This window comes from Acartia tonsa, chromosome 3, assembly GCF_053477335.1.
Source record: "Acartia tonsa isolate MP-2025a chromosome 3, ASM5347733v1, whole genome shotgun sequence".
NCBI lineage: Eukaryota > Metazoa > Arthropoda > Copepoda > Calanoida > Acartiidae > Acartia > Acartia tonsa.
This window is the reverse complement of record NC_137262.1, coordinates 42,954,428-43,026,516: the sequence shown is the minus strand read 5'-3', so window position 1 is coordinate 43,026,516 and position 72,089 is coordinate 42,954,428. Positions and strand designations below refer to the sequence as shown.

At 30.7% G+C, this 72,089-nt stretch overlaps 1 protein-coding gene across 1 annotated transcript; it reads right to left on the bottom strand.

Moving 5' to 3' along the window:
* Positions 1-31,087: 31,087 nt before the first annotated feature.
* On the bottom strand, positions 31,088-54,370 carry LOC145314265 (irregular chiasm C-roughest protein-like). The gene is made up of 5 exons (XM_080154112.1): positions 53,314-54,370; positions 44,470-44,600; positions 39,018-39,134; positions 38,475-38,778; positions 31,088-34,646 (listed from the first exon to the last, which is right to left on the bottom strand). Exons 1-5 carry the CDS (start codon positions 54,248-54,250, stop codon positions 33,934-33,936), a joined length of 2,202 nt encoding a protein of 733 aa, XP_080010238.1. The 5' UTR covers positions 54,251-54,370; the 3' UTR covers positions 31,088-33,933.
* Positions 54,371-72,089: the final 17,719 nt, after the last annotated feature.

The following is a 72,089-nucleotide window of genomic DNA, read 5'->3' as shown; positions in this document are numbered from 1 at the left end:
TGATGGTGACCCGGAAGGCTTTGAAGTACATGAGCATTATGGCAACACAACTATTGATCTATGTTTTGATTTTTATATTCCTAGCAGCCTCCAATCAAGAGAAATCCCTAAATGATTTTTTTATTCTCAAATTCATAAGGTAAATACTGTGATTTTGAAAAGTTCTTGTTATATTTTTTCATTGGAGGCTGCTTGGAATTTAAAAATCAGAACATAGATCAATAGTTGTGTTGCCATAATGCTCATGTACTGCAATGCCTTCCGGGTCACCATCACCACCAGTAAGAGCATCTTTAAGGTCAGCATCCCCAAACTTGAAGTTAAACAATTTAATTTTCTAACACATTAAGATTCTTTTTTATGTACTTTTTTGGCTATTTTTTTTCTTTAACATGTACTTAACAAAACCATGAACACTAGAGGTCAGCAGCTGTCCTCTAGGGCAATGGGGGTTGAATTTCTTATTTTCCAAAAAAAAATTCTTTTGAAGATCATTTATTTCCACCAAATATTATGTTTCTGTAAAATCAATGCATAAATCCCTTCAAGAATATTTACTTTAACAGAATCAAACTTTAAAAATGAGAGAAAAGTAAAAATAAGTATTTTTATTGATTTTATGGTATCTGAGCATATAAAAAGGTAACACCCAAATTTGCCTTTTTTGTCAATTTTCCTTGAAATATGGAGATATCTCAAAACTGATTGATGGGGCTTGTAAAGGAAGCATTTGAGCATCTTAGGTCGAAAAAGGTATATTTTGTAAGCATTTTTGACTGAGTTTTAGCCAAATATTGATGAAACATATAAAAAAGTAACACACTTTATATAACTCATCTATCTTAAATTGTAGCGGAGAAAATTTCGTACAGAAAGACTAACAAACAAAGTGAGTAATTAAAAAAGCTTTACTACAAAATGTACACAAAAATTACAAAATGATTTAGTTAATATCCATCCCTATCCTAAATAACAACCAAAGAATTTTTACCTAAAGTTTAAAATAGGAGGATCAATGAATGCTTATTGCATTACTCCTCAAACACTCTTTTTTAAGATTAAACGAGTTACAGAAGTAGAAAAAAGCAATGACAAAGCCAAAATTGTGGCAAAAATGATCCTTGTGACGTAATAAAATGAGGGAGATGAGAAGAGAAGTGGGAAAGAAAACCCCTAAAAAATGGATCATTTTTTACACATCTTTAACACAATTTGGGCTTTATCAAAGCAAAACCAAGAAGAAATGAATCCGCTATATTAGCGATAGGTTTTGGAAAAGCGGTATTTTTTTTAAATATAACTAAAGGACTAGACATTTGATATTATTAGCAGAATTATCATATATTATGCTACTTAAGAACCTAATCTTCCTTGTTCTAAAATAATGTTTCTTATGCTGTAATCTACCTTTTTGTAAATTATCCTCTATTCAATTTTTGAGTTTGAATATCTAAACTGTTCATCTAGAAATGGATATAAGAAAAAAGATACATATTTTTCATTATTTCTATTAGGACATGTATAAAAATTGTTTGTAGGTCAATATATTTATTACATTCATAGAAAGCAGGGCTTGGCAGTCTATTTTTTGTGTTGCTGGTTACTGATGCCGAGAATAGATATTTAGTACTGCTTCATTCAAATATATTCTCAATGGTAAGGAATTACAAAGTATGTTATTAAAAGTTGTTTTATCCACATATTTATAGATCCAATATTTAATGTAGGGAAAGCAACAATTGAATTATAAATGGTTCTTCTTACTTTAGTATTTAGGCTACCTAGCATATATATATATACTTATATAATATATATTATTTTGATATTAGATTATTTTATAAATATAATCTTTATATAAATAGTTTTTAAAGATTACTATATCTAACGCTGCAGAATTCATATACATATAGGGTCTTTTTTATAAAGTTTGATGTCCTCATGAGTAGAAAGATAGATAAACCTACAAACAAAGTAAGTTGTTGAACAGATGTATCACTGTAGAGTTTTAAAGCCTTCCAGATATAACTAATAGACCGACAGTCCAAATGAATCTTACAAAAAAATCAGCCCTCTATCCGATAGAGCAGCCGATCAGCCTTTGGGACAGACGGACGGACAGACAAAGTGATTTACAAAGTATCTTTATTTCCTATTTGTTTAAAACCAAGCATTTAATATCTTTTTGTAAATTTCTTTTTACCAGCTCATTGCTAAAAAAACTAGATAGAACGTTTCTTTTTTTCATATGTCAAATTTGAGTTTGAAATTGATGTTTAACATTTAGTCAGCCTATCTCCATTCTAAAATATCTATTTGGATATTTTGATGGTGTTTCTTCTATATAACTTAATTTGTCTGTGATTTAATATTACTTTTTAAAAATCAGTGATTATATTTTCTATTTCGATCATTCCTGTCTTCTGTTAAGTTTAGTGGTTTCATTCTAACATCTAGAAACAGACAGAAATATAATATCCAAAAATCTTAAGATCTATGTGAAGCTCCCTTTAATAGGAACTCAATCGGTTCAGTCGTCAGAGAGTGGACAGACAAAAATCTTTACAACTATAATGACTGTTGATATATTCTTCATTAGACGCTGACATTGTTTTGTATTGCTCTTAATAACTCTTCATTTATTTGTCCTTGTTTTACTTTCTTCTTCTTTGAATTTCTATTTTAAATTTGTTTTGCCTTTTGGATCAATTCCTTCTTGTTAACTTGTGCCTTTTGGATCAATTCCTTCTTGTTAACTTGTGCCTTTTGGATTGATTCCTTCTTGTTAACTTGTGCCTTTGACTCAATCTTCCTGAGCTGGAGCCATTTTTTCTCCCTGCCAAATACATTTCTCTCGGACCAAGTTTTCACAAATCGCTACACTTAAATCGGGATAAAACTTAAATTTTGTATTCAACAATCTCTTTAAATATCTTAAATAAGTTTTCTTGAACTTTTTATCACCTTGCGATTACTTAAAAGGCATAATGTTCTTTTTATGATTATATGACAAAAAATATATCTTCGACCAATGAATTTTAATGAAGTCTGCGATCAGTGACATATAGTTTATATCATAGCATGTGAATAATACATTTTCGACCAATAAAAAGTTAGCGCAATGTTTTGACATTGATGCTGTTGAACCTAAAATCAAATCTGCAACCAGTGAAAATTTAGTACTGTACAGCTTTTGTTATCTAATAGGTAAATACCATTTTAGACCAATAAACTAGTATAGCGCATGGTAAAACAATACATTTTAACCTAAAATTAAATCTGCGGACAGTGAAAACTATTATGAAATGGTGTAAAGTTGCATCTAATAAATACCAATCTTTAGATCCATAAAGAAATTAGAGAATATTATTAATAATGTATTTTGACCTAAAAATCAAACCTGCGACCAGTGAAAATATAGTATTGCACGGTGTAAAGTGGCAGCTTTTGTTATCTGATGGGTAAAGCTCACGAGCCTTATGTTTGTATAAGTTATTGTGTGCGTGTGTGTGAGGTGTGTGAGCGTGTGTGTTATGTGTCATGGAAAAAAGAATGAGTAAGGAGACAAATGAGCATTAAAAATGCAGAGTTTAACAAAGATGTCTAGCTTACCGGAGGGTTAAATTTAAATTGGGTTTATCTCCCCTATAAATTTTTTTTGAGTGGGCGGAAGGAGGTTAAAACAAATGTTTTGGGTTATAAATGCAAAAAATTACCTGATATCTTAAAAGTAGGGGCATTATAGTATTTCGCGAAGCAGTCAAAAAAAATGTTTGCTGTGGGTTTCAAAAGATTTTAGTTGAGTGTAACACCTTGGGGTGGTCTTATCTATCTTAAATTGAAGGTAATACTTTTATGAGGGGGTGGTGTAAAGTCTATTTATTTCCAAAATTTCAATAAAACAGGTTTAAAATGGAAATATAGTCTTTTTTTAATGATTAAAAAGTTGTTTCGCTTTCAGTTGATACCAACTTACTACAGGAATAATCATGCGTATTTAAAAGTCGATAATAAGATTATAACATGACTAATTTAAGCATCAGATTAATTTTTTATTGACACTTCATTAAAAAGCCTTGTTTTAACAAGATTTTTTTCAGTCGTTTACCTTATCCATTAATTCCTGCAACATGTGATCTTAGTTTAAGATTATTTATTGTCTATGTCTTAAGTATCTCCAATAGATATATCTTAATGTTTGAACAATTACAAAGACCCATCTGACCAAGAATGTATTCAAGTTTTAAATGTACAAGGGAAATAATCTTTAATTTACTGCTACATGAGCTGATTTATTTTTGTTTTAAAATCTCCTAGTTTTGTATATTAGTTAATGAATAAATCGTTATTAAAATATTTGTGAACTCAAATAAAAAAATTTATATGTACATATATAACTGTATAAATTCGGACCCTGTATTAGCCTATCATGTCTTCAACTGTACACATAACATATTTTTATATTTTTTCAATAATTCTGAGACTTAACTTGGATGAAAATGTTAGTAGAGCAGAGCATAACAAATCAGAAAACTAAAGAAACGATCATTGACAGATATAGATTTACAGCACGAAATATTCTTGTTACTAGAAGGATCGCCATGGAACCTTTTTCTCTTTGTCTCTCCTTAAAATATATTAATATGTATATAAATAACGATAGTGTTTTCTGATTCGTTAAAGTTTTTTCCTCAACATTTTACTAACGGCTTCACAAGGAAAAATTACCTAGCCATTATAGAGATCTTAATCTTGAAACAAGAGGATTGACTGCTTATAAACTAGCTTACTAAACCAAGGTGTTTAGAGTTTATGGTCTAAAAAATGGGAAGGGGAGGGGGTTGGTAGCAGAAAATAGCCTAAAACCGCGAATGACATATGTGATGCTTCCCAAAAAAAGTATCATTCGAATATAATGAATATTATTCTTATAGCCAACATTATTTTGAACTTTTATGCAAAAGTTATTTTGCAAATTTAATTTTGTTTTGTGTATGAAAATAGTTGTAATGACTGTATTCAACCTCAATCAAATTTTTTATCCAAAGACTCAAACAATTTAATTTACCACGCATTTTGCATAAATACTTTTTAGAGTGCAGCTATTCTATAGATTAATATAATCTTTGAATTGATTTCAAGCTATACATTTTTATATAAACTAAGCCTGCACTAGAATATTTTTTATGTCGATGATATCATTCATTACCTCTTTTCTAGAATAATCAATGAGATTTTTTTATTTACAAATCAAATTTAGGTGACTTACCTACTAGATACAGGCAGTAACGATACCAGCTGGGTTTAAAGGGGGATGACATGTCTTGCTATTATCTTGTTTTAGGGGGTGTTGAACCCACCCTACCTAACACTTTGACACATACATTATTAATTATGAACTTAAAATATTCATGAAATATTTTTTGGCTACCTGAAAAATAATCTATTTGTTCTTGTTTTCTCTCTTGCTCTGTCTCTTTTTATCCTCCCACAAACTTTATGAAAGCAAAATAGTATTTTTACAATAATAAAAAAATATATATACTTAAAGAAAGCAATTTAAATTTTTTGTCATATATTTATTTTCTACAAGAAAAGAAATAATCTGGGGCCCTTTTGCCAGTAATGCTAGTTTGTATAGTAAAAGACTCATTTCCCATGTAAAGAATATAACAGACAACCAACCCTTTCGTCTCAAAATCATTGCCAAGAAATCAATGTTTAGGACAAGGCTTTTTTTCTTTTTGCTTTGTGTGCTAAATTATTTAAAAATCTTTTTGTATGCCGCAGACTTTATGTTTATCTCTTTCAATTTTCAATACATACAAGTGTTTAGTTATATTAGAAATAAAAAATAAATTTTTGCTAAAATATAATTGCAGTTTTATATGAAATTTTGCATTGAAAAGCACACCTACCTGGTTCATACAGTGAAAAAGTTAGTATATTAATAAAGAGAAACTCCTTTTCTTCAATAAAAACTTCGGTGGTGTAATAAAAGCACATTGAATTTGCTGACTGGAGAGACTCGTTTGTGCTTTTAAGGTAATCTTTGGCTAGGTTAGGTATTACCGAACAGACAACCAACCCTTTGGTGTGAGAAGTGAATGGTAATGAGTTGAGCCATTTTAAGGCAACGGCATTCCCCCTACTTTTACTTTTGATATCAATTTCACGCCTAACATAGCAGTTTTTGGCACTATGTTTAACATATCTAGTGTGAGGAGATTAAAACACAGCTTATCTAATCGAAGATGTGGCCATTTTAGAGATACTAAACAACAAAGAAACATGCAACCCAAACAAATAAACTACCAGATTCAAATATTAAATTTGAATAGTAGAAACATTTTCTAAACATTAAATCTGTGAACAATTGACTATAACGTGTAAAAGAATGTACTTGATTTAAAAATATTCACAATAAAGTATCCAAACGTTTTAGCAGAAATACTTTTGGAGAAAAAAAAGTATGTCTTATCAACAGTTTACTTTCAATAATTCTTTTTTTTGTGATCTTTTAACTGCGACGTATGCTGATATTTGTTTCTGTTTATAATAAGTATTCAGGTCAATTTACTACAGAAAGACTGACAAACTATTAATCATTTTATAGAGTATATTCGCTAGCATAAATTTTGTGAAAAAAAGTATGGACTTCAGTAATTCTTTCACAGGGAGTAGGAATAAAGCATCCAAAATAACAGTTCTATTCGTGTATTTTCTCTTATTCTCATTTGAAAACCAATTACAAAATGTAATTTTACAATAGATGACAGAGCAAAAGCTATCAGAATTTGTCTTGGTTTAAAAAATATAGTAATACATTTTTTCATCCCTAGTCCCTGTATTGTTCTCTCTGTGGCTGTGTTGAACCCCTCCCACTAGTTTTTGCGCCTAGCAAGGAGGTGAGTTCGGCCCATATTTTTATATCAAAAGAATTTATTCTATGCTCTAATTTTAAACGGTTAGTCTTGAATCAGGGATAAATAACAAAAGCAAAAAAGGTAGGAAAGAACTTTTTTGTATGGTTTTGCATGTTACTACAGATTTTAGACCCTATATCAACGTATTTTTTATTACAAAATAATCTAAAACCTAGCCATGAACTTAACAAAGCTTTCTGAAAAGTGTAACACCATGATGCCTATGATATACATATATTTGTTGCATAAAAAGCTTTAAATAGGACTTGAATAAGACTAGAGAAAAACTTAGACCTAAAGTTTATTACAATGTTTTGTTTTAACTTTAGTCATGGTTCTTCCTTGTTTTCATCAGTTGAATTGTGAAATTACTTGATTGTTACATACAGAGTTTAAAATAGATCAAAATTTGAACAAGTTTTTTTTCAGCATAGTGTCTTTCTTGATTGTAATTCTCTATGAAAAAATGTCCAACCTATTTATGTCTCGGCTGTGTTTTAAAGGATGTAAATGTCCTTGTTTTTCAAGATACACATTTATGGGTTGAAAGTTTTTGGACTATAAATATATAAACTCATATGTTTTAGTTTTGACACTATCGCCAACTTAAATCTAGACAACTTTTGTACCAAGAAACAAGGACGGGTTTTGTCAAAGCGTCAGAGTTATTTTTTCTACGCACTGAACAACAAAAGATGTCAGAAAAGTATTTGTGATTTAAAGTTTTTGCCTTTTCTAATTTTTAAATATTAAAATCTGTGATCATTAAACTAATTCTCAAGGCGCCTTTCTTCCCAACTCACAGAATGGTAGAGAAGCTTTTCTTTGGGTGTGTACCCGACTTTGGGTGAAGGAATTTTCTTCTTTTATTGCAAAGGGAAGAAGGTATACTGTGTTGCTACACACCTTGTAGACCCTATCACATGCCATGAAATTGTCCTTTGGGGGGATGAATTATCCCCCTAACAAAAGGATTTAACACCTCTCGTAAATGCCTTAAAAATTTTCTTATGTGGAAGCAATATTTCTATCTTATAATTTTAACTTATATGACAAAACTTAAACAATTGTAGAATATCATCGCTTCTTAAAAGATGATTTATGAAACTGTAGTAGTTTATATGGAACTATGAGAAAACCTAAATATAAAGTCTCCTTAAAAATAGTTGTGACATTATTCTTTTTTTGGGGGTTGCGTGACATCTTTATAAAACTTAAGTTCCCTAAATTAATCCTTTCTCTCATTCTATCAAACTTTACAAAAAAAGACGCAGGGTCCATTATAGACGAAAACAGGTAAAAAATTAGTTCATTGTTGGTTCTACTTATTAGTTTCATCAGCCATCTATCTACTTTAGTACTTACCTGTATACTAGATTATATAGGCTTATATCCATCTAGCTATCAAAAAGAACATGCAATGTTTTCAGCAACCTATCTTTCTATCTATTAGAACAAATATATTCACCTTTATAATACACTTTACTTTGACTAATTTTGCTTTCTTTTTCTTTGCTTGATATATAATATATATCTCTATAATCTATGTAAATTTGGTTGTACCATCACCTTCGCTTATTGACATATTCTGTATGTATGTCTTTTTCATAAATAGTCACAATAGCCAACATTTTCGTGGAGATATTTAATGATAAATGAAGCAAAGTGGAAGAGGCAGAAAGAGCTGTATTAATAATCTGCGCTTGTGCTAACTTTGCATTTGCGAATTAATAGGACACCATAAAGTTAGGGTTGGGCTCTTTTGCTCTCACTAGTAATAAAGCATTCGCAAGCCTTAGAAATCTATTAAGGTCAGAATGGCCCCGATACATTTAGGCCAAACGAAGAAGAGATTGCCAACAGATTTTAAGTCTCAAAGCTGCAACTATTTACTATGCCAATCAGATTGGCGGATAAAATAAATTGATAATTAAAATATTTTTCTGTTAGGAACTGAGAAAATGACACAGAATGTTGACACTCATCATCGCCGAAGAACAAAGGAACGCTAGAATTTGCAATGGTGCATGTGGTTGGTTCCTTCTTCACTGTTAGACATAATTATTCTTTATATCTTTTAGAATGAAAAAATATCGGGGTAACAAGTATCCTTCGTTCACTGGCACTGTGCAAAATCTATTGAATTTCAAAGTTAAAAAAAAATATTTTTGTTGGGCACTAGTTTTATACAGGGTGTTGTAAAGAGGAAGATCAATAGACAATCCCCATTAAAGGGTAAATTTTGTAAATATTATCCATCGATTTTATTCAATAATAAATCCTTACAAAAAATAAAAGGATGTCTGTGTCTGTCGGTGTGCACCGAATGAACTCTCTAGTCGCTGAACTAATATGGTTTTCTTCTACAGTGTAGCTTCTCATATGAAGGTTTATAAGTTTTATATATTTTCTATAGTGTTTTTGTTTTTTAATATTAATCCTGTTTTCAATAAAATTTAGTTAACCTTGCCCAAGAAAATTTGAGTAAAAGGCGTATTGTAGATTATTATCTTAGGTGTAATAATAAAATGTATCAGGCCCTATTTTTGTGGGTGTGCCTTGACTTCCGCAAATGTTTGCTTTTTTCCAATCATTAGAATCGCATAGAATTTTAACTGCACAATTTTTGCCTTCTTCTTTGCTTCAAAAATGATGATTGGATTCAATATAATATTCTTTTTCCATTGTGTCTTTTAGCGAATTGGAAACATTAGCCAATCCTCATATAATTACCTGGATGTTGCACCATAGCTTTATACAATTGTCCTTCCAGCTGGCTAATATAAAGATATATCCAACCCTTTTACCCCATCCTCTTCCTTTCTACTGGAGGAAAATACTGACCAATAAATGAGGACTTAAGTAGCAACCTAAATTGACGACACAATTTCCCCTGTCATAATATCCACGTCAATCCACATGGTTTATATATTGTATACAATATAATGGGTGGTTTCTATATACATAGTTCTAAGATAACCAAGGATTACTATGTCCATGAAAGTAAAACTTAGTAAATCAGCAAAAGAAATAAATTACGATCGAAATATCAACTCATTTTTACAACCACAACATATTCCTATACAATATAAAATGGTCGAATTAATAACCATTTGTGAACAAGGCTATTTTTTAGCTAGAAAACATTCTTCAGTTATTATTATAGGTTTAAAATAAATTGGGTGGATGAATCATTTACACTTGATAATACACTAGCCCATAACAACACACCCCACTTCTTGTATATAACCTTCTCTTTTCTATTTTCCCTCATTGAATCAGGAATGAAAGGTTTATAATATTTACATTTTTGCCTCTTTACTTTAGTGTAAGGTGTAAGCACATTTAGTTTTTTTTTATGGTTCTTTTAGTATTTTTCCTAAGTGGATTGCCCCCACCACTCTCACATCACTCCATTTCTCCATCCAGCCATCCTGAAGCTGAGTCGTCAATTTACTTTGCCCCCCTCCTCTCTTCATTTTCACAAATAGCATTCAATCATCCATTCAACCATTTTTGAAAGCGAAGCTTTTCTATAATTAGGGTCGGTCCGTACGTCCGTCCGTACGTCCGTCCGTCCGTCCGAGATAGATAGCTTTTATTCGTTATTTTAGGCATGTTAGAATTTTCCTATCGATTTCAAACTTTGCATGATGATTCCTGTAGTAGTAAGGTACGATTTAGAAAGCGTGGCAACTCTTTAATCATTACCAGAATGTCCGTATGTCCATTTTAAACATGTTGATTTTTCTACTTTTTGAACAACAAATTTTTATGTGATCTAATTATCCGTTTGATCTGATTTTTTGTATATTGATTCCTGGGACAACAAAGAACAATAGTATAAGCAAAGCAACTCTATAATCAAGTCCTAAAAAATGTAAGTATGTCCAAAACATTATCCTGTATCAAGCAGTTTTTCAACAAATTTACTTACAATTTTGATTCGACTCTTTCGATACTTTTATATTCTGATTATTCAGTTCAGACACTAGACAAGTGTTAATGTCCGTTTGTCCTACCGTTTTAGTGCTTCGCTTTTATGGATGTTGTCATCCTTGTTTGTTAATAAATATGCTTCATTTATGAATTACGCACTTGACACTTTTATTGCTTAACCAAAGGAAAATTTAAAAAAAATAAACATGCTTGTCTTCTATATTCGTGATTCCATATAAGCAACTTTACACTAAATCTTTAATAGAAGCTGTTAAAACGGCCAATACAATGAGAGGCGGATCTCGCTCATACCATTTTAGGCATTTAAATAGAAAACTTGAAGAAAGTATGCCTTTTTTCATTCACTCTTAATTTTTCTCTCTCCAAAACCTTCTAGTTTTATCTTTGTGGATTGGTAAAGAAAAAGAAATTTTAAGAATATTTTTTTCATGATAGTTTGACAGATAACGTCTTCACAAAACTTTTTAAAAACTTTAAAAGGAATCTCCATGTAATTCAATTTTAATTCCATAAGTGTTATTTAAATATGTTGCTATGGACAAGAATTTTTTTTGCATTCCCAAATAGAAGCCTTACAAAAAAACAGTGGCGTGCGAACCGAAGGGGGCATTTGGGGCAATCGCCCCCCCCCCCCCTAGCGACCAAAACTTTAACTTTAAAACTTTTAAACTTCGGGTATAGTCTCTTTTGTGACATTGCCTCTTAAGGTGCATTTCGTTGTATTTTCACAGTAGCTTTTCACCTATTTATAGCTCCTGCGGGGCCAATTGCCTAACTCTGCGGGGAAATTACCTGACCTAACTTAACCTAGAATAACCTATTAAAAGCTACTATGAAAATACGACGAAATGCCCCTTAAGAGGCGGTGCCACAATAGAGACTATACCCTAAAGTTTTCCATATTTCTAAGAGATTTTTATATCTGTAGATGAAAGGACAAGTAATTTTTTTATTTTTTACATAGTTCTTTATATCTTTGGTTTTTATGGTACGATAAATTTTTTTGTGGATTATAATATTAAAAAAAAAAAAATTTCTAGCTGTTTCGAGCATCCAGTATGTAATTTACTTTGACTGTCATCACACAACATACAGGAAAAAGGATTTGTGACTTTTTACACCTAAAATATATATTTATTTCAACAGATGCTCTTTAAATCTACTTGTCTGTATTCTTCTTATTAATGATTTTTTGTGCTTTGCTACTTAAAGATGTTGTCATCCTTGTTGTCATACAATAAAGAAATATTTAAAATCAGTTTTACATATAAGGATAATTTTTGGTAAATTATTTCCAAAATAGTTGTTTTTATCTCCCCCCCCCCCCAAATTTTATTTAATGGGGTTATTCATTCTTCCTGCTGAGATTTTATAACATCCCCTTCCACCCATAAAAAATGTTTTGTGGTGGGGGGGGGGGAAGGTTAAATTATCTTCTGTACTTTTTTTTCGAAGATGCTTTCATTGCAGGGTGGGGAGAAGGGATGGGGGAGAAGAGATGGGGGAGAAGAGATGGGGGGGGGAAGAGATGGGGGGGAATAGATGAGGGATGTAAATGGGAAATAGGGATGGGGAAGGAGGGATGAGGACTAGAAGGCCCATTATCAAATAATCCCACCCCTTAAAACGCCCTTATTTAAAATTAGTATATATAATCAAAATGCCCCCCCCCTAAAGCAAAGTGCCCCCCCGGGGCACTTTGATTTAGGGGGGGGCAAAATTTTACAAAATCTTCAAAATGCCCCCCCCTAGACAAAGTGCTTCGCACGCCACTGCAGTGAAAAAAAGACCTTTCAAATAGCAGAAATACTATATAAATCACATTGTCGTACATTCATGAGTCAATGCAAAAGATGTTTGCTGTTGAAGAAAGATTTTTTTCTGAGATTGTTTGGATTTTTAATCTTTTTATTAAGTTTTAGGCTAGATTATAGCTTTTCCAAAGGGGTTTGAAGATGGAGCAAGCAATGCTTTTAAAAATTAGTCACTTTTAGAAATTCAACCCATCTAAAAATAATAAATAATGTAAATACGACTGTCCCTTTAAGAGTCAGTATTTCTTGAATAATTTTTGTTGAAGAATGAAAGAATATTGTTAAAAAAATTTGCATTAGAATGGGAGAAGAGTACAAAAGACTTGACAATAGAGCCGCACATTTGGAGGTAATTTTCTTTTATACTTTATATGTTTACTAACTAACTTTTCTTGTGGGGTTTGAGGAATATTAAGTTTTTTTTGTAATATTGTATTTTTAGTTGGTAAGCTCCTTTATTTTGGTTGGTAAAACGATAATGCACTACTCATACAAATCAGAAAAAGATAAAGAAATAAGTAGAATAATTATGTGCCATATCAAGCCGCAAATATGTATAAAAAAATGTTCATGCAGATTTTAAGCAGGTATTATCAATACATTCCATATTTTTATTTCATTTTTTTAATGAATTGCCAAAAAACGAAAAGCTATATTCTGTTAGTTTAAGGCGAACAGATTTACCACTGTTTTAGAGTAGTGACGTCACACACTTTAAATGGTATAGGTTCATACCAGGCAAAAAGACTAATAACTTTTAAAGAATTTGTCCTAACTTTTGTGATTTTTCTTAAACCAATTTGTTCAAAGCTCCCAAAGTTCAAAGTTTTGATTACCGGGGTTCAACAAAATAAATTTTTTTAATAATTACTCAACAGAATTCCAAAAGTAAGGTGTCAAATTAAAGATCTTACTATTTTTGTTCAAAATGGCTATTTTCTTTTTTTGTTGCGTTTTAGTACCTTAAAACCAACTTAATCTTTAAAAAAAACTCAAATTACTTAAATAATAAGAGGTCTACAAAAAAAACGATTGCATATCTAAATTCTAAGGATCATTTTACAACAACAACTTACTAAAAGCAACGTCTAGCTATTTTTTTAAAATCGCAAAAGTTAGGACACGTTCTTTGAAAAGGAATTGCAATTCTATAAAATTTCTCAGGTTAGCCTAGGAGCTAAAGCTTCCATTACTTAATCGCAAGTAATTTTCCTTAAAATCGTAGGGTTAGGCTTTTTTTGGTAGGTATGAATACCCTAAACTTTTAAGTTTTTCGATACATACATTTTGGTTTACTAAAAATATGATAATAATTTATAAGCATTTGTGTAAAGATTTGTTCAAAGGCGAAACTTATTTACTAAGTATATTTGCGATAACTTTTATTTAATGAAATCTTCCAATTTTTAACATGTACAAAACGGCCTGCTTACTTGCTTCAAGATCCATGTCAGATCTATATAGGAAATAAATGTCTATAAACGAGCTCAAGTTTTCCAAGGAATATATGACTAAAACTCATAGTGCTCCAATAATCCATAATAAACTCTCATTGCCCAGAACGATAAGACTCATTATTTTACTTTATTAAAAATAAATTCCTTTTTTTTATTTCATGTAGCTATTTACCTTATATTGATGTATTTAATTTCTAATCATAAAAGAGAAAATTTAAATTTATAATATAATAAATTTAAGAAAACTCTGTTTTAAAAGAATTCGATTGTGGCGACATTTTGTGTGGTCAAATATTAAACTAAAATTGTAATCAGCATCATTAACCCTTTACTGATGGTAATGTAAAGAAAAAAATATAATTTAAAAAATCTTTTTAAAATCATTTAAATTATTAAATATTTACTTTCTTTTAGATAGTAATGCCGGGTGAGGAAAATAGATTTATTGAGAAATAGATATGCATATAGTAAACTAGCTAATAGGGAGATAATTATATCGAGCCAACTCTAGTTTATAATAAACTCAAGTATTTTCTCTATTTTTGAAAACAGAGCTACTCTGTACATCTATGTTGTTCATCTTACATTGCATTTATACTTTATTTCTTTCCATAAAAAATTTACTCTGCATATATATTTCTATAGTCAAGAAATCTCATATTGATTAAAGGTAATTTATTTTGGAAAGATAGAATCTAAAATTTATCACAACAAAGTTTAAAAAGCTACACCATTTTTGAAAATAAACTGTTTTGTTTTTGTTGCTCATTTCAGGGCGTTAAATAACACCATAGTAAGAACTGTAAAATCTATTTTAACCAAAATTTAAACTTTCACTAATATACACAAAAAAGTTTACTTTTGGGGTTGTAAAATTGCCTGTATATTTCTAAAACTAATGTTTTGGGTGTTGGCGTGCGGTATTTGGATTTTAAGAAGTGGCACATCCATGGAGAAAAATGTTACTAAACCTGTCCTTCCTTTACCACCCTTTCCCTTAAAACTTCCCCCTGTCAAATATCTTCTTTGTTTTAAATAATGTATTGATTTGTATACTTAGATCAAATATCAAAGTATATAAAACTTTTTGAAATTTCTTTTATTTAAATTCATGAACTTACAGATAGACTTTTGTCCCCTCCCATATATTTTAATTAATATTAGATAATAAGAGCTCTAAATTTTAAAAGGTAATAGCTCTGCATGATTTTCACTTACTCTTGCTTTACCTTACCAAACTTAAAATAAGCCGAATTTCAAACAGGTTGACGTTTGTTATGGTAAAATCTTTTTCATAGTTATTTAAAAGTTATCCTATAATTGCACGTAAACATTTTTTTTTCCACATAAATATTCAAATTAATGCAACTAATTAGTTTGACAAAGAAAAGGAATTAAAACCAAATTGTCATTTGAAATTTTCCCAAACTTTTTTGGTGGAATTTCTTTCCTTTTCTTTTGACTGTCATGTTATCTTCCTTCTTTTGTGTTAAACGAAATTGAGCTTTGTCAGGGATAAAGGGATAAGATAACGGAAAACAAACTAATATTTTCTCCCTAATATTTGTTAGTTTGATATTCTGCTTTTGAAAAAGATTATTTACATGATTTTTTAGTATGGATGAAACCTGGTTTTAATCCAACGAATATTAATCGGTTTAATCCATACTATTACAAGGTTTTAAGTTATTAATTGGTATTGCCATTATTTCCGTGAGCTTTTTGGTGTTCTCTGCATGTAACCAAATAAGCAAAATTAAATGTTTATTCCCTTTTGCCTTTAGAATGCTCGATTATCTATAATTAAGGCATTTCCTTCTCTAGCTTAAACTATTATAATTTGGTTATTGAGAAGTTTTAAATATTTTTAAAAACGCAACATATTAGTTCTTAAATTTAGCTTCCATTAACAATTACTTTTTAAAAAACCCTTTGCTACAAAAAAACATCCTTTGGATATTTCGTATGGCCATATTTAGCTTTGTTTAAAGGGGAAAAATATTTGGCTGTCCCAAATAATTAGTGGCGGGGCTTGCCCCAAGACACAAGCACACACGTAAAAAAACAAGAGTATCAACATCCAAAGATTTCCGACTTGGAAACAATTTAAGTATTACAAATATTTCTAAGATGTACTCATTATTCAAAAATGTATTTTAAATTTTCTACACTTAAAAATCTACAAAAATCTAATATTAAAATAGATGAAGTTTCAGAAATCCAAATGTTCACTGATTAACAGCAGCAAAAATTCTATACATGATGTGATAAATAAATCCTCCTTTATCATTTTTATTGGTTTATAGAAGGGAATTTTACACCTCAATCCCATATAATAACCTATGAAAATGGCTTAAAACCTGTAATAACCAATACAAAGCTGCCATGCAATGAAAAAAACATAATAAAACCAACTGTATTTGTGATGATAAGCAGTTCTATTTATATGAAATATAAAATGATACGTTTTAAAGTCAGTGTGGGATGAAATTACTTATAGAGCCACCAGAACATATTTGAAAAGAATTTACAAGATTTTAACAATGCATCTTTGGGGCCCAACATTTCAATATTTTATTGGGATTCAAGGTTTGGTTCATTTTGATAGCATAGCTAATCTATAATCTAATTTGTCCTGAAGTTCTAACGGTTCTATAATCACCCATAGAGTCCCTTATGGGCACTAAATAGAGGGGGGGGAGACCGAAGACCAGAGGCGCCCAAGCTTTTTATTTTGGGGGGGTAAAAATTTTTTAAGGGGGGGGTAATTCGTTTTTTTTTACCCCCCCCCAAAATTTTTACCCCGGGGGTAAAATTTGCTTGGGGGTGGTAATTACCCCCATTGAAATCTGTTGGCAGGGGTAAATTTTTGGGGGGGGTAATTTAAATTGTATCAAAGATTTAGTATTAAAAATGCGCGCGAAGCGCGCAAAAATTTTTTTTGTAAGAGATTTTCTATTTTGGGGGGGGGTATTTACCCCCCCAAAATTGTTTGGGGGGGTAAATACCCCCTCCTAAATAGTTGGGGGTGCCTACGGCATCCCCAGGGTAGAGGTAAATTTTAAATGGGGGGGGGGGGGGGGGGGGTAAAATGAAAATTTTTTGGGGGGTGCCGTTTGGGGGGGGGGGGGGGGTAATCGCCCCATTACCCCCCCCCCCTTGGACGTCTATGCCGAAGACCATCCTCTTTCAATTTTTTTTTAGTTTAAATTTTTTGGGTTGATTTATTTTGACTTGAGGGGTGATTTGTCTTATTTCAAAAATGGTTTTAAGCTTTCACTGGACCTATACAAAGCTTTAACGTAAAAGAGAACCATTTCAAGCCAGCGGTTAGCGAGATTTAAAGCTACAGACATCCTGTTACTTTTAAATAAAGATTTACAAATTAAGCATAATTCTGACTACCTTACAGCTAGATATGCTACTCTTTCAATTTACCTTCCTTGTTACAAGATATAGATTTGATACGGACAAATCATTAGCTAACTTTTTGTGCCTAAAAATGTTAAATTATATAAAAACAAGGATGACAACATCCATAAGTAGCGAAGCATAAACAATTAAATAAGAATTTAGATATTAGTTGACAAAAGCATGCATATTAGGAAAAAATCACGAAACCTTTTCAACATTTGTTAATTTCTTAATATTTATTTATATTTCAGTACTATGACTAACAGACTGACGGTCAAAGTAAATTACATACTGGATGCTCAAAACAACGGGAAATTTAATTTTGATATTTATAACTACAAAAATTTTTTAAAAAAGGACCATAAACACCAAAGGTATGGAGAAAAATGTGAAAAATAAAAAATAGCCTAAAACCTGCTTAAAGGCAGTCTGACCGTCATAGTTGTTTTCTTGAAACGACAGGAAATTTAATTTTGATTCTATAACTGAAAAAATTTTGGAAATCGGACCATAAACACCAAAGATATGGAGAAAAATGTGAAAAATACAAAAATAGCCTAAAACCTGCTAAAAAGCGGTCCTATCGACATTGATGTTTTATAGTTAATTGTGCTCCTTGATAATGGGAATGTTGTCAAAAAATTTCAGCCTTTTATCTTTTATAGGAGCCGAGAAAATCACGTTTCCCCCAAACTAAGACGGACATACGGACAGACGGACATACGGACAGACGGACAGACGGACATTTCAAATTATAGAGTAGCTTCGCTACTAAAAAATAAACATAAACGCAAATTTTGGTAGTGTTTAATTTTTAACATTGACCCAGTGCAGTGGCTGCGCTTTTGAATTGAGGGGGTGGGGGAATAAGTATTCTAGAATTAATTTAGATGAACGTTGTGGAAAATGCTAAATTATATGTTTAAAGTTAAAATGAATGTAAAACAGAATCGTGCAGTTGTAAAATTTCAATTTTTTTCGTCCTAAACACTTTTTTTCGTGTTTTTAGTATTTGATAATCAAATATTTGCATTTTTAAAAGCGATGCTTTTCTACAGTTAGGTTCAATCTGTACGTCCGTAATGTATCCTCTTATTATTAATTTAAGCTTGTCCAGTCGATTTAAAGCTTAGCATAATAGTTTCTGTAACAGGTAAGATTTAGAAGGCGTAACAACTCTATAATAATTACCATTTTAAAGACACAACCCAATCTGTCCCGATTTTGTATCACTTTTGAAAAGTGCGATTCCTGTGACGTCATATAAAAGGGGAAGGGGGGAAGAAAATCTCTTCCCTTTTCTCCCATCTCTTTTGAAGAGATTTTCTTCCCCCCCCCTCCCTTTTTCTTTCCCGAAACGTATATGACGTAACTGGAATCGCACTTTTCAAAGTGATACAAAATCGGGACAGATTGGATTGTGTCCATTTTAAACTCTACAATGTTCGTTTGTCTAATTTTACAGCTTTGCTCTAATGTCTTTTTATCTTTGATATATTGTGTTTTCGTTTATTGTAAAGCTTTTCTACAAGACTTAAGTATTGGTGGTCAGTAAGTAGAATTTTTTTGGTAGTTTAAACACAAAAATGATGAATTTCACATGGCCATACATGACATATCAAATTTACAGGATGTCTTATGTGGTATCAACGCATCTTGTATATAATGATAATAAAATAAACTTGTTATCACCATCTAAAAACCCCAAAAATACCAAAATAAAGATTTAATTAATCCCAATTACACAACAATTTTTCAAGTTTTAAGTTGAACAAGTCTGTTGTTTATTTTTGACATTATCTTGTTACTACACAGTATAGTGGTTAGAATAGTCAGCTTTTTGTATCATTTGTCCTTTTCTTAGATCTGAGGTGGATTCTTAAAAATTTTTTGCCCCACTAATCGCTTAGTGGGGCAAAATTGTTTTCGTGAAAAATCCTCCAAAATCACATAAAAATCTACAAAAATTAAATAAAATCTTATGTTAATAACCCTTCTATGATTTTGTTTAATTTTTGTAGATTTTTAATGTGATTTTGGTGGATTTTTCACGAAAGAAGGAATGCACGCTTTTATTTAAACCAGTCCAGCGAATGTAGCTAATATTACTTACACCTAGCGATCTAAAGGGATAAGACAATGGCCGATAAATTGATGATACCCTTCTGTAGATTACAATTAGTGGTTGAAATGTTTGGATACACAACTAAATAAACCATCCAATCAAAATTCAATAAAAGTCCTCAAAGTTGCCAAGCCAATGAATAAAAAAATGTCATTATAAAACTATTGGGACTACTATAATAAACAGCACATTGTCCCCTCCCTCCCTGACTACACCAAATTTGAAAAATATAACGTACGTGCAGTCACAATACTGTGTTATTTCTGTTTAGACAACTAAAGAAATTATTTACAAGTATTGCCCTAGAAAACCTCATAAAAAGAAGAGATAAAAGTGGCCATTTGAGCTTTTTTATTTCCCCATTTGAGCCTTTATTTACCTAGTTAGACGATAATGCCCTATGTAATATAGTACTAGTCTAGAATTTCTTTAAAAGCATATTCATTAAAGTTATAAAATAAAACTTTAGGATAAATTATATCAAATATATAAATAAGCTTTGCATAATAATAACATCATTGCATTTTTTTTTACAAAAGGTAAACTAAATGAAGGCTTTTTTTCTAATATATGTTGATAAATGAATTGGTAGATAATATATTTTTAAAACGTCATAAAAGGCCTTTGAGAATAATTACCATTTGTACTTAATGTATTTTTATTTACTTTTATATAAGCATATTGGTTTCTCTAAAATGTGGAACCAATTTGATATGAGAATTTAAGGTACACACACAAGATCAGACTTCTAACAGGGACACACCCTATCCAGAGGGCCAATACAACCACAGTAGAATATTTTATGTACATTTTATTAATATACAAACAAGGATGACAACATCCATAAGTAGCGAAGCATAAACAATTAAATAAGAATTTAGATATTAGTTGACAAAAGCATGCATATTAGGAAAAAATCACGAAACCTTTTCAACATTTGTTAATTTCTTAATATTTATTTATATTTCAGTACTATGACTAACAGACTGACGGTCAAAGTAAATGCTCAGAACAACGGGAAATTTAATTTTGATATTTTTAACTACAAAAATTTAAAAAAAAAAACGGACCATAAACACCAAAGATATGGAGAAAAATGTGAAAAATAAAAAAATAGCCAAAAACCTGCGAAAAGGCAGTCTGACCGCCATTAATGTGTTCTTGAAACGAAAGGAAATTTAATTTTGATATCTATAACTGAAAAACTTTGGAAATTGGGCCATAAACACCAAAGGTATGGAGAAAAATGTGAAAAATAAAAAATAGCCTAAAACCTGCTTAAAGGCAGTCTGACCGTCATAGTTGTTTTCTTGAAACAACAGGAAATTTAATTTTGATTCTATAACTGAAAAAATTTTGGAAATCGGACCATAAACACCAAAGATATGGAGAAAAATGTGAAAAATACAAAAATAGCCTAAAACCTGCTAAAAAGCGGTCTTATCGACATTGATGTTTTATAGTTAATTGTGCTCCTTGATAATGGGAATGTTGTCAAAAAATTTCAGCCTTTTATCTTTTACAGGAGCCGAGAAAATCACGTTTCCCCCAAACTAAGACGGACAGACGGACAGACGGACATACGGACAGACGGACATTTCAAATTATAGAGTAGCTTCGCTACTAAAAAAGGAATAGTAGAATCACAGTGAAATATTTTAGTAGATAAATGTAATACTACACTAGATCTATAACAATTACATTACATACTCTAAGGCCTGAAAAAAGCACAGTGAAATAATTCAGTATATTTAAAGTACATCAAGACCTAAATCAATAAAGCAACAAGATGACATTGAAATAATTCAGTAAATTTGATGTACATACAAACTAGTAAAAAAAACAGGTACATTACAAGCCATGGGGTCTAGAGCGCAGTGAAATGATTCAGTATATTTAAGGTACATACAAACCAGGCCAAAAAGGTAGACTAAATACCCTGGAGCTTATAAAAGCACGTACAGTGGAATATTTCAGTATATTGAAGGTATATAATATCCAGACTAAACACAGGTACTCTACACACCCTAGGGTCTAAAGGAACACAGTGGAATAATTAAAAATTTGAATGTTCAAATACAGGTTGAGTTCAATAATAGAGATAAACACTATCCAGGGGGGCCGGATTGACCACAGTGCTTAATAAATTAAAGCAATTAAAAAAGCCTTTTTTTATCTATGGTGCATTATTTGCCAAATGTACCACTTTTCTGCACTACCTCTCCGATTTTGTTAATACTCTATATTTTGGTCCGTTGGGTGATTCAAGGATGCTGGATGGCCAAAAAAAAGTTTCAGAGTCCCTGGATGTCTAGATATCTAGCTATCTATGAAGGTAGGTAACAAAAATGTAAAAAACAACCATTTTTTCACAATTTTAAAAATTAATTTTTTCATCAATCTTACATCCAATCTATACATTTTATACACCAAAATGATCGTTTATTCATGTAAAAAGCGCACATAATGCTATTTTGGCCAAAACTCTAATTTTACAGGGTGACCAACAAAAAGTGTATTTTGGATATCTAGCATAATACCCAAAATACCTGTCCGAAAAAAATCATTTTTTTTGGCTTAAATCCTGTGTTTTATCTGTGTGCATATGTGGTATATAACGGTTCGGACCACCCGGGACTATAAGGTTGTCAAATTTCACTTTGGGACACCCTGTAAATGTGATTTTTGCGTCTGTAGAGCTAAAACTTGGTCTAAATTGGCTATTTTTTTCAAATTACTCTAATATGTGTCTTAGTATGTTTGGCCATAGTGTTTTCTGACCAGATCAATATTTTCATATTTTTTGGACACCCTGTATTTTCAAAAAAAGAGAAAAAAAATTTTAGTTTTTTTTTAAATTTTTTTTCTATTTTTAAGTTACTTAAAACTATCATATAGATACAGATTTTGACTAATAACAATAATATTTGCCTATTTTACAATTTTTTACACTTTTGGGACACCCTGTGCATGTTTTTGAAAAATGATGGTTTTTGCCCATTTTTGGGAGGAAGGAGTCGTTTTAGGGCCATAGACTATTTCTTCATTTTTGTAGAACTTTTCAAGACACATCATTTGTTATTTATGCAAAAACCGCAAAAACCGAACCGTTTTGCCGTTATTCACCGCCAAAGGCGGAATTTTTTTGCGTTTTTGCCGTTCCGGAGGTTGTAATGGGCATTTGTGGTAAGAAAACGTTGATTTATTAAGATATCTCTTAAATACTTTTTTTAGATAATTTAATTTACTAAATTTCATATTAAGTAAAATTTTTTGTGCAGCTAACCGTTTTTCGTCGAGATGGATTTCAATTGTTAAAACAAGAAAATGAAGTGAATATAACATAAATAATTACTATAACATAAGTGATAAAAGAAACATAAAATATGTGCATTTGAAATTCCTTTTGACAAAAATCGGTTGGATATACAAAAAAATTTACTTCACATGAAATTTAGTAAATTAAAATGCCTAAATAAAAGTATTTCACAGTTATCTTGATAAATCAACGTCTTCTTACCACAAATGCCCATTAAAACCTCGGGAACGGCAAAAAATGTAAAAAATTCTGCCTTTGGCGGTGAATAACGGCAAAACGGTTCGGTTTTTGCGGTTTTTGCATAAATAACAAATGAAGTGTCTTAAAAAGTTCTACAAAAATGAAGAAATAGTCTATGGCCCTAAAACGACTCCTTCCTCCCAAAAATGGGCAAAAACCATCATTTTTCAAAAACATGCACAGGGTGTCCCAAAAGTGTAAAAAATTGTAAAATAGGCAAATATTATTGTTATTAGTCAAAATCTGTATCTATATGACAGTTTTAAGTAACTTAAAAATAGAAAAAAAAATTTTAAAAAACTAAAAATTTTTTTCTCTTTTTTTGAAAATACAGGGTGTCCAAAAAATATGAAAATATTGATCTGGTCAGAAAACACTATGGCCAAACATATTAAGACACATATTAGAGTAATTTGAAAAAAATAGCCAATTTGGACCAAGTTTTAGCTCTACAGACGCAAAAATCACATTTACAGGGTGTCCCAAAGTGAAATTTGACAACCTTATAGTCCCGGGTGGTCCGAACCGTTATATACCACATATGCACACAGATAAAACACAGGATTTAAGCCAAAAAAAATGATTTTTTTCGGACAGGTATTTTGGGTATTACGCTAGATATCCAAAATACACTTTTTGTTGGACACCCTGTAAAATTAGAGTTTTGGCCAAAATAGTATTATGTGCGCTTTTTACATGAATAAACGATCATTTTGGTGTATAAAATGTATAGATTGGATGTAAGATTGATGAAAAAATTAATTTTTAAAATTGTGAAAAAATGGTTGTTTTTTACATTTTTGTTACCTACCTTCATAGATAGCTAGATATCTAGACATCCAGGGACTCTAAAACTTTTTTTTGGCCATCCAGCATCCTTGAATGACCCAACGGACCAAAATATAGAGTATTAACAAAATCGGAGAGGTAGTGCAGAAAAGTGGTACATTTGGCAAATAATGCACCCTATGTAACACATGATAATAAAAAATTTAATTTTTAAATCAATTTATGCTTTTTACAACATGTAAAGTCGAGAATGCACAATAATTTGATATTTTTCTTCTCTAATTTGAATATTCCACTGTGAGGAGTGATTATCTGTAAAACTGACAGAATTATAAATCTGAACATTTTATGGATATTTAAGTGGAACCCCTTCTCTACCCACAACCAAAATAGAAAATAGGTGTAATCAAATAACAAACATAATCATTAACGAATAAACAAATTAGTTCTTGAAAAGAAAATACTTTATGGTTATAAAAGAAGTTTATTTGTTCTTATTAAAACAAACTTGTAAACCTTTAGTAATTTTTAGGAGAGCTTGTATATATAAAATTAAGTTTTGAATAAAATATAATAAGGAATGCTAAAAAATAGGGACTAATTATTTTAAATCAACTGAAGTATTTAAATTTTCAGGGAGGCATATTTCAAATTTAAAACTATATGTTACTTGAAGAAAAATTTATGTGAAAAAAATCGATATATTTTTACTTGGATGTTGCATCAGATTTTCATGTATTCTGATAAAGTAATACTTGCAGCTGGCTAAAATATCGGTGCCTCCTATTCAACCTCTTTCCCTATTCTCTCCCCTCCTTCTGGATGAACGAAATAATCAATAATAAGATCCATATTAGCGAGATAAATTGATAAATTTTATCCTGTCAATATATAAACGTATATTCTATATCCATTGAAATAAATAAAAATACCCAACCGACTATCTAAAATATTTATACAATAGCTTCACTACTAAAACTGCATTAATTATTGTTCAAAAAATGATTTATATTTAGCTTTAACTTCCTTGTATAATCTTCATTTTAAACAATTCTTTTTTTCATAATATAGCATTAAAAATTGGTGTGCTTTTTATACCGCTAACAAGTACTGCATCTACATAATGTTTCATATTGTAAGTTTTTTATAACGTTTTTAAAAATAGCGTCATAATCGCCTACCATTGTTCATATGTATTGTATGACGTCATTTTTTATAGGCACTATAAACAGTTTCTTAATATTGGTTAAACTTTTCATCAGCAATTATTAGGGCTTTTGATGGCGAGGATGAAACAAAAGGTAAGGGATAATTCGCGATTCTGATGTTTCAAAACATTTTGCTGAACTGAATGCACTCTTTATGTTCCTAGGAATAACCCCATAAATTTCTAAGTGACATTTGGTTTAACTAGGTGAAGTTGTATAAACTTTAATGCTTTGCATACAAACAAGGATAATTGTGTAAAAGTAGCGCAATTATGGATTTAGATCTTATTATCATCCATAAATCTTAAGATGCGATTAGTAAGTATAAAGTTAAGTATGAATTTGATTATCAAATCTAGCGTTCTGCGATATAATAGAATCTATCAAATTTAAATATACTAATGTTTTGATGTAGTTCTAATTTCTTATAAAATAACTAGACCCTTTTATAAAAGCATAACTAATTTTCCTTAAACTGGCTGCTTTGTAAAAACACCAACCCTTGAAAGATCGTGAACTAATAAAACCCTTCTTCTCTCATCACTAAATTTGGTTTCTGAAGATAATTTATACTAGCTGTCACTGTAATTTGTTAGCTTTACTCGTCATATTACTAAACTGTGATATAACCAGGGCTCTAACAATTTGGAACCGCCTTTATATCTTTAAAATTCACAATCTCTTTTTTAATGTATTTATTTTTACAAGATTTAATAAGGTTAGGATGAAATATCAGTGAATATCATGTTCAGAATATCTTAGTTGTTAGGGAGGCAGCCGCTTTATTTTTGATACAGGATGATGAAAACATTTAATTTCACATGCCCTATACCAATACTTCTTCCTAAGGGATTTTTTGATAGATCGGTTCAGATATTTTAATGAGGAGACATACATCAAACTTTTGTTATATGATGGATTACCTTACCTCTAATTATAATTTTACTATGTGTTTTTAAATCAAAACAATTTTACAACCTATAAAGAAACTCATATTTATGCAGAGCCCTTTATGAAATTTCTAAATAAAATTAGAGATAATTAAGAAGTAGTAAAAACTCTTTGTTTTTAGCTTGCTTCAATTAGTGCCTATTCAACCCTACTTCTTATTATCAGGGATCTAGGAAAATGTAACCAAAGAAAAAAATTGGATTGTGAAGTTTAGTAGGGATTGTAGGCAGTCCCAATTTTTTTTGAATTTAGGTTTTTTTGGACACCCCCTACAAACCCCTTCTATTTTTTTCGGGTTCGAAATCCTCTCGGCTGTAGATTTCTGAAGATTGTAATCTAAAAGGCGGCTGCATATTGTCCAAAAATATAAGCCTAAGCTGTAAAATTATGCCTAAGAAATAACATCAGCTAGACATTTGACTTCATAATATAGAATGATTTATATCTTGTAATATGTATCTTGTTTATTTTTTCGTTCACCCTGTTAAACATTAAGAAATTAGATACAAAACTAACCACTTTTCCTTTAATTCCTGGCTCCTTATAAAATCTGTTGTTTTCTATACAGAGCATTGAGAGATAGATGGCTGTAAAAATAAAGCAAGGATGACTAAATGCAATCTTATGAAAACTTCAAAATTAAACCATTGTATGGCTGAATTAGCATTTTTATTACTTAAACCTTTCGGTACTTTTTATGAAATAAACTTTATTGGAAGGTTCAAACTAGCAGTGTCCACACTTTTCAACCAATAGTTTTAATCTATATAAGGGGTATTTTGGTTCATCATCATTGAGAATGTACATCAAGTTATCGTCAAGTTACAAATATTTTTCAATTTTAAGACAAACTAAATTGGTAGTTATTTGAATGCAGCAATAATTGACTTATAGAGTAGCTTTGCTGTTTTGAAAACAGTATGACTAGACCTTTAGGTAGCAATAAATAACCTTCTCTATTCATATCTTTATATCACGTGGGAAGGGAGATTGATAAAATAAATAAAAAGTTGTTGTGATACTAAATTATAATCATGTTTGGTTAATAACTACAAGTACAAAAGCGTTGTAAGTTCTTTTACTTGGTTATTGTAGATATCTAACCATTTGAATTTGATTGTTCGACCTTTTACTGGATGTCCCAACTTTGCACAGTTCCATGGCTGCATGAGGTCTAGAAAGCTCACTGTGTCATCCTGTAGGACTATGAAGATTTATTCACTTTTGCTTTGTCAGATACGTGACACCAATTGCAAGATTATAAGTAAACGAGGTGAATCTCATTAAAGTTACATTTAGAACGATCCTGCAAGTTAAGACCAATCTTGACATATATTTTGTCTTTCGATACCATAATTCCTGTATTTTACTTTTCTTTGTTTTTCAAAGATTAAAGTCCTAGAGTTTTATATTTCTAGTTACCAGTTTATTTGTCTGTTACAGACAGATAGGCAGACAAGTGAAATATTTACAGCCAGTATTAGCTTCATAAGTTTTTTTTCTAAAAAATCATGTATTACAAATTATCTATATCTTCAGCATCACTCCGAATATAATCATAGTTTTTGCTACGCATATATTAATAAAATATTTTTTCAGTTGCAGCTACTTTTTAAGATGTTAAGCCACAATAAAATTAACAGTTTTAGTGCAAACTTTATATACGATAGTCTTTTATGTTGCGATAGGGTCACTAAGTCTTGTAGAATAAAGAGTTTAATAAGCCGTGATGACAACATCGATAAAAGCGAAGCTTTAAAATCAGACAGTAGGGGTTTGACAAACGGACATTAATACATACCAAGCTGAATATTTATTCAAAAGTTTTGACAAATTTTTACATAAATTTGTTGAAATTGCGTAATAAAGGATACTGTTTCTTTTGTATTTGATTGCTAAGATGCTTCGCTTCAAATATTGTGACTTGTGTTCTTATGAATTATTGTTTCAAAAATCACATGAAAGAACGATTACGTCATACAAAATTATTGTCGAAAAGCTTTCCGTTACGTTTGTCTTATAGAAAAGCTTCGTTTTTTTAGATAAAATTTAAAAAGTTATAGAAAATGAGAATAAAACGAATATTGTAAAGGAAAAACAAATATCAACTATAATAGGACAAAAGTTTGTCCTTGTTTTTATTTTATACAAGTAAAGTGACCTTAACTAGTTTAAATATGTAGGATTGCATGTTCGAAACCTATTTTTCTCGCATGCCTCAACAAAAGGACTGAGAGAGATTTCTTTTCTATAATTGCCAAGTCCTGGAGCATAGAATAAGTGACGTCCAGACGTTAATGACAAAATTTTACAATAGCAAAACTAGTAGTGGACATTTTAGGTATAGTCCCTTGCGTGACAACGCCTCTTAAGGGGCGTTTCGTGGTATTTTTACAGTAGCTTTTGATACTTTATTTTAGTTTGGGTTAGGTGATTGTCCCGCAGGGTTAGGCTATTGCCCCCCCAGGGACTAGAAATAGGAATAAATCTAATGTGAAAATAAGACGAAACGCCCCTTAAAATTTTTGCTGTATTTTCAATGCCTTATTAGATATAATCTTAACACATATTTGTGTAATACCTAACTTTAAATCCAATAAAAAAAACAGCAATCGTATAAAATGTTAAATAATTGATATATAGGCAAACATTTTCACTAAACTATTCCTATGTAATTTTGAATGCATTATAAAAACACTTATTTTAGTTTAGAGGGATGGGGTTGGGTGTAATATTAAAACTATTAGATATAGAGGTACAAAAACAAAGAACTTTTAGAGTTAAGGTACAAAATTTTTCTGAATTTTAAAGCAATACTGTAATTCTAAATTGCATTAGGTTATGAATTTTAACAACTATGAAACTTTTCCTGTTAATTTAATTCTACAGATATGTCGACTGTATGACTTTAATAATAAGTGGTCGTGGCTGACTTAATATCGACATTCTATTTTGGAAATAATTATTTTGATTTACATTACAAATTTACTTTTTTTATTTTGCTTTATTAAATTATAAGTTAGTTAATTTTACTGACAATAGGTTATAGATTAGCCTTGACTCTTAAAATACAAGAATTAATGTCTAAAACCTGATTATAAAAGTCTGTCATCCATACTTTACTTGTTCTGGGTATCTATTTTTATCTATTTATTGTTACAAATTGAGTAGGAAGAAAGTTCTACATAAGATTTGTAATTTCTTTACCCCTATCCAAGCTAGGATTGTGCCGATTATAGCATTATTATACATTTTCTCCATGCAATGACTATTTCTCTCAGGATGGATTACCACTTTTCATACTCATTCACTAACATTCCCAGGACCATCATGGAACTTCAATGAAAGTTGATGTAGGGGGAGGGTGCAAAAATAGCTCAAAACTATCCTAGGACACATATTTAGAAGAAAAATTGTTTGAATAATCCCAGAAGATATGTAAGATTTCCATGAAGTTGATACCTAGATCAGTTCACTAGTTAGTGAGATCTCAACGTTAACAGACATGAAAAAAGTACAACTTTATAAGATACTATTGGCTAGGTCCCTTGCATCTAGAGGCTTTGTATTTGAATGGGCAGAGAAGGGATAGAAAAATAGCTTAAACCCATTGCTGGACTAAAATCTGAAAAAAATAACGTAAAACCATCACAGGACCTATGTATAGCTTACTTAGAAAAGAGCACACAGCCAGTTCAGTTTTACTACTTTTTTCCGGCATAGCCCTATAAAATGCAATGTGTGTAAACTTCTTTTTATCCTTTTCTCTGTTATTATCCAAAACTTTGTGTGTGCATGTGTGTGTGTGTTTGTGTGCATGGGTGTGTGTGTGTGCATGTGTGTATGTGTGTGTTTGCATTTTAGGCAATACTGCAATCATACATACAAACAGTGCCAAAAGTTTTTCAGAAGCGCAGCATCCCTATGATTGTTCTATGAACGTACAGCCACAATGTAGCGAAGCTTAGATCTATAATTTTCTTTTTGACTCTCATTTGATAAACGATAGCTTTCTTGGTTGTAAATATGTACTTTCCAGAACAAATTGTATATGTTTTAAGTCACTACTCTTTGAATGCTATTTTAAACTAGTCTTTTATATGGATGCTTGTTTACTTGTTGGCTTTTACGCTGTCTTTCCATGAACGCTGGCATCCTCGTTATTTTCTACTAGTGCAAGGTCGAAAAATATTACTTTGTACAAGATCAGTTGATTGCAACGTAATTGGGGGGAGCAAACAAAATAATGGGACTGTCCCCCCATTTGTGATTGGAGCACCAGTTAAAACCTAACAACATTTTATTAATATTTCCAAACTTCTTAGCCTACGGATCTAGGGTCGTTAGAAATCATCTGTGGCATACAGATTTTTTCAACAAAATAGCTTAGAAACACCGCAGGAACATTATCTATATTCCCTGTTGAGTAGAGTCCAATCGAATTAGCGGTAACCGGGATCTCAAGCTTCAGACAGACGGACGGACATCCATCGTTCTACTTTTTATTATAAATGATTACGGAGAAGGGGTTTATGTGAATTTCTGAATAAGAGATTAAGCCAAGAAAATTATTATTGCAGATTTCACTCATGTAAAAAAAAGTTTTTGGGCCAATTTGCAATTCATAAAAAAGACATTGTATGTATGCATGTTTTTTTCTTTCAGCAAATAAGAACAAATATATGTTGTAATAGTTAGATAAATCTATCTAAATTTTACACAGTCAGTTAGCTCGGGCCTTAGGCCCCTCAGGACTAACAAAACTGAAAGTAATCTTATATTTTTATTACTAGCCGTGGAAAACTATCTATAATACGATGCGATAAATAACTGGATGTCATCGTTCTAAATGTAAAAAATGAACCAAAATAAAAAGTAACACATAAATAATAATATAAACTTTATTTATAATGTACAAATAATGTTAAAAAACTACATTACAATTAACTAAAATAAAAATACACAAGCAATTAAATTATAATTATCACAGATATTTCTTGTGTTTAAAAATAAAAAAAAAACATTAAAATTTAATACATTTTTTATCTATTGTTTTTTAGAGACTTAGATTTTAAATCCCGTTCTGAGTCCGATGCTTAATATTTTATTTTAAATTTAAAAGTTGATAACAATCAAAAGTTTAGTCATTGTGTAAGAGTGTAAATGGCATTATATTGACACATAATCAAAAATAATCAAATTTGAGTTTTTAAAAGATTTCGAATTTTTTCAAAGATCGGACTGTGCGCCATCCTAGAAGTTGTTAAGAAGAAGAGAATAAAAGGGAAATGGTTTTCAATTTTGTCTAGGGTTTAGAAAGTTGAAGAAACAAGGATACAGGGATTTCAACACACAAAAGTAATACATTTTGTGTTTTGAATAGTCATTTATTTAGTTCTGAGTTAATTCAAGTTAAAGTTGAATAAAATTAAAGTCTATGTCTGTGTATAGAAATAAGTACAGCTATAATTATAAATTTTATAATTATAAACACTCGTATTTATCCACTTTAATTTTTCTTTAAAATAATACATTACACCCCTGAGGAAAAATTGTGTGTGTATATAAGAGGAAGTTGTATAGTATCATCACTCATACAAAATCTTTTGTTTTTAAATGGCCCGGTTCATAACCATCCGGAATTTAAAAGAGATGGTGCGGCTCTAACATAGCCATTGTTGTGTAAGACTGTTGTCCAAAAATAACAAGATTAAACAGAATTATAATGGTTTATACTCATTCGCAATTTGATATGGAATAATGTGGCAAAAAAGTTACGTTAAGGTAATACTATTGCCCAAAGATGGGAAAAATTTCTTTTGGGAAAGATATAGCTTTCTAAAAGCAAAGAAAACACTCTTCTTAAAGAAAGTATAAGCTATGTTATAACATTGTTAAAATTTGAAAGATTCTTATCTAAAAAGTTATCCTTTGAAAAATTAGTCCAATAAAAGGGGTAATTATGTCATAAAACGAAGGACATTGAAAAAAGCAAACACATTTTTTCATCACATTGTGTCAGATAATTGAAAATTGTTAAGTAGGTTTACGACCCGATATTAGCACAGTAGTAATCTTCTGGATTTTCCAAAACGTGGTTTGTTTTAGTCAAAGGTCTTCCAAAAATTATTATGTATTATGTCTTTAGTTGTCTATGTTCGCATTAGGATAATTTTTACCACTGTGAATATCAGCGAAGCATGGTTTATCAGATGTTTAAGACTGCACGACAACATACTGATGTTACTGGCTGATACCAGGCTGCCAGCCGGACAAAATCTTTTGTCTTTGTTATTTTATGACCAACTTTTCTTTTGACAAAATTTCTAGTGCGGAAAAATTGTTTACAAATTGTATTATAAATATTTTAACTTTTTTGTATAGCAAATCAACTTCGGAAGCAAAGTTGATTTAAGTCATTACCACTTAAAAAGTCAAAACTAAATTGAAATTTAATTGATCTAATTTAAACTAAAAAAATACTTTTTTCAGTTTAAAAAAGCATAAAATGAGTAGAAAATGTATTGAAAATAGGATCAAAACCCCTATTTTGTGAAAATTTGAACTCCTAGCATAATATTATATGCTGGGGTCAGGATAAATGAAAAGAAAATAGATTTACGCTGCGCAGATAAAATCTGCAAAATAGATATTTTTTGCCATTCATTCGAAAGAATTGCACCCTTCCTTTTAAACCATTTCATTCAGGGACATAAAGAAAAGTTTTCAAGTTAAAAAAAGGTTTCACTTGTTGTAATCAGCTTATTAGTTTTAATAATATAATGGTAGTTTGTTTTTAAATTTTCATTGGCGGATTTTTGACAAATTTTTTATTTGAATTTTAAATTGGTGAAAATGCTGATTCATACAACTCTGAAAAAGTCTATTCATAAGCCAAATTGGGTATGTGGGAACGGGGGAGAAAGGGTTGAGGATCTATATTTATATCTTTGTATTGAATAGATAAAAAAGGGGGTAGAAAAGAAAGGAGATGAGATAAAAAGAAATTGGACCGTATAAGACATAAAAGATTTTACTTACACACACTCATACACACATAAAAACCATTGAAAGTGAAAATGTAATTTTTTGCTAGTATGGCAGATACAGATCAGAACAATTCATGATGGCGCATAGCACAGAACTAGGATTTTATAGGTTCGTGTCATGGTTTTCAAGACAGGTAGACAAAAAATGCGCGAAGCGCACGTTAGATGTCCGTATGAAAGGGAAGTTTTTAAATAATTTTATTAGTATTGCTTCCTTAAAGTAAGGAAAAACTCGATGCGCGCAAACTCTAATTATCTACCTGAATGGAAAACCTTGTATTTGTCAGAAAAAGGGGTTATGTCGTGGAATTTTACTAACACAAAGTCTTGACTTCAATATTATTAAACAATATAGATAAGATAAGCCAAGGAATTTACTTTTAAGGTTAAAAATTTACAATTTTCTATAAAAACTGCAAATATTACATGAAATTTATCTTTTTTTTATGGGATAGAATGAATAGAAAATGGGGAAATAGTAAATTTTCAACTTCAATTTTATAATCCTTGAAATCACATATTCTCGTTCATATGAGAGTTCCGTGCAAAAAACAATTTATGGTTCATGTCGTTACAATTATTTCAGAACATTTTTCACCGTCAAATTTTCGCATTTTTCTGCTCTCGTTTTGCTCTTTCGAGTCTTTTTTTATTTTGTAGCAAAGCTACTTTATAGTTCACTTTTTAAACGTGTGTACCAACACTAGATTCGTTCATGTCAATTTCTGTGCTGTGTAGACTATGGGCGACGGCGTTAAACCGGCCGCTGGTGTACTCCGCCGATTCTCTGACTCCAATAAACCCACCGTTATCGCCGCCCAGCCGGCTGCTGAGGCCGGTATAACCGCCAAGCTCGGCGTTGGCGCTTGGACTTCTGTAGGCGCCAGCAGCGACAACATTCATCGTGTTGGACCAATGGCTGTTATGGCGGTAAATATCGCTGACAGGACTCACTGACTGTAGATACGGATTTGAATAGTTTGCGGTGTATTTGTTGTTGTCCAACAGGTTGTTTTCAGAGCCGTACTGGCGGTAGGTATAGTTGTCCACACCGTTACTTCCGGTCGGCGTCACATTGTACGGTTTTGCGGTGTAGTGGTTCATTGTGGAGCCGTAAATCAGGTTGGAATGCAGCAAATCTGGTGGCTGTTGGGATTTCAGGTATACTTCTGGCAGGCTGTCTGATCCATCTAAGTCATCCTGGTTTGTTGTTGTGTTTGTAGATGTTGACAGACGATCGGCTCCTCCGCCGTTGCTGTTCTGGTTGTGCGGCCAGGCGGAAACGTCAGGTTGATTGGAAACGGCACGGCGGCAGGCTAGTAGCACAACTACGACTACAACTGTAAGAAGAAGGCCGCCAATAGCACCGGCGATTACGACAAGCAGCGGAAAGGCTTCTGAAAAACAAAACAAAAATATTAGTAAATGAATTTATAATGTAAAAACGTTTGTTATGTCGACGTCAATTCTATCATGAATACCATTCACGCTGTAAAATAATTATTTTAATGAAATAATCTTGGAAAAATTAGAGGCTTCTTATAACATGTAAAATTATGCTTCTAAGAAACTAATCCTACATATCTTCATACATGTTACTGCGTTTTTGCCCTTTTTGTTTGAGATAAATTTACATATAACATATACTTTCACACAATCTTAAAAAGTGTAAAAACTTCTAAAAAGTCTAAAAAGACATTTTACTAAAATTGGTTCTTATATGATATAGATGCACTAAAATAGTTTTAATTTAAACAGTTTTTATAAATATAATTTGCTTATTAAAAGTTGTTGCTTAACTGAGTTGATACCAATTATAAGAAGCTATATGTTATGACTTCATAATGTGTAGAAACTTATGTGCATTCATTTTAACATAATGGTTGTATCCGTAAAATAGAAAACAATTTTGAGTATATGTTAGTGTTCGAGCTTTAAGTCAATTCTCCTATAAATTCATATTTTAATGTTTTCCTAATAGAGTTATTAATTCTTATTATTTCCTTTTAACATTGTATTATTTAGATAATAATATTCATCAAAAAAAGGGTACGTTATATAGTGCTGCTAAAATTAAGGATGGTTTTTGTTGTTTTTTATGCCAACCGAAAACGCTAACTAGGCGAACACAATTTTACAGAAAAACTTTAAGGGTCAAAGAATCAGCAAAAAGTATCCAATGCGTTTTTGCTTTAAGGCTAGAAAGGAAAAACAAGGATAATAGCGTCCAAAATTAACGCATTTTCAGTAATTTTGATATTTACTTATTCAATACATTTAAAAATTACATGACACACATTTTAAAGAAGTTTTAATGTATTGTTTCTTTAAGGCAAAATTCTATTCACAGCTAGAAAAGAAATAAGATATCAAGAGGTAGATAGATAGAAAGATAGATAGATGGACAGATAGAGATTGAAAAAGGGGAGTGAAATAAAGAGCAAAAAAGCAATATTTCTATCCAACTGAGTTTAATAATAAGAAACCCATGTTGAAAATATCAAAGGATTAATTTAGAGTATTTTCTAAAAAAAGATTAAAGTTATATTGTAATGTCTCTTTGGTTTGTAATTGTCAACGTATGCAGAGCATTTACTTTAAAATAATTTGTTTAGATACATCCTAAAGGTTTAACGGTGTACTTGTCCTTCTGTTGTTAAACTACTAGAATTAATGCTGTTTGGGTCAATACAACAATGTACCTCTTTAATAAAAAAAAGTGATCTATACTAGTGTTGTCTATTGTATGTATATGCAGTGTTATGTTAAGAAGAAAAAGGGTAACACTTTCTTTTTGATTGATGTCTGATTTTTAAGTAGCGCAGCTACTATAAATTTACTTTTCTGTTATATCACTACTAAACCCAGGGAAAGATGTTAAAGTGATCATTTAATAAGTGATACTCCTGTTTTTCTCTATTTTACATGTAATAACTGGAGGTAAGATTAATTTTGCTTCTATCGTTTTATTAAAAAACTGTAAATGTTTTTATATAAACAAATTTAGTTGAGCAAGAGAATGAATATTTTAGTTTCTAAGAAAAAAGTTTAATTTACTTTTTATTGGCCTACCATGGAATTTGTTTTGTGTTTTTTTGGTGAAGCGAAGCTTCTCTAACAAGTCTGCCGGTCTGTCTGTCTGTAGGTATGTAATGCTTGCTTTCTAGGGACTGTCAGTTCCCCCTATTTCAGATTTTTGTTCTTTTAAAATAATGTACATTGATATTTATATTTAATTCCTGTATTTAATAATAGATTTGTTTACAAGCTTCGTCATTGTTGGATATTATTATCTTTGTTTATAAGTTCAGTAGCCTCCTACTACAGAGAAGTTGCTTTTCTAACAATAAATATTTGGAACAAAAACTTAGAGAATTTGAATTGAGTACCGATGACTTGAATAAAGTGTAGTAAAGGGGTACTCAAAGATTTTAAATTATTTACAAAATAAACCAAAGAATATGCACTTACATCTGTAAATAAGTAACGTGTTCATCTTTAAGCATTAGCCCATAAACGTTATCATAAAAATAATATTGAGACTAAAGTCAAGTATAAATACTATAAAAGCAAAAGATTAACATTGATAAAAAATCAAAACAGATGTTCCCTTTAAGATGCAGCAATATATAATAAGAATGTTTTTTATATGCTTGTGCTTCGTTTTGTCATCGTTGCGTGTTTTGAGGGTATATTGGGGTAAAAATAAACAAAACTAGAACAAGAAAGGCAATAATTTTTTAACATTATTGAGAAAATTAAGGTATGAAATAAATAGTTTAAAAGGTTATAAAAAGGAAATAAAACTTTCCAAAATATTATTTTTTTTTTTTGGGGGGGGGGCGTTGCTCGAGTTTACCCCCACAGCCTACTGTCTGAAGAATGCTACTTGTCATTGTAGAACAGAAAGTCAGCTAGAGTGATACAGGTATACTAGGAAACTATTCAAGTTGAACTAAGTTGTTATTTTTAGATTAAATCTCAATTCTTTATTATTGAAGCTATATGTTTCAAGAGTAATGAGTTATGTTTAATTTTTTGTCAAAATAAACTTACCCTATACGACAGCCTTTTATGTTATTGAAAGATATAAATCAAAATGAAAAAAGGCTTATTTTTAATATAAATTGTCCCTAGCCAAAGCGCTACAAAGGTGATGGACCCATTTGAATTGTGTTTATTGTGACTTTATTAAAGTTTTAAAAGACACAATCTCATCATATTAGACTGATTACTCTATACTAGGTAGACTGAGCAGAAAATAAAATAATAGAATAGCTACTTAAAAGTAGTTGGTATAGATCTAGCCTTGATGGGCAAAATGAAATAATTAGAACTAATATGCCTGACATAATACAAATTACCTAAAACAGTATGATAAAAAAAAAACCTCGAATATACAATGATATTTCTAATGGCAATGACAGTTCAATATTTTATTTTGGTCATATAATCATATAAACTATTGAAAATATAGATTTATTTAGGCCAGTTTTTGTTGATATTTCTTATATTTGGTAAACTTAATTTTGAAAAAACTTAGAATTATTAAAAGTCACCAAATTACATAGTAGATAGAGCATTTTTTGCATTTTTACCACGCTTAAAAAGATGACTTGAAGTTTTATTTAAATTACAAGTCCCCACGCTTATAATACTTATAGCGAAGCTTATCTACAAGTCTTTTGTGTTTGTAGGTCTGGTGTTCAAGAAAATCTAACTACTTTCCCTCTTTAATATTCTTTAAAAGTTTTAAATTGTTGTGTTCTTTAATAATTCAAAATTTTCTTTTTTTATACATTTTGCTTATATTAATATAATCGTTCTTGTATTGTTGTATACAAAATATGATTTTATATACAGCTTACAATTTCCCCCATTTTTAAGCTGTGACAGACAGACAAATAAACACCCCATTACTATGTAATCACCAGCCTTGGAAATAATGAATTAAAATAGTGAGTGCTAATTACATCAATGACAAATGTTTGAAGTAATAACATTCATGAACCTACAGGTATAGGGCATTTGGAAGAAACATCTTATTTCATTCAGTAAGACAAAGTTATATTTTTTTAGTGTGAATTTGGTATATTATGATGTAATTGTTAGCAACATAGAAGAATGTGGAAAATTTGGAGACAAACAGTTCATTATTGTTAAGTCAAAATTTATTTTAAAATGCCCAATTCCTATCCTCCCTGATAGACAATAACTATAATTACCTATTTCATTAAGAGCAATTATTGTAGATGTGCTTCCTAACTCATTCTTCACGGTGCAAATATATTCTCCAAAATGTTTTGCCTGTGCGGCATCCACCACCAGGGTGCTGCGCACAATATTGCCCAGCCGTGTGTCCAGGATGGAGTACAAACTGCTGCCGGGCCGCAGTTCGTGGCCGCGGAAAGTCCAGGTAAAGCCGTCAGCCTCCGGCACGCTTTCGGCCTCGCAGATGACGTGCAGGGGTTGGCCGACGGTGGCGTATTGCAGCTCACGGCCGGGTACGATAGTGGGCGGGCCTCGGACCTTAACCAAAACAAAATATTAGAAAATTTATATTCTTATAAACAGGCCGGAAAAAAAGTGTAGTTTTGAAGCTATAAAAAAGGTGTAATTTTAAACTCATAAAATATATTTTTCTTTGTCTGTAGGTCAAAAGTTGCAATAAAACAATGTTTTTAAATATTTTTTTTCAATATAAGAGATTTCAACTAAAATGTAGAATTTTTTTGACTAAAACATCGCTAAGTTTCTAAAAAACTTACCTGAACAAGTACGGTACTTGTGACAGGAGGAAAACCTTGAGCAGTGGCCATGCATGTGTATCTACCAGCAGTACGGTTAGACAGCACCAGGCTTAGAAATTCTCCACGTCCTACCTCCTACAATAGATAAATTGTTAGATTTTAGATATAATATGGATGTATAATATACGTGGATATTATGACAGGGGAAAATTGTGTTCAATTTAGGCTGCTAAAATGGACATCACTTATTGTTTAGTTCAGCCAATCGAAGCGGAGGGGATTGGGAAAAGAAGATGGATCGTTATTTTAGCCTGTTGCAAGTCTCACTTTATCATAATACATTATAATCTGGTGTAAGATCCAAGTAATAGTAAATCCATTAGATAGATAGATAGATAGAAAGAAAGATAGATAGATATAGTTTTAAGATTAATACTCTAGTTTTCTGAAATATATTGCTTTTAAATAAGATTTCAGCAGAGAGTAAAAAATACTGAAGCTTCTATTCATAGGCAAAAAAAAGTTGAACAAAAAACATTGTTGAGTTAAATTTGTTACGGACAGAAAATCTTTAAAACAAGGATGTATTAATACATAAAAGCGAAGCTTTATTTCAATTTTGGATAATAAAAAAATGTCTTTTTGTATCGCATTGCCCAAAAACTTAAAGGCGTCTTTTAGTTCTATTTTTTTGTTGCTTTTTCTGTCTATTCCCAAAAGACACAGAAAAAGATCTATAGAGTAGCTCTGCTACCCTAAACTAGGGTGATATTTCCATTAGAACCATGTTGACAAAACGGCCATAAATTCCCATTTTTACAATCCCCATAGCCGGTTAAATTTCAAGAAATTAAACCTTTCTCCTAGAAAAGCAGAATTTTATTCTAATTTCATGGTTGACGTTGTTATACTTTTCAGTTGACCTTCATTAAAGCAAACATAAAGTAAAATGTTTAAATTTTATAACAAGGGAAGTACTACAAAATTGCCATGGGTAAAAGAATAAGAAAATCATTAAAGAAAGTTGTTTATAGGTTGCAAAAAGTATGAGACGTAAGGTAGAAATACAAATAAACTTTTAAAATATTGTTGCTTATAATAATAGAGGTTAGGTAAATGCTAAGAAAGCCCTAAAATTGCCTTATCCTTTAACCCTACTAAAAATCACAAGGCTATTGCACTTGCTAGTTTAAGAGTTGTAAAACTAAGCATTTTTCTCCTTAAGAACCTAGTAAATGCGTGCATTTTTTGGCGCAAATTTTGGCTCTCATAAAATGGTTAAATTTTATGTTTGAATAGATGCCTAACAAGAATGATTTTGTACCAAAAAAAATAAAAACATTTAAAAAGTAATTTTTTCATGGTGCATTTTTACTTTAGTTAGGTTAAGGTAAATGGTTTAGATTATAAACAGGAACTTATTATGATACATTGTATTACTTCCAGACAAAAGTCATGAAATGAAGGGTTTATTGGCAGTAATGTTAACCAATTAATGGACAAATAAATTATCAGTATCTAGTTTGACAAGGTATTACTTTTACAGAAAAGCTTCGCTCCTTGAAAGGTTGCAAAAAAGACATATAATCTTTCTGTAAAGATAAGGATAATCACCCCAAAAAGTCTTTTTTAAACCACACACAGAGATTCTTAAAAACCTAAAATGTTGATTTAGACGATTACATTAAATAGTAGCAAAGCTGATTAACTATAAGGGTATACAATAAGGAAGAGAATGGGGTGAAAGAGATAGCTAGACAACCAAAATTGATTGTTGCAGAAAAACAGAAGAACTGGTCACAGTCACTTTTTTAGTAGATTGGCAACAAAAAGAAATTATTGTTCAATTAAAGCAATCTACATAAATAAAATTATTGCGCTCCTTTCTATAAAGTTGACCTGGCTTTGCAATTCTTATCCTAAAACTATTTTTGAAGGATTTGATGCTAAAAGGTTGAAAAATAAATTTAAGAGTCCAAATTAAAATTCAAGAAGGTTAATTGGAAAATTAATTTTGAATCATCAAAAACCTAAATCATTTGTTTAAAGCATATTAGGATTTATTTTTATTTTGTGACCTAGGTTTTGAATTCAAATATCCTTGATTCTTTTGACCAGTAGAAATTGCTTCTAAAATTGGTTTTGTTCTTTTGATTTATGGCCGCGCTATGTGCAGAGTTCTATTTTGCCAAAGGATTTATGGGGCGAAAAATGATTTATGAAGAACATAATAATTTCTTTTAATTCGTTATATATCATTCAATGGGGGCGAGGTCACTTCGTTTATTTATAGCACAATGTAGCCGGCGCAAAATAATAACGATTTTTATCATACAATTAATGGAGAGGACAATAGCTGTTAAATTAATCTTCCCCTTTAGAATTATCAAGCTACCCAAGACAGCGTACGATTGGCGAATTCAATTTCCCCCAAAAAATGTTTTTTTTGTTTTTATTTCCTTTTCATCAACAGCAAACGGACGTAATAGTTCTTGGCGTATTTTGTAGACAAAATTCGCAGAAATAATCTATTGAGGGACTTATTATTTTTTGCCCCTTTATCCTTCAGAAACTAATTTTAGAACGATTGTTTTGATTTGCTGTTTGCGAAATGGATGTATTGGAGAGATAAAGAAAGGGGGAGAAAAAGGGAAGAGAAAAAGAAAGAAAGAACAGACATTTGAAAAACAAGAAAATTAATTCTTAAAAACATTTTTGAGGCCTATGCACTGCAAGGACACAGCACATATGAACAAAAATACCCAGTGGATATATGGCGAGGTAAATAGTTGTAAAATTAGATCAAAAAGACAAAGAAATAAAAAGGTGGAGTAAGAGTTAAGTAAAAGGAAATGGTAAAATCATCGCATTGGTAAAGAAAAAAAAAGCAATATAAATTAGGGATCTAAAGGGATATGACTATGACAATAAAATGATCTACATCTCCAATGATGATACACAAAATTTACCTATCTGTAGATTACAATTAGTGTTTGAAACGATTGGGCACCTAACATAATGAAAAAACCAATCAAAATTCAATAATAGTCCCCAAAGTCTTTTAAAATTTTGGGAACTAGTGTAATAAACAGCCCAATGTCCCCTTCCATCCTAGATATTTATCCATGTTTTTATAGTTTATTTGCATATTACTTTGTCACTGGATCACATATGTAGAAGAAAACTACATGCTACCTAATTTGGGTAAAATTGATTTCTTCAAAATAATATTTTCCTTTCTATTTTTGTTCTTTGAAAATTGGGGGCGTCAATCTACCCACAGTTCAAAGGTTAATAATTGTTATCTTCATTTTTGGGGGAGGGGGGGATTTTTTTTCAGACAGCTGAAAAAGTTTACAAGATATTTTTAGAATCGAAGTAAATTTTTTATTAAATTGAAATTTAATTTAATATTAATGTTCTTGTTTTAATAACTAATTTATAACCCAATCCAAACAATTCTATGTATATATTCAAACTTAAGCATAACTCTAGACCTTTTTGCTGAACTAATATGATGAATATGATAGATTTAAAAATGCGTTATGAACAAAAAATCTTTGAATCAGTTTTTAAAATATTCTAACATTCAAATGAGGGGATTTGAAAATATATAAATTACTAACCAATACTTACAGCTAGGGATTATATCTTATATATAAGTAAACAAAAGTTATGTGTTATTCTTTTTCCTTTTTTATTGTATCCTTCAAAACATTTATTAAAAACCGGTAACCGAGAAAATTCATAAAAAGAGCGTCTACTTAGCTAGCCAAGATATCTATGATTTTTCATGTCAAAAAAGGGACACTTATGCTATACAACAAAAAGTATAAGTTGATTTATGAAACCTACTAAATTTTTTTTAAGGGAGGGGGGTGGTTGGTTATGCACATCCATATTTTTTTTTATAAGGAAGTAAAATATTATCTTCAGATAAACTTACCCTGTCCCCTGTCTACTGTCTAGTTAAACAGAAAATAAATGATTTTTGATTCCGTGTAAGATACTAAAGAGAGGAAGAGTTTCAAAAAGGGGTTGTACATAACACACAAACGATCAAACGACTAAGGGCTATTTTTTGTCCAATTTTATGCTGTTCAAAGACTGTCCGATTGTAATTTTCATTAAAATTTAAGAGGGTAATTCAGGCGTAATTTTATTTAGTTAAATTGAGAAAAAAAATCCGCCGTTTAATAAACAACTTTACAATTTAGAAAGATTTTATTTTTCAAAGAAAAATAAATTGTAAAGTCCTTTCGTTAAAAAGTAAAAGAATTATTGATGATGGGGGAAGTAGATGATTAACATCGTTAGATAGATAAATGGAGAGAAATCTTTCTATCTATCTATCCAAATTTATATTTTACTAGCTATCTATTGTGGAAATGGGTTATTACATCTCGTTAGATAGATAAATGGGTAGAAAAAATAGGATTAAATTGAAGTTTAATTTTTATTTTTAGACATATCTTAAGGTTTTTTCAAAGGCTTATCATGTACGAATTAATAAATTATAACTATTTATCAATCATTGCTTGCAATGGATGTTATCATCCTTGTTAATATTATAGTGAGTTGATATATTTTGTGTAATCCAGATTTTATCAAACTAAGAAAAACGACCGAGTCATTTAGATTTAAAAATGTAATCAGCGCTTTTTCTTTTCCCCAAACACTTACTAGTATTAATGCCTTCGGGAGCGCAGCTACGTTATAATTTGCTTTTCAGTAAATTATTAAAGGCTAAAAAGTTTCCCCAAGGGTTAATGCACCGTAGAGGTAAGGCATAGAAAAAAAACTACTCCTTCCCCTTTTATTTTCAACGCAATTTAAAATATTGTATGTTTAATGTGTCTGCTTTGTAGATAGTTGTTTTAGTTAAAAATTAATCTGAAAATCTGGGCTTAAGCCCCCGAATAAAAGAAATGAAAAATCAATTGATCAGAGGCGAGGCATTCTTTTATAATCAACTGACCAATATACAATTGGCCAACCACTTCCGTATATGTAACACTTTATTAAATTATTAGAACCGCATATAATTATCAACTAATTATTGCCCTTTCCCTTGCTGCTCTTTATTAATATTATAAACCTCCTCTTATATTTTCTAAAATGTCTCTTAACAACCAACGAAACACTAAGCAGATTTGATAATATGCGGACGTGAATACCAACCCTTTAATGTATATATGGCAACTATAAATCATATTTTAATTTAGTTGAAAAGAAATGTAGTTTTTATGATCTTATCTGTTTTTCAAAAGGTTCTAATTTAATTGTATCATTTCAGTGCTTTTAATCATTTCACAGAACTTAAAGAATAATAACTTTAATATTAATATCCAAAAAGAGGACTTTTAGGACCCTAAGTAGCGAAGCAACACCAAGGTTAAAAATGTCTTTTTCAACGTAAAATGGAGTATTACATTTAGATTTTTTAATTGACAGATTATTTAAATCTTACCTCGTTTGAGAGATCATTTTTGACCCAGGTATAAGTTGGTTTAGGATTTGAAGAGACAGAGCAACCCAGACGGACACGTTCACCTTCGTCACCAAGCACGTCAATAGGGGCCTTCTCAAATACAGGAGCATCTAAAAATATTTTATATTAATATGAAAGTCAAATGGGACAAAGTTATTTTTTATCACTGAATAAAATATTGAGGAACTTTTACTACAAATGTATGAATTTAATTTGTGTACTATTATAATGCTGTTATGATGCTTATCAACGAAGAAGTAATTGTTTACCTATAAATATATCCCGGGTCCCAGTATAACTGTATTGAATGTTAATGACTGCCTATTGAAATATTGTCTACGGATGTAATACTCACAAAAAGTCTCAGGGAGAAAAGGATTTAGTTAATTTTGGATTAGTGGAAAATTTGAGGGGAAAAATTGAATGGAAAAATGGATTACAATATTTTAAAGCCTAAGATTTATCTTTTTTTTTTAAAGGTTAATTAACAATCATTGACCTATCCCCTTATCCCTGAATATGACATTATTGTCAAGAACTTCCGTTTTTTAGCTTCATACAATTTTAGAGCTCTAAATCTCTTTAAACATGACAATAATTTATCTTTGTCTTATTTTTAACCAGCGGAAAAGAACAAAGCAAATTAGCTGTTCCTCATATGCCAAATAGTTTTTGAAGAATGTTTTATCTTCAGTTTTTACGATGTTTGCCTATATCAAGTTAAAATCTAAAAAAAAATATTTTAATAAAAAGCCTTGCCTTAAAAAAACATTAAGTAGGACAAAAACACATGTCTTTAATGCAAAACCTAGGTGTGCAATCTCTTGCGAATATAATTTTACATTTGCATTTGGGTTTCATATTTGCAAAAAGACACAATACAAAATAATTAAGCAGGTTGTTTATTGAGAAGAGTAAAGCAGTTTGTAAGTTTGTGCTGTTATAATAATCTGAATTCTAAAAATCTAATGATGTGATACATATGTGTGTGTGGTATTGATTACACACCAAAAACCTAATAAGGAATGCTTAGAAGAACAAAAGAGATGGGTGGAGAATTTTTTCATAATCTTTTTAAGTATCCAATTTCTTTTTAAAAAGAAGTCTTTAAATGGGCAGTTAAGAATATATGTTTGGCGAGTCCATTAAAGACAAAACATTAAGTTTGTGTAAAAATAGAACAATGTTTTTTTAAATAAATTTTCTTCGACGAAGTATCTTTAAAGATCCTTTATATTATATTTTTTTACCTAAATACTTTTTTAAGTATTTGAATATGTAAAGATTGTGGAAGATTTAAAATTTTGCATTTGATGTCGTATTTCAAAAATAATGCTTCTTTTTCCGCATGTAAACGCACTGAAAATATGGGTTCGATCCTTCAACAAAAATATTCTTTAAATCTCATATTATATCGGTTCTTTAAAGCTGTTCCTTTATTAAAATTAGTTAGGATGAGATAAGAAAAACAAAAACTCTTCAGTTTTCATGTGAAAAAGGCCTTGAATTGCTACCTATCTATTTAATTAACGATGTTGAATGTTTTTAAGGATCGGACTAGCAAAGTAGCTCCACCCCTCATCCAATCTTTAGCAAATGCAAAAATTATTATTTTACCTATTTACATTTTTAAGAAGTGCGCTTATGAGTTCCTCCCTCATTTTCTTATACAAAAGTTTATTCAAACGCTTGGATTTTGATTTTCACATATTTGTACCTGCTAAAAATATGCGCTAAAATTTGATTTTTTCTAGCAATTAAAGAACGATATATGGACATTATTATCCTAGTTAAAAAAAAAGTAATAATTATTTCTAAAAAATATAGGTTGAAAAATTATTAAAAGTAGTTTATTAAGTTTAATATCTTAAATCTAACATAAAAAAGTTAATCCTATTAAGTTTTCTTTTCAAAACAGGGCTTTAGGGCGGGGTGTGAATTTTCTTGAAATACAAAAGGATATCAGTAAGAAAAATCAAATCTACCTTTCCAACATTTTTCTCCTATTATCATGAGAAGCTGTCTTTATGTAGGTGTTTATTTTTAATGCAGCTGCTCTATGAGTGCATATGTAAGTTTGTAATTAGATTTCTACAATGCTCATTCCTTTAAAATTAAGGCTTTTAACTATTCAAATTGCAGTAAATATTTACACATATTTTTGACGTTATTTTCCTTGTTAAAAAAAGTACAAAAATAATGAATTCTTTGCCCCTGCTATACCACGGTAAAGATTGATAAAATAGATAAAAAGCATATACAAATACCCAACATAGCTTTCTAGAGAAGTCAACTTTAATAAATTACACTGAAATTTTATATCTTGGCTTGGGCTGGGTAGATAGATAGCTAGATAAATAGATGTCTTGCTGGCCTCATATTTTATTTTCCCATGTACCTTTCACTTTGAAAATATTTTTATTTTTCATTTGAGAACTACATAATATAATTATTATTTCCAAATTTTTAATAATCAAATTCTGATACAGATTTTGGGAAAAGATTATCAATAAGTAATAAATTATATTCAATCTAGATTCCCCGTTTTGCCGTGCATTCACGCACGCACGTTTACACACACACGCACGCACATAGGCCCTTGCTTTGATACATATATTTTATATATGCTTCTCAAAATTTCACCCAAAAATCGGGCCTAAGGCCATAATATAGAGACGGTGTTTATATTTTCTGTAAAAAAAAAGAATATTTTTCATCAAAAATATACTCTAAACAAATTTTGTGTGTATCATTAATTGATTAGCCAAATTCTTTTTCATGAATCTTTAAACTTATAAAAAAAAATTATAACAAAATAAAGAATCAAAAAATTGTAAAAATGTATTAACATAATTTTTAGGCCATATGTAAGGAGATACAGTGCAGAAAATATAGAGATATTACTTTTGAAGAAAAAAAATTAAAAATTATGAAAAAATGTTGAAGGAAATGCAAACCACAAATATTTAAAAAAACACAAGATTTTTATTTTCATGAGTAGAAATAAAGTTTTTTTTTCAGATGTTAAATCCCTTTAATCTAGATTATTAGGGTAGGAATAAGGCAATCCAATTTAGAAGTAATAATGTCAGAAAGGAGGGGGATTATCATATGAGGATAATATACAGATACAAGGTCAATTACATTTATATTAGGGGCAGCTTACATGTCCAAACTCTAATAATATTGTCAGAATGTGTGTTCATCAAGAACTCAAAAACAACGATTTGTATGAGTTCTGGTAAGGTTTCAGCCTTTTTTTAAACACTGAAATTATTGAAATAAAAAGAACTTTCTTTTTTGAAACAAAACATTTTTTCAATTGTTTCTGGTAGTTAAAAGTTTATAAACAACTCTGCTTTTCCTTTCAGGCTTTCAAATAAAAAGAATAATAAAACTAAAAAGTCTCAAATCATTGCTTAGTTTTTTGTGTGCTTATTTTTGCTTTTAAGTTGCAGACTAGTGTACAAAATAACAGTATACAATAGGTTTATTAGTAGCGAAGCTACTTTACACGTGACCTCTTTTAAATGTACATCCTTCTGACCGTCCTTCTTTCTTTCTATCTGACTATAACACTGCTATTTTTAATGTAAACATCCTTGTTCCGGGGGGAAAGTTTTAAATAATTTTTCATAAATTTTCCCCTAAAAATAACTTTGTTTGTTTGCAGAGGGAGAGAAATTTTTTCACTTTGTATGCTTTATGTATGTTTTTTTATGGGTGGTAAATTAGAGGGGAGATCTGTGGAGGGGGGAGGTATGCTGCATATTCATCAATAGACAATTTCAAAGGACAAAAAAAGTTGGAATAGTAAAATATATTAGTAAACAAAGCATCTCTTGTGAACATTTTTCACAAGGAAAGTCATAAATGTCAGCCAGCCAAATTGACAATGTTTAAAAAGCATTTAAAAAGAGGCATAGTAAAAATCAAGCTATTCTTATGCATAAAAGTAAAAATGTTTATTTTTGAGGGGTTTTCTTTTCTTTTTGTTTATGCATGTAGCTAGGTTACTTAATGGTTAGGAAATCTTTGGTGGATGGTAATTGGTTAACTTTTTGTACTTTCTGTATAAATAATTTTAAAAAAAATATAGTGGAAATAAATATTGAAATTGCAAAGCTAATTAATGTTATATTTTGCTTTTGAATGGTTGTCAGGAAAACAGTCAGTATGAAAATACCCTATTTAGTACAGAACAAAACGTGGAACCATCTAACCTACAACCCAATTCGGTATTGAAATAGTTAGTTGAGCGAATGAGGCATGCAAAAGACTTCCTGTGAAGCCACAGAACTAGAAAACTAGGCCTTTAAACTTGCATAAATGTGTGTGGGTAATAGTTTTCAAGTCATGCAATAACTAGATGCCTCCCTCCTATAACTGCCTATAAAGGACAACTTATGGTTTTTGGTTTAATAATATATATATATTGTATATATATTTGATTCATATATACTTGCATAAATCAGTGAAAAATATAAATACTATTTTTTGAGATGTTGATTCCTATTTAGTATGATGAAGCACACTGTTGCAAGAAAACCTTCGCTTTTATCATCCTTATTTTCAAAAAAAAAGTTTTAAAAACTACTTGTTTAGAAATTTTAACTTTTTAAAACAAAAGAAGTGAATTATTATCAGCAAGCTTTAAAATATTTCTAAAGCAAAAATTAGGAGATTTACAGCTTCTTATTTAGAGGCGAAACTACTCTATGGATAAAATCAATTTATAGAAATAAAATTTCCTTTGTTTAACAAATAAAATGTACAAGATTGTTCTTGGTTAAGCTAAATCTAAATCCTTAAGCTTAAAGAGGAACATAAAATACGGTAACGAGCTAATTTTTAGGGGATTTTAGAGTAACCGAACCAAATCAGACCCATTTTTTAGACCTCGTTTTTTTTCTTTAGACTTGAAATTAGTTATGCCTTGGGTTCTTCTGATAACCGAAAATTTATATTCAACTTGTGCGCCTTTGAAAAACTAGTATGCCAATATAAAAGGAGTTTATTTTAAAGCGTAGCTACTCTATATACCTATATAAAGTAGCAGCAACATATCCTTTTTTAAAAGTAATATGATATCTATCTGTCTGTGTTTATGTAGCTAAGGATATATCTAACCCTGAACTGATCGGGTTCTCCTTTAGAAAATCGTTCTGGAAAAAAAATCCCACTACTTCCCTCCCCCCCTCAACCACTATTTTTCTCTGTTTAAAACTTTCCACGCATTCTTTAAAATCAAAAACATTTTGTATTTATTTGTATATTAAATCTCTTGTTTAATCTGTATGGTTATTATGCATTTTAAAAAATTAAACAAATAAAATGTATGTAATAGAACAACATCATTAAAAAGTGCATTAAACATAAAAAAACTTTATAATTACTCTCTAGAATTAAAATATAAATGAAGCAGTGTAATTAAAAATTTGGTCCAAATTTGCCTCAAATTTTTCTGTTTAAAACGGGACTATTAAACACAAAAGAAAATTAAAAAGGGTTCTAAAATGCTTTTGTCAGAGATAAAAGGGATAAGATTGATCTTCAAAAAGTTTTATGAACTCATTTTTTGAGATCTAAAAATATTATTTGAAATTTTAAAAAAATTCCAAACTTCAGAAATCTTTTTTTAATAACCAAAAAAATTAGGTCCTACCATCTATGCCTTTAACCATGTAGTTTTTTTTTGCATATTCCTCACTAAAGACTCGCTTTTTGTGATTAAATTTTTTGTGACTTAATTAAAAGTTAAAATAGATCTTAATTTACAACAACATTCTATTTTGTTGCATTAAAAATCCTTTGAAAAAAAGCTCGTTAACGAGAAAAAAATTTAAATTGTGATAAAGGCAGAAAGACACTTTGATTAAGAGCTGATAAAAAATTCAAAACGTCATTTTAAACTAATTTATAGGGATTTTCTTTTTAGTTAAATCCTTTAATCTGTCAAAGAATTTACATTTTTTAGACACAGTTTTAAACAACCCTTTTTTTAACTTTTGGAAAATTAAGGACATTTTAATCTAACAATCTTAATGTTTGTTTAAAAACGTTGAATTTGTTAAAAAATTTAGGAATAAAATATATTTATTCTAAAACTTGTAAAATTTCTTCCATCTTAATGGGTTGATTTAGCAGTTATTGTCATTATAGCATTGGATTTTAAATTCATAGTTGGACAATAAGCACATAAAAAGAAAACAAAGTATCAAATTATTCTAACTAAGTTGGGCAGGTGAAAAACTTTAAAGATATTAAATAAACAACTCATACGAGTAATGGTTTTAAATGTCAAAAAGATTTGTATTTTATAAGTGACCAATTAAAAATTCACTTAAATATTTTGTTAAAATATTAACTGTTTAAGCAAGCTAAATCGTTTCCATCCACCCTACTGTAGAGTAGAGAATATGAGATCGGCCATAAATTATCTTTGTTACTCCGCTTTGCTTTCAACTTTTCTAATGTCTCGAGGACTTTGTTATCTTACGGAATAAACATATATTTAAACTATGGAAAAACTGCTAAAACACTTCTTTCTAAAATATTTTTAATGATACTTTTGCTATTCAAACAAACTTAGATATCAAATTCTTAGTTGACCGCAGAAGGAAAAAAAAATGTTTGGTTTTTAGTCAGACGATTTTTAAAGGTTTTATTTACGTCTCCATGGGCAACTTATCAGTGACGTCCAAGCTTTCAATTTTAAAGTGGATGAAATGAGGGTTTTCAAAGGTTTGAGGGGGTAATTTGATGTATTTTTAAAATATTGAGAGTGGTAAAATAAGGGGGTAAACACCCCTTTACCCCCACCCATGGACGTCTCTGCAACATATGCCTATCCTTTGTTGCCTGTTTATCAGTTATGTAGATCATAATTAGAAGTATTCTAATGTGTGAGTCCCATTACCAGTTATCTCGTCTTTAATCTTAAATTTGGCCGTCTTAATGTGCTTTTGCTCCATCAAAAGTCTACAAACACAACAGACTTGGTCACAAATTAAATATTTTAGGTTTTAAACAGTGGGTTGAACACCAAAGGTCCAAAGCAATTGAATTAAATAAGAAATACTAACATTTTTAACCTTAGTTTAGTTAAAACGACAGAAGAATTGACAATAAATATGTTAATTTTGTCTATGAAAAGGAATATTTATTTTTAAACCTCGATTTGTAGCTTTCGCTAATAAAAAGGAAAGGCGGTTTTTCTTAGTAGTTTAGGCTTTTGTTAGATTAAAATGTCTTTGATTTTTAAAGCATTTTTAAATATCGCCTATATTTTAACAGGATTTGGAAATATTTCAGTTTTTATTTTACATTTTTAAATTTGAACCCCTTTTAAATGCTAAACTAATTTTTTAAGTCAGTTGATTTCAAAATAATCTGAAATTTAAAAAAGGAACAAATTTCATCAATAATATACAGTTTTAAAATTTAGAAAATTATAGACTTGCAAAAAATGTAAAATATCGATTTATAATAACCTTTCTTGCAAAGAGAAGGGATGGGCAATAATATTTATGTTCAAAAAATAATTCTTGTACTGCCATTCTTCTTGTACTTCTCAGTCATGAAAAGGTATAATACATGGGATTAAAACAAAAATAGGATAGTTTATTCAATTAATTATTTTTATTGGTAAAATCTAATTCTGTACATCTCTGTCTTTAACAACTAAGATTTCATCTTTGATGGACAAAAAGTAAAATTATTGGTTTGATATTAGCAATCTTCATTTCTTTTCTTCCTTTGATTACAGGGTGTTCATCCACTTGCCCACAAATCATCAAAAAAGAATGTATTTACAACAAATTCACAATTTTGCCATTAAACATCTTTTTCTTATTTATTTGCCACTAGCAGCTTGGACCTTATGAAAGCTTCACTAAAATGGAGAATTCTTTACCGGCAAAAAAAACTAACTACTTTATATATTTTAAGATTATGTATTTTTTGTGTGGATGTGATGACACAGCACTCCCCACTTTAGGGTTTTGGGAACCAAAATAAAATTTGGGTTTAATAGGGCTTGTCTCACACAATGCAATAAAAAATTGATTTTCTCTCTCTCTCTACTTTTTTATCTCTCCTTCTCTTTCTCAATGTCCCATACCTTACTCAAACCCTGCTGAATTTTTCATTTTAAAAAACCCTGGTCCGATCTTTAAAAAACTTTTAATCAGGAATATCAATACTTAAGATGCAATTTGCAACAAAAATGGTTTTGGTCAATACAAAATATTTTTTTCTGTGCTTCATAGTTTAAAAATTTATTATTATCTGTATATCTTTTAATTCAAAATAAAAAGAAATATTAAAGGATCGAACCCAGACCACTTTTTTAAGCAAAGGAATCTAGTTTGAAGATTTGTTCTGTTACAAATTATAGATAATCAGATGTAATTACAACAAATTTTTCATCTAGCCCTCATCATGACACAAAACGACTTTTTATACAGATTACAGAGAAACTTGTTAGATTAGTGCAATTTCACTTTTTACGGCTAAAAGGCATATTCAGCAGTTTGATTTTTAATATTTGCAAAATATGTAATCATAGCTAGATTTTTGTTTTGAAAAAGTGATATCCTAGTAGAAAAGGGGAATTCTATAAGAGGAAAACTTTATCATATTTCACCAGTCAAAGAATAATCATTATTGAAACAAATCTGTTGGTTTTCATCTAATGTAACCCTTTTTACCCCTAACTTTTCCACATGTCAAAATTAAAAGAACTTCTTAATAGTTTGTAACTTTCTTATATGACTTTGAAAAATGACAACCTACTTTTTCTATCAATAAAATTAAACTTACATTTAACATCCAAAGTGATCTGAGCCGAGCTCTGTCCCAGCGTATTTCTAACAATACAGGACACTGTTTTACCATCCATATCACGCTCAGTTTCAATTAACAATTCACTGGCCCCGCGGGCCTCCACAAGTTCAACACCGGCCACCTCCCACCTATACTCGACCTGCTCGGGCACAGCTTTCACATTGCACATGACACGAGCTTTGTCGCCCTCGTATAGGGCCGCAGGTTCCAGTACTAGATTAACTTCAGGTTCATATTCAACTTCTAAGGTTGTACTGACAAGCCTAGGTTCGGGGTCCACGGAGTTTGCAGCTTCACATTCAAGAACAACTCCTTGTAAGGTTTTGTTGACGGGAAAAGTTAATGTGCTGACAGTGGCCATTCTCTTGGAGCTTGTAACTTCCTCAACTTTAGTCTCAACACCTTCTAAAACCTCAACCCCATCGGCCAACCATCTTATGGTGCTTGCAGGGCGGCCGCCTTTGGAGATACACTGAACCATTGAGGTTTTGCCGTTACGGAGGATCAACTTAGGGCCGGCGGTTATAACTGGCGGCTGCGGAGCAGCCAAAACCGACACTTGGGCGTAGGTTGATCTTATAGGTGCCACGGTGTCTGTTGCTCCAACTTGACACTGATATCTACCATTATCTTCCATGCTAGCATTCACAATTTCCAGATTCCAAGTGCCTGGTGTCCCCACCATCCTGTACCTGGCAAATCCTGCCAGCTCGTTGTCTGTCCCAAGGCCAAAATCATCCTTGGTCCACTGCAAGACACCGGCCTTGTTTTCTACAGAACATTCAAGCAAAATAGTTTCTCCCTCCATTACTTCTTTGATACCCGAAGGCTCTTTCACAAATTTCTGAGAGTTTTGGCAATTGCATGCCGTTGTTGTTATTATTAAAGTCACAATAAGCTTTGACAACTTCATTTTGTTGTTTTTTCAGGCTTATACTTTTTTAAAAATTTTATTTTTCAAAGTTTAACAATTTTTAGGCACAAAATTCGCACATGTTCACTGCACAAATGTTTAGATAAAACTGAGGTACGCAGTGGTGGATAGGCATATGCGTCCGTACACTGGTTAGGCTGGTTGTCCGTCCATCCCCATAATATTGGGCATTTCCTTCTGGCTATGCCTGTACCTTTACAAAGGTGTCATTACTATTAGCTTGTGGTATGGGCCGGTACGGCATGGCTTTTCCAACCATAATTGTTTTGGTTACTCACCGGGAGAAAATTCGGAACGGTACGGCGGAGAAACGCGCGAAATGTCGGGTCCGTGCGGCGAAAATTACACGCACCAGATTTAGTTTACTACTACGTGCGGGGTCATTATTTGACCTGGGGGAGGGCAACATTAAGAGGGGAAGGTTTTTATTCGTAGTAAATGAGAAGAAATTAAACTTTTATGAAGGATAAAAAGGGGAGGTGGGGTGCAATAGCTTGGGACAGTGTTGATTAGGTGGGATGGATGGATGGTTAGGTATATAACAAAATCAAAGTGTCAAGGAATGGGGTTGATAAAAGAGATTTAAGTGCCGGGGGGATTTGGGGTTGGGGGAAAATTAGGTACTTGAACCAAAGAAGGGGAAAATGTACATACTTAAAGGTGTAAGGAAAGGCACAAAAAAGGGGAAGTGGGTGAAAATTGGGGTAAATATATCCATAGAGCGGACAAAACAAGGAAAAGAAAAGAGGCGAAGTGATTATTACGGTAAGTAATGGCGGAAGGGAGGTGGGGAAATAATTTTATAATGTGCCATTACTTCCGTCTAAAAAATCAACAGCAAAAATTGTCAAACTTGCAACATCAGAAAAGAATATATGTTTAAATGTAATCAAATAAAATTGCTGTTTTTCGTAATAGTATAGTTTAGAAATTGACATTATTCTAAAAAAGGATCAACAAGCAAAAGATATAAATATACAGCTAAATATAATGGAACATATCCTATAACAAATATTAGGCTATCATAGGAGGTTGATTTTTCTAAGTCTTATATTTTGCTTTACATAGTCAAAAGACGAAGAAAACCCTAACGCCTAGGCTAGCTTAGTATTTTTTTAATAGGATTTGATAGCAAATAAATATTTCAAATTTATTCTATTTCATCTGAATTTAATATATAGCATTTTATGTTTGTTATTTCGATTTTAACAGTTCTAAAGATTATTCTCAATTTCACGATTCTATTACACTATTTTTTGGCGCAATTTATATCACACCTATTTTTATATCCACAAGAAGATAGATAGATACAGACTCAACAGAGATGGATAGATAGATATAAAAATGGATAGATAGATAACCAGAAGGATGGAGAAGAAGCTTTAAAAAGCCCCTGGGCCATTTGCGATACCTTTCCTTATATCGCTCAAAGCTCTATGTCGGGGTTTTGCTCTTTCTCTCATATAATAAAGTAACTGGATGTATGTTTGTATGTTTAGTAGGATCTCGTAAATTGCCTGACCTTACAATTTTCCTTAAGATAAGAGTAAGTTGTAGGCAGGTTTTGGGCCATTTATAGAGGGTTTGAACAAGATAAGTCTACCTAAGCAAAAAAACACATATTAAAATTTAAATGTGAAGTAAAGTATGGATAACAAACATCTAATATCAACTCTTCCTTAATGAAAAAAAAAGATTATTGTGTTAAAAGTAAAGTTGTTTAAATTTTAATAAGAAAACTTTACTTAGTTGTTAAGAATACAAATTCTTATTAAATACTTATAAATCCTTACTTCTTGAATTATCTCTTCGAGTTTAGGCAAAAAGTAATTATTACTATAATGAACGGTAGTAACTGACTGACGTACGGATTTGCCCCAGTATGGAGTAACTGTGCTTCTGATAAAAGTAAAAATTGAAGGCAAAAACAGGAAATTGGATTTACACTGAAAAGGTAGAAAACACAAATGAAGAGGTTTAGTGATTTTTTAACCATAATATTTGTTTTATTTTCAAAGGTTAGGATTTTTATGCAGTGAGGTTTTATTTGAGGTCAATAGAATGATATCGGCATGAAACATGATTGTATATTTTGTTGTCAATCAAAATAGCAAAAACCAAAAAATCCTCGAACTTTCATAGAATTTTTACATAATGTAAGATGAGATTTTTTGTTTAGTATTATACAATAAGTTAGTAAGATGAATTTATAAAATTCATGTATTATGAAGAATGTTAATTTTAAGGTTAAAATTTCTTTATTTCGACGTCAATATTTAGCAAATAGTTGCTTCTTGGCTTTAGAAAGCACAAAATTTCAACATCATGGCTCTTTAAAAAAATCTTTTCCAGTATGGCTTCGAAACCGATCAATATCAGCTGCTTCTCTGCCATACTGAAAAATCATGTATAGCATCGTATTAATGACAATTTTCACGAACATTAAAATAAAAATCATAAAATATGTTAGCTCGGACCTTCGGCCACTCGGCGCTAACAAATCTTTTAATATTATATTTTTTCATTTTAATATCAGCGAAAAGCTGTCTATAATACGATGCAATAAATAACTATTCCTGGAAACTTTCCCCATTCTTGCGTATTAGATACTATTATTCATTATGAAAGATTCGTGTAACACGCCAAAACATAGAATAATAAACCATACAGTAGAAAAAAAAGTTTCAAAAAATTATTTTAAATCAATTCTTTCACATATTGCTCTAAAAACTGTTGCTCCGTCAAAAAAAGATTTCTTACTTTTGTGCAACATTATAATCAGTGAAAGCAAAAAAAACTAAATGCTTTATATTACGAAAGAGGCGGATACAGAAAAAAGGGGCTAAATCAGAGAGGGAGGGGACATTGTGCTGTTTATTAAGTTAGTCCTCAAAGTTTTATTATAACCTTTCTAATTTGTTTGATTAAAAATTTTGAGGACTTTTATTGAATTTTGATTGGTTGGTTTATCGCGAATAGTGTCCAAACACTTAAAGCACTAATTGTAATCTATTGAAGGGTTAAATTTGTGTTTATCATGGGGGATGTACATCATCTTTCGGCCAAAGATTTTCTTGTATAATTTTGTTTTACAGAGTAAACCAAGCTACCTGGCAATAAATCTAAATGTTATATAAAATGCGTCAAGAATATTTCTCAGGGAAAGTGCAAAAATTTTGGCAAGTATCTGATTAATTCACCATGCCTTTCTACACACAAGAAAAAAACATGGAGGAGGGAAATATACCCTAAAAAAAAACTTAATGTTCGTAACTTAATGTGCTTACTTTGTCAGCACGTGGTTTTTAAAAGCGAAGCTTTTCTATAATTAGGGTCGGTCCGTCCGTCCGTACGTCTGTCCGTCCGAGATAGATAGCTTTTATTCGTTAATTTAGGCATGTTAGAATTGTCCTATCGATTTCAAACTTTGCATGATGATTCCTGTAGTAGTTGGGTATGATTTAGAAAGCGTAGCAACTCTATAATCATTACCAGAATGTCCGTACGTCCATTTTAAACATGTTGATTTTTTTACTTTTTTAACAACAAATTTTCAAGTGTTTTAATTATCCGTTTGATCTGATTTTTGGTATATTGATTCCTGGGACAACAAAGAACAATATTATAAGCGAAGCAACTCTATAATCAAGTCCAAAAATGTAAGTATGTCCATAAACATTATCCTGTTTTTAAGCAGTTTTTCAACAAATTTACCTACAATTTTGATTCGACATTTATAAATTTATGTTCCGATTTTTCAGTTCAGATACTATACAAGTGTTAATGTCCGTTTGTCCTACCGTTTCAGTGCTTCGCTTTTATGGATGTTGTCATCCTTGTTTTTATCTATATTTTACTACCCTGTCAATTTGTCAGATTATAAGGTTATAAGTTTAATTATGCCGTTTCAAAGGTATTAAGTAACAAAAATATTCTTTGACTTTAAACTAATATTTGAATATTGAATGAGAAAAATTAGAATTGTGATTGTGTATTATCTATTTCTCGTGAAATAAAAGACATTAAAATTACTATATTTGATAAAACTAGATATCCTTTACAACAAGAAAACAAAGTATTCAATTATAACAAGAAGAATAACTACCAAATAAAAAATTATATTATTAAAGACAAAGGGCCAATATGTAAAGAAGGAAGAAATACATTCGCATAACCATTTTTAAAAGCGAAGCTTTTCTATAATTAGGGTCGGTCCGTCCGTCCGTCCGTCCGTAACGGATAGCTTTTTTTGTTAATTTAGACATGTTAGAATTGTTCTATCGATTTCAAGTTTTAAATGGTGATTCCTTTAGTAGTTAGGTACGATTTAGAAAGCGTAGCAACTCTATAATCATTACCAAAATGTCCGTACGTCCATTTTAAACATGTTGATTTTTTTACTTTTTTAAATAGCTTTTTTCGTTAATTTAGGCATGTTAGAATTGTCCTATCGATTTCAAATTTTGCATGGTGATTCCTATAATAGTTAGGTACGAGTTAGAAAGCATAGCAACTCTATAATCATTATCAGAATGTCCGTACGTCCATTTTAAACATGTTGATTTTTTTACATTTTTAACAACAAATTTATATGTGACCTAATTATCCGATTTGTCTGATTTTTGGTATACTGATTCCTGGGACAACAAAGTACAATATTATAAGCAAAGCAACTCTATAATCAAGTCCTAAAAATGTAAGTATGTCCATAAAAATTTTCCTGTATCAAGCAGTTTTTCAACAAATTGATTTACAATTTTGCTTTGACTCTTATACATACGCATTCTAATTATTCAGTTCTGACATTATACAAGTGTTAATGTCCGTTTGTCCTACCGTTTCAGAGCTTCGCTTTTATGGATGTTGTCATCTTTGTTTTGTAATGAAGCTACTCTATATTTCACTTTATCTCTCTGTTCGTCCATCTGTCCCTAATGAAATGGAGGAAATGGATTTTTTCCGGCTGCTTTTCTTCAAGATAGACAGTTGATTTTTTTGTAAATATTCTCTATTCCAATGTGCATCTGGTATATGATTTACTTGGTCACCCGGTCTGTCATTCATGATGCAAAAAATATCAAAAGTACAAATTATTAATGATGTTGATAGTATTTGTTTTAAAGTCTTTAGTTCTGCTAAATTTTTGAAGTATAAACTTTTTGTCAGACTTTGATTTGTAAAGGTATATTAAAAACTAATTTAGTGACGAGCAGCTACGCTCTTGTAATAAAAGGGGGTAAAATGTCAGTCGTGTAGGCCAAACTAGGATCTAGATTCCAAAAATAATATTTCTGTAGAAAAACAAGGATGATAACATACACAAGTAGCGCAGTATAGATATGTCAAATGGTACCGTAAGTAATTTATAACACTTTGCTTCAAGAGGAACTTTTTAAGTTTAAAGGAACTGGCATATTTCGACTTTCCCTAAAAGTGTTTGTCGAGCATTGGTTACTTTTCCTCTGTCAAACCTCTGGAGCTGGCCCTAACCATGAGGGGAGGTGTCAATACCTGAGAGGCCCTAACCCTGTGGTGCTATCTAGTTCCCAAAATAACCTAACTTAAAGTAATAAACAAACAAACCTCCCACCCTCCGTCTCTCCCCCTTATTTTCAAATATTTTCTGTAAACTATTTAGGGAAAGCTCCGAAAAAGTAGGACAAAGCACAAATTGTGTCAAAAATTATACATGTGACGTCATAAAAATGAGGGATTATCCATCTCTTTTTTAGGAGGTTTCTTTCCCACTTTTCCTCTCATCTCCTTCATTTTTATGACGTCACATGGATATTTTTTGACAAAATTTTGACACAATTTGAGCTTTGTCAAAAAGTAGTTCTACTGATACCAATAAACTAAATTTAAATCAACAAAAATTTACATATTAATTATATATTGCAATGAAAATACAGACTTATATAGAAAGAATTTTATAGAAGCTCCGCAACTGACAATGTATCCTAAAATTAGCCTAACAATTATTTACAACTTGCAAAAAATAATTCTACGATTTTGCTGGTTTTTAATGTTTGCAGAAGTGTTCACAGTTTTCGCAAATAAATATTTAGGAAAAGAATTTTTTTCATTTTAAGATCAGGTCTTCTTTGGATAGTTCTATCTAGCGAGGATAAAGAAGGAAAGGTATACCTTTCCAAAAAAGAAAAAGTATAAGTGGCTACTCCCCTCATGAATATTTCCAAAGAGCAAAGGATCTTGCAAACTACTGAACCGATATGGTTCTCCTTTTCAATTTAGTTTCTCATATATTTAGGGAAGGTTTATAATTTTTCGAGGGACTGTATCACCACCCTCCCATGAGTAATCGCCCCTAGATAAAAGGATCCTGCAATTTTTTTACTTTTTCTTTTAAAAACTAAAATTGAAAATGGGTGGGGCCTCCCCTCAACCCACACCTTAAATGCCCATAGAGTTCTCCGGGGGGCGGAGCTGCATGTGTAGTTATATTTTGATAATGTTATTAAGCATTAATCTGTAAATTCCAATCATAGCAAAATTGTCAAGTCCTTTTGCAATCAAAAAGAAACACCAATACTGCTAAATACACCCCAAGAAAGGTATTACAATTTGATACACAAATAGAAAACATATAAAGCTAAAAACGATGTTACTATATGACTTGCAAGGGACGTCCGTTTACAGTGAATTTAGCTTGATTTGAAATATACGGCTGATTTTTTGTGAAGATTCCTTTGCCAACTACTCTTTAACTCATTGTGTGTAGACTTTGTTGTTTAGAGGAAATTTTCTCGGATGCTATTAAAGATAAAATGCGTAGTTTTGTTCCAAATATTTAGCACATTTAATACATAACTAATTTTCGGTGTTTGACAAAAACAACTCTATATCTAAAAGGTCTATAATGTCTTAAAACTGCACAGACTTCTATAAGACATGTGTCGGAATATTTTGATATTTGGAAATGTCAGTTTTATATCTCAGCATGTTCTATTAGAAGCAGAGTCACTCTATAATCTCTGTTTGTTTTATCTGTCAAAATTTTCTCGGCTGCTATAGCTGTATTAAATTTTATTTTACAGAGTCCGACGATCATTTTATATACAGGGTACGTGACATAAATCGGGACATTTTTTTAAACGGCCATGGCGCGAAAACTACTTGACCAATCAGGACGTTTGACCCCACTATAGAAAGCTTAGGTAATGACCTTTTAGCACAAAAAAATGTTTGGACGAAGATGGACGTGTACACCGAGCTGGCCGCACATATAGCTTATTGTACGTCTATCTAGTATGCTATAGTAGAGATGGGGAATGGACTTTTTAATGAACTTGAATTTACTCGGCTGCTATTTAAGAAAGCCGCTTTAACCCTATTCTTGTAACCATGGAGTATCTAAACTCACCTTTACCAATGCCTATATATTATGCTATGATTGAGATTGAAATTCTATGGTAATATTTTTCTTTCTACAGATGATATTACTCATTTCACTTGTCTGTCTGTTTGGTTACCCTAGTAATTTTAGTTACTTTTTTTGTATTTAGAACTATTCTGTTTATGGATGTTATCATTATTGTTATCTTAAAATTACATATTTAGCAAAAGTTAAAGGTCTATTTGATCCCAATTTGATTTTAAATTGTAAAAAGGTTAAAGCGATGGCAAAAGCAATATCTAAAACATTCAAGGGGGGTGTAAATAAGGTTCGACCCCTCCCCAATCATAAAATAAATATAGTTGCCTTTTGAATTTTTATGGTTTTAAGCTGTTTTTTTGCCCCATTAAAAAAGCCCATTGATGCTAAGGGTGTAGTCACTACTTCCCTTTACAATTAAGCACAACAAATATAACCATTCAACAGATTTTAAGTAAACAAGTACCTAAACAAAAAATTATTGTGTTAATGAATATCATAAAATTTATCATAAAACAACAATTAATATCTTGAAATTGAAAATTGGCGGCGAAAAACAAATTTTTTTTGCACATTTAATTGTTAACCTTGTAAAAATATTTGAATGTCATGAACAACAAACACGCACATGCATAATATTAATCAATACAAGGATTTTTTACCAAAAGAATAAAATTTGTAGGTTTTGTTAATGAACTAGTGATTTCCCTCCTAACTTCTAAGGTCCTATCCCCAAAGATAAGTTTGGATATATTTAATTTAAATAAAAAAAGTAGGGATGTGTATTGTGTAATTTATGAATAGCAAAGGATTTATACTCTCTTAAATCATATTCAGCTTCATGGAAAAGAAGAGCTGTGAATCACTCATCAAAGACAGTTTAATAACCTATAAAACTTGGATTACCAAACTAAAGTTTTATCAGAAAAGTGTAAGATTAAGCTCAACTTCTTTTTATACTAACGACATTAAATAATTATTTAAATTATAAGCTGGACTTCTATCGACTTTTAGTATATTGATTAAATTGATTTCTGTTTAATAACCTAAGGCATATAACTTTACAATTTTATTAATAAAAACAAGATTTGCTAACAATCTTTAGACAAGCCTTGTTTATCAGTTAGTCTGTTCATAAGTTAAACAAGGATGACAACAATCACAACCAATAATACAAATGAAATTTAAATCTTATTCTATTGCATAATACAATAAGGTTTTTCAAGATCTCGTTACCTACTGAACAGATAGAGTCCTCTATTTTAAGGAATCGTTTCAAAGACCTGTGGTGGTGGTTGTCTAATTTACTTTTTAATGAGTCTTGTGATGGTTTTATGCTATTTTTCTGCTCTTTTCTAAATTTAGATGCTAGATGCTACGTGCGCAGCCGCTAGTTGATTAAATAGTAAAAATAGTTTAATATTGTAGCTTTCAAGAAAAAAGATATTCTTTAACATTTAATCCTATTATATAAAGTAGTAATAGTAAGCGTTTCTTGTCTGTCCCATAGGATATCGCTAACCGCTGAACCGATAGTGTTCTCCTTTACAGTGAAGCTACTTATAGGTCCTGGGAAGGTTTTATACTATTTTTGGGGAGGGTGTCTTCACCCCCTCTCCCCCCAAAAATATTATTTTTTATCCTTAGAAACTCAAATTTTAAATGGGATGAGGTTGACTTTTCCCCCTCCCACCTTAAGTGCCCCTAGAGGCTTCTAGGGGGCGTAGCCACTAGTGTCCAATAATTGATTAACCATACCCATTTTTATGTTTCAATATAACAAAAATATTGATACAATCGCTCAACTTTATTGAAAATACATTATTTCTGTAGAAAAGTTCATGTAAGGTTTGAATTTTCTAGGACAATTCTAACATTACTTAGACAAATATATTATGGGAAGAACCGACTAAGCAAATTAACAAATAACATTGCTCCTTTAAAAATCTTATAAAACGTTAATTGAATCTAGACTGCGAATTGACAAATTCACACAGACATACCGTAACTCTGTCAAAAAATATTTCCTTTTCATAAAAACATGTAATACCATGGGTAAAAGGACTGGTAAATTTATTAAGAATCAGAGCATATTGTTTTAAGCGAGGCTGCTTTAAAGTTTTGTTCTGTATGTCGGTAGGTAACCAATTGATGCATATAAGTATATCTATAATACAAAGTAGAACGAAGTCTGTCTGTCCGTCCGTCCATCTGAAGCTTAAGATCTCAGTAACCACTGAACCGATCGATTTCTACTCTTCAGGGTATATACCTATTGGTCCTGCAGTGGTTTTAAGCTATTTTCTTAGGAAGTGGGACAACCCCAACCCCCCCAAACACAAAAACTCCCACCCCCCATTTTTTTTTTTTTGCTGAAGATTTCCTTGAACCTTTTTGTTTTGTAGAAGATTTCCTTGGCCCTTTTTGTTTTGTAGGAGATTTCCTTGGTCCTTTTACGAGTTTCACCTCAATTCTTTTTATCACCTCTTGGGGCAAAGCCCCTAGAGGCTAGGGGCGAAGCCGCTAGTCCTAAATAAATTATCTAATAATTTGTCAAACAAAGCAATTATGTACTAGTTATGCATATTTCAATAATAAACAATATAAAAGATTTTGATGCTTTTGAAGCTACTTTGTAACTCTCTTAATTCGATTGATCTTTTTTGTCTATCAATCTGTCTTTTAATTCTAAAATGGAGAAATCAAAATGGCTATGCTGCTAAATAGGATAGATTGATAAAAGTTTTGTGTAGAATTAAGCTTCTTTACAACCTTCTATATATTTTGGCAGTTCTAACTGTTAACATGAGTATTAGTCTGAGCTTCCCTGTAAAAAGCTGATTTTGTACGGTCACTCCAGATATCATATTATCTATCCTTACATTCTTGAATACTTTGTAATTGAATTAAATAAACGCGGGAACAGAATAGTTGACGTAGACTCCCTGTGAAAAACGGAAATTAGCAAATAGAGGGGGTTAACTAGGAAATTAATATGTGTACTTAACCCTTTGTTGGCGGGCAAATTAAAATATATTATGAAATAGCTTTCTTTTGAAATGTTGTTGATATAACTGTGCATTTACATCAATGCTACTCTACAATTCTAATATTGAATGGGTAAGTAGGAATGACGTCCAAGTATTTTTTATGGGGTAACATATTTTTGTCAGCAGTAAATTTGTGCGCAAAGCATGCAAAAGCTTTGTCATGTATGTATGCTAAATGGTTGCGAATTATTGTGCAGGAATTGTCTGAAATTCAAATGATTTATAAAAAATAAGGCTTTTGAACCATGGCGCAAAGCACACACATTTTTTTGACATATTTCAGATTTTTTGTGTAGATTTAGCAAAAAAAGTAAAGTGTGGGAAAACGGGCAGTAATTCTAGAACTGGAATGGTAAATTAACTGAACAGTCATTGAACAACAATAAAGGGTTTATATTTGAGAGCAATCAAATTATGTTATGGGTACGACTTGGGACATATAAACATTGATTTTGCTATTATGATCATACAAAACAGTCAAATAATAATAAAGGCGATTTATTGATAATATCCGTCGACAAAAAGAAAATAAGTAGATAGAATATTAAAGAAAATAGATGGAGTGAATAAAATTTAAAAGATGTACATTAGATCGAGGTAAAGGAAATAAATTGAATAAATGATAAAGAAAAACTACAAAAAAAGAAAAAAATTATAGATAAAAAACACTAAATAAGGGAAAAAATATCTATAGATAGAAAAAATGTATCTTGCTATAATGCCCTACTATATTTCAACCATAATGCATGAACGTTCCCACTGTATTGATGTTGTAAGGTCCATGATTTAATAATTGAAAACACCGCTATCTTTGTAACTCACCGTTTCCTGTTATAATCATATTTTATAGATTCAAGATGTAAACATTAATATATTATTTTTAAAGTCTTTTTTTAAATATGCTTAAAAATTTTTTTAAATAATTTGAAGTAAAACAAACTGTAATAAAGAACATAAATAAGTGGAGGATATTCCTTAAAATTGACTACAATACTTGATGCATATTTGACTTTGTAATCTCGTTAACAATTGGACTGATATGTTTCTCCTTTAGAGTTACTCATAGGTCCATTAAAGATTTATGACTATTATGTTATCCACAACGGTAGAAAGTTGTTTCTTTAAGAATTAAATGATAGATGCAATTTCATTACTACTGGGTTATTTATGCTATAAAATGGCAGAAAACGTGAGAAATAACTTAATTTGGTTGATAGTCAAATGACATTATAAATGTCATTTGAAACTTGACAAATATATTGATCAATAATGTGCATTGTAAAAGACAAGGGAAACAAACATTTCAAAGTTCTGTGTCAATAATGATAATGTAAATATGAAATAGAGAACCCTTTGGATAAAGGAGATATCCGCTTATAGCATTCATACAAAGCAACCCAATTATACTTTAATTTCCGACTGAAATGTAGCGTACCCGCTCGTTGTCGGGTAAGATATAGATTCGAATTTCGGCACATCACCGCGTCAAAACTGAATACGTTAAAAATGGTTTTTCTTCTGTTATGTCTATAAATATTTAGAGTAGGAATAAGGTCATGGTGCAACTCTTTACTAGGCACAGTAAATACATCAAAGGTTATGCATGCAAAGAGTTGGCTCTTTAAGGAAGTTTGGCTGCATAATCATGTACTTCAAAGTAGTAATAGTATATCCAGTCTTCTAAAGGCCTGCAGGTCAACTAAATTATTATGACTGCTTTGCGCTCTTCAATAATATACTTAGTTTTATTTAGTTAAAACCAAGGACAAATCAGTTGCTACATATGAGGTAAGACGAAATTGTAATATATTTTAATCTAATCATAACAGTTTATTTATTTGTAAAAAGATACATTAATATCAATAAAAATCACCCTTTTTGAATGGACATAATACCTAGTTATAATAAGGGATAATCAGATGGTGATAACATTCATATACCGACAGACAGAGAGCCAGAATCACAGAGCTTTTTTCCACACTGATATGATAACAAACAAAAACATTTTAAAACCAAAATCTAAATTGTATTTTGAACAAAATTAAAACTGAAAATATTAGTCTTGCAAGTTCAAAATAAGCTACTAGACCCCTTATCTATAATCATTTGTGAAACCTGAATATAAGCCACGGCTTATTACAACCATTATCCTATAACCATGATAACCAGATAACAAATCACATTTCTCACACAGATAATAATAAAATTTTGTGCTAATCAGTGTTTCTATGAAATGCTGAAAATATTCCAGGAATAAAAATATTCAGGTTTATTGGTTATTTGAAATTGGAAGTGCAAGCTATCTTCTCCAAAATGTTTTTAAATTAATAAAATATAACATTTTCGACTATTTAATCAATTATAAATTAATCATTACCGAGAAAGAACGTATTAATTTTATTGACAAACATTAAAAATTTTAATTTATTTCTTTATTTCTTCCAGAGTGTTGTTTTAAAGTGGGGGGGGGGGGGTTAGATATATGGCTTAGTTTTTTAAATGACACTATGGCTCACCACCTTTTGACAAATTTCTGCGCACGCACATGATTTAATCTATATTTCATCATGTTAAACTTATGTGCTACTTTAGGCTTAAATTCGGTAGCATAGTATAAACATATGTAGATGGAATTTCTACGCCTGAAATGTATATGCTAATTAGGATTTACTTTAAATAGCCCCCTGCCAATAACATACACATACAACAATACAAAAATATTGGGAATATTTTAATCCACCATTCATTGATAAACAAGGATATATATGTCCATTAAAGTAGCGCAGCAACAACAAGGTTATGGTGTTGATGTAAGTTAGTACGGTTCTCAGCCATACTAAAAAATCATGTACATCATCGCATTACAGTTTCTAAGAATATCTATTATCCTAGTGGCTAACAAAACTGGTTTTATCTTAAAATTGATTTTTAATATCCCCGGGAAGCTGTCATTTATACGATGTGATAAATAACTATTATTACTTTATTTACGTTTTCATTTTAAAATCAATAATGGCTTTGCTCGTAGAGAGTAATGATAAAAAATATGAAATGTCTGTTTCAAATTAGCTTAAAACAAACACCACTTTAATTCTTTTTATAGATTTGTAATATTAAGTATTAAGATTTTACTATAACCAAGAAAGAAATGTTTACAATCTCAAATAAATATTTAAAATGACATATGCACGTAAAAGACTTATTTCACATAGAGTAGCTTCGCTTCAAATATCAGATTCATGTAATATGTATTTACATATTTTCAATATGTTTGTTTTGTTATCCAGTATAGATTATCTATTTTTATAATCATATTAAAAATTTGTCTAACATATGGCAGATTGTTGATACTTAATCTCTTTATATTTGAGAGAATAGGTGCTTGTTAGGATCTTAAGAACGGCTTGGTTAACTTTTAATAGAATTATTATTTAGGATATATACATAGTTACATCATACAAAAAATTGTTGCCGAAAAGGTCATAGATCAGCATACTTTAAATTAACTTTTTGGTGTCGCTTATAGAGTTTTTACACCTTGCAAATTGTACCCAATTGTTCAAGGAATAATCTTGAAAAGTATGAAATATAAAGGACAATTTAAACGGACCTAAATTAACGAAAACGGATAAACATATCTTAATTATTGATAAGCTTTGCTTTCAATAAGTGGTGTAATGCCAAGCAATGTGATCTTGTGATATCATACCATTTCTACCAACTAGAACTAACAAACTGACCAATATAAACTGTCTTGAAATAGATTATTCTAAAAAAACATGTTATTTTTTACATATTTTGAGGCATGGAAAATTATGTTGAAAAAGTGTGCCGTATTAAAAATTAGTTCCACAAGTATTTATGTTTATTTTTAGTTAGCCTAGGAAAAGCAAGTAAAACCATAATTATCTGGTAAGCTATGGAAAATTTGGATAATGTTTTTCCTTTTCAAAGAGTAATTTTTCGAAGCTGTTAAAAAATAACGGTTCTTAAAAAATGCTTTTACTTCATTAGAAATACAAAACTTAACTGTAGTTTATCAAGTACATCAGAGTAAGGCATTGGTTCTGTTAGCAAAAGTTACCACGAAGTGGTTGATGTATACTAATATTTATTTGTGGCTTTAAATAGGTTTTTAGCAAAAATAAATGGATTTATCATACAAGAAGACCCAACTGCAGGCACAGTATCAATCCATCTATGTACCAAAATGTTAACAGTTTCTAACCATTTACGAAATCGGAGTTATACTACACTGTGTTTCTATCGGTCCAATTGGATTATTCATCTAGATTTTTTGTATATATTATTAGAACCCTCTCACTCTTTGCAAAGTGACCCTGTTGCTTAATTTCTCAAGTACTGTTTTCACGTTCCCCCGTAAATTGGTCATGGGTTCATTGAGGTCATGTTTACGCTACTTCTTCAGCCATGCTACTCTTCTATTTTATATGCTAGTAGTAATCAGAGGCAGGCAGAAGAGGGGGGGGGGGGGAGTATCAACACACTCAGTTTTATACCCCTTCGGACAAACTAACGTTAAAAAAAGAGCAACGACATATTTAATATTCCTTATTAATTAGGAGTCTGAACGAAAATTCCGTTGATATTTCTCCCAAAATAACCTAAATAAAGGATGCTGAATTTGGACATATATAATGCCTAAACGACTGAGGATTAATAAATAAAAAACTATTTTTATAAAAAGAAATCAAAAAGCTAAGCATCGTCACGCTTAAAATAGACATACTGACTTTTTGTTAATAATTATAGCGTTGTTACACTTTGTAAAGCTAAATGTTGCAAGATTGAAGCCAATAGAACAATTCTAACAAACATAAATTATTAATAAGAGCTATCCTTTAGAGAAGTACAGCCAGACAGACCAACCATGAATGTAAAAAAGGTTCACTTTTAATAATAATCAGAAAACTCTAGAAAAAAAATACAAAAACATAATATTTAGTAAATTAGATTACGCCAATGAAACTTGAAATGAAATATAGAACTGTATACTTTCTAAATCAGAATCAGTATGAATTTTTCTTTGTGATTTTTCATAACAATGCCAAAAATCTTAATTCTAAAAACTCCAAATTTCTCAGCTTTTGTAAAAATATTTTGTTGCCCAAAACTGAATATTCAAGAACTTTCTTTTGAAGTTACTTTTCTCTGAATGATATCTTTATTCTTTATAGGTACCTTTACATGAGTTATGGGATAAAGAGTGAAAAAAAGAACTACTTATAAAGAAGTCATGCAATAAAATAAACAGGAAAAGAAATGAAAAAAAAAGATAGAGTTTAAGATATATTGAAAATAAAATACAAGAACATTAGAGAAATAAATCAACAATAAACGATAATAAGATGGACAGACAAAACAGAATAATCTCTATGAAGAAGACTCTTGTATGCTTACTCTCTGTTCAAATATGTATGTATTTCTCTGAACTATAATGGCAAACTTCAATCAATATGTAAATATTACTTACATGTAAAATAAGCTTTATTTCCTATAAAATCTACTATTACCAGAATTTCTTAAAAACAATAATTTGTTTCACATCATTTATGAAGGGTAAATGTATTTTTGTTTCGTATTAAGTTTAACCCACTTTATTCCTCGTCGGGGAGGTGATGAGATCGAGTCTAGGCTCAACACCACGTCAAAACTAAAGACGTTATGTCCGATGAGGAACATTAATAGTTACCATTCAAAATTAGGACTTCCAGACAAAGATGTTGCATTCAAAGAGTTGGTTGTCAATTTGATGATATTTTACTAGACACCCTAGGCGATTGAGCACCTTACTCAGCAATTCACACGCAGAGTATTTCCGAGGTGGCGTGGAGAGGACTTCCACCCGAAACAGACAACTAGCCCCCAAGAGGCCTACACAAAAGCGTAGCTACTCTATTATTGACCTTATTACCTATTGCTGCTTAGTTACAAAACAGGCATTATGAGAAAATTATTAAATTGTCAGTTTTAAAGAATTCAAATCATTTATCAATAAACTTTCATCCTAAATTATAAACTATTATAAAATAATATTTGTCATTAAAAGAGAAACTACTAAATCATTTCTACAACAAGAATGGAGGTTTTATAAACAGCGCACGATAATTACTTCATTTGAGGATCAATTAACTAATTAAGATAACGTTCATTTTTTATTGCTATTTACATATCCTCTTTTCAGATACCCAATTAAAAAAAAAAATTCTTCTCCTAATTCCATGTATCTTTCCAACGTCAGATTAAAATATTTTCTCGTTTAACAAAATAGACTAATAAAGTAGCTTTGCACTTTAAAGTTATAAAAAATTCTAAATAACAGTTTAATCAAAGTATATTATAGAGTAGATGCTCTAATTCTAAAGCCCCGTTATTTTGGTCCATTTTCTTGAACCCCTAAACGTTGGACAATTTTTAAAGGTTCAATTTAGAAAACTGCATCGGGGGGCAAATGACAGGAATCAGCCCACAATTTTTCCAGGAAGCTTCAGGACTTCAAATTAAAATTGGGGTTTCTCCTCTCAGGAATATGAGGAGCAAGGATAAATTTGAATATATTCAACATTTTTTAATAACCAAATAAAGGAATTTACTTTCCAGTGTGGCTTCGAAACTGATTAATATTTGCTAGATTGGAACCGATTCTCAGTCATACTGAAAAATTATGTATAACATCGTATTATATACAGTTTCCTACGAATATTGAAATAAAGATATTCGGACCCTTGGGGAAAACGATACCAGTGTTAATCTTATAATTTTTCATTTAAATGTCCGCAGAAAGCTGTCTATAATACGACTCGATTAATAATATTTTCATACCTCTCTTCTAATATAGTTAAAAATGAAATGTGGTGACTTTAATTTTTCAACATATTTTATTTTAGTTTGATACAATTGTCATTACTTAAAACTAAGAAAAAAATCCCGGATCCATGATATCTTACTTTCTGACTATTCCAGTAAAAGAAAGATAATACAAGACGAGGGTCAATATTTTTGCCCTGAAGTCATTTTACTACAATTTGGCGCAAATTTATCATAAAAATCACAGCGTCGGCGCTTTTTTTTAGAAAGTTTGGGGTAGCAATAAAAATGGTCCCTAATATACAGGGTTTCAAAGTACATTTGGTTCTTTTTGATAAAATTTAATGTTTTGAAAATTTCCTTTAGCTTTCATATAAAATTCAAAATAAAAGTTTGCTAATTCTTATAGAAAAGTAACATGATGTATATATGCCGTTGTATTTGTCTATGTTTAGTGTACCGAATGATCTTGCTAACCGCTGAACAATATTACCGATATGGTTCTCCTATACAACGAAGCTCCTCTTAGATTTAAGAAAGGCTT

What these genes read in the sequence shown, in the direction of transcription:
- LOC145314265 (XM_080154112.1), bottom strand. Translation starts at nt 54,250, where the DNA reads ATGAAGTTGTCAAAGCTTATTGTGACTTTAATAATAACAACAACGGCA. An exon ending in GATCACTTTGGATGTTAAAT is followed by an intron (nt 44,601 to 53,313) that starts GTAAGTTTAATT and finishes AAATATTTTTAG; the next exon opens with ATGCTCCTGTATTTGAGAAG. An exon ending in CAAGTACCGTACTTGTTCAG is followed by an intron (nt 38,779 to 39,017) that starts GTAAGTTTTTTA and finishes GTTTTGGTTAAG; the next exon opens with GTCCGAGGCCCGCCCACTAT.